Source organism: Cyprinus carpio, chromosome B6, assembly GCF_018340385.1.
Source record: "Cyprinus carpio isolate SPL01 chromosome B6, ASM1834038v1, whole genome shotgun sequence".
Classification (NCBI taxonomy): domain Eukaryota; kingdom Metazoa; phylum Chordata; class Actinopteri; order Cypriniformes; family Cyprinidae; genus Cyprinus; species Cyprinus carpio.
Genome location: NC_056602.1, coordinates 11,747,402 through 11,819,490, shown reverse-complemented (window position 1 = coordinate 11,819,490; position 72,089 = coordinate 11,747,402). Strand labels below are relative to the sequence as shown.

At 38.0% G+C, this 72,089-nt stretch overlaps 1 non-coding gene and 1 pseudogene across 1 annotated transcript; one reads left to right on the top strand and one right to left on the bottom strand.

Annotated features, from left to right (window-relative positions):
- Nucleotides 1-22,061: 22,061 nt before the first annotated feature.
- trnak-cuu lies at nt 22,062-22,134 on the bottom strand. The gene has a single exon. It is a non-coding gene; the product is annotated as a tRNA-Lys (tRNA).
- A 2,338-nt stretch (nt 22,135-24,472) lies between these two features.
- LOC122137724 lies at nt 24,473-24,600 on the top strand (annotated as a pseudogene).
- The last annotated feature ends 47,489 nt before the right edge of the window (nt 24,601-72,089 follow it).

The following is a 72,089-nucleotide window of genomic DNA, read 5'->3' as shown; positions in this document are numbered from 1 at the left end:
ATCCATATCATTTTAATCTGTTATCTTAATTAAGAACACACTGGTTTGTACTGCAAACAGTCTTACAATTTACTGCACGTCGTTTTTATTAAAAAATATATATATATATTATATATATATATATATAACATATGTAAAATGTTAATGGAACGGAAGTCTTACCTATACACTTACTTACGTGTTGAGGAAAAAGGTGGATACGCATACATTTTTTTTTTTATTAAAAACTTGAAGTGAAGTGAATGCAAAGTTTGGTAACACCTAGTCAAATATAATAAAATAATAGAATAAATCTCTACAAATCCTCTACAGATCACCTATGTAATTATCAGTGCACACACATTACTGACCAATTGTTGTAGACGAGAAACATCCTGGGCTGCGTTTTTTTCAAAGCATTGTGAGCTAAGTTTAACATTGTTGACAATATAATCTACTTAGCCCTTTACATTTTAGGAAATGCACCCTGTGAGCACAAATAAAAAAAAAAAAACAGACACAGAAACAATACTAAAATAAACATCACTACTAAGTGTTGCTGAACATCTAGACTACTTCACATTACAGTAATGAAAACACACAATTCTAAAAACGCATAACATGAAAACCACTTAACCTGGATGGTAATTTTCTGACCAATATAAGCTCAGATCAATGAAACTCACAGTACAATCAGTCAGTTTAATAAAAAAAAAAATAGTAAATAATAATTACAAAACCTCTCCAAATTGAAAGAAACCTCAAGCTGACCAAAAAAGCCTATATTTTGACAAATAATAATAATAATGATAAATAAATAAATGACTCCAATATTTGGTGTTAATATAACAAGAACTAACATTAAGCCTGCTTCTACAAGAGCAATTAAAAAATGCACCACACATAGCCTATATTTTGACAAATATAATTAAACCATTAAAATAAAATAACTTAATATATAAGTGAATTGTTAACAGGCATATATTAACACCCCAAAACAAACATTGACTTTGCCCAAACTTAACATCCTAAATCACATAGTAAACAAACAACATTACAAGCATATTAACACCATGAAATTAAATCAAGCTGCCCCAAAACAAACATTGACTTTGCCCAATCTTACACTGTAAAAAAGAATTGTATTGCAGTTTTCTAAAAATATTATGTTACCCCGCTGCCTAAATTTTTTGTTATCTTGACAAAATATTTCTTGTTGAAACAACTTCAAATTAGAGTGGAATTAGTCCAGGTAACAAATTTCTTTAAGTTGAAATGACTATCATTTACTAGTCCACATTCAACTAAATCAAGATTTGTGTCAAATTTTTTTTTTTTTTTTTTTTTTTTTATTTAAACTTTGATCAATAATCGTGTAGGTGAACGTGAACCAGACAAATTAAAGATTCGATCGGGAGCAACAGGTTGAAACATGAGCCGAATTCCACAACTAAAGGTTGTGAGGATGTTGATGACAAATCAACTCCGGCACCACAGGAACTGATAAAGGAACAACTTTATCAGAGAACAACAATTTCAACATTAACACCATAAGAACAATTATTGACAATTTCAGTTCGAAGAAGAGATTGTCTAATTTGGGGCAAGTAATCAAAGAGATGGACAGTCTCACCCTCACATGATTGTGCCATGAGAGTAAACATGATCGTTGGATGTGACTTCCCCCCACAGCAGAACCAGACTGAAATTCTAAGGAGACCTGTTTAAACCCCTCTGGTCTTCACAGGACATATCCTTACTCCCCAGAATGGCACAGAGAATGCCTTCCAATGCATATATGCACCAAAACGAACTCACAAAAAAGACTACTCTAAATGGAGTCCCAGCCATGTCGCTTAACTCCATATCATAAAATGAGACCCACACATTTGATTATAATGTTTCTAATCAACTTATTGTGTATGTTTTTTTTTAATCTAACTCTTTAATAGCTTAAGGGATCATATTCATGTTTAGTATGTGTGTGTTTCGAATCTTCACTGTGCTTGAAACGTTTCTGACCATCAGTGTTTATTGTCAAAATGTATCCACATTCTTGTTATAGGAGCAATCATGTCCAAATTATTCACTCTGCAAGAGCGGGAAAATTCAGACCTCGTGCTTGATAAGATCCCATATGATTTTCTGAATGGGTGGGACAAACAATGCAAAAAAGTAACAAAAGACAATATCTAATTGGTCAAGACAACATTTGATTAATGTGGCCAAAATGCCAGTTTAAATACTCATTGTACACCATCAAATTTTGCTTTTAAGCTTTGAGCTTTTTTTATTATATATAGCTTTTGCTATCAGTCATGCCGGCTTTTAGCCTGCTTTTTAGCTGCGTGCTTTTAAACTTGCGTCTATATTCTGCTTTGTCATCACTTTTAGGCGTTCTCTCGAGCGCCAGTTCTTTAGTTCGTGCTTCGATATGCACGCCTGGTGTCTACATATCAGCCACGATGAGAATTAAAACACCACCTAGTACTCGCAAACTTTACTTCTATTCTTTATACTTTAAAAATGTTTGGAACTTTTCCTTTTACTTACCGTGTTGAGAAAAAGGTGTTCTGATTAAGTTTTGTAACGCCGTGTCTCCTTGAAGTCTGACCTCGAGTGCCTGTCTGAAAACTTCAGCCAGCCCACAACTCTGCATCTATGTAAATCAGTGCCAACGCCCAACTGACCAATTGGTAGACTTCCCAAGATCGTCACTTTAAAAAGCACTGTGACTGTTTAAACTTCCAGCCAATCAGCAACCTACCTCCAGACTCTGATCTGTACTGGTGAGCATCTAATATAAAACAGACAACCTATTGATGAAAACTCACTACTAAGTGTTGAGGGAACATTAGATTAAGTGACTGACAGTTGTTCATTCTCTATGCAAACCACTTACGTATTAATTTTCTGACCAATATAAGCTCAGTAAAAACTGGGATTTCACATTTTCATTCTCTTAAAATAATAATAATAATTAAAAACCTTCTATCTTCCTGAAACAACTTGTGTGAATGTAATAAGTGCATGTGTTTAATGTGTAAATAGATTAGAATATATGTCTTAGATTTATAACTAATAAAGCCTTTTCTACAAGATTGAAAATGAGAACATATACTTGACAAATGTTTTGTGCTCACAAGTTACAATGTCTGATAAAAACACATGGCCGATCTATTTACTGTGCTAATTAATAGTGTTTGTTACTATACTATTTGGATATTAAGCTCCCCAGCGCAGATTTGATGTTAAAAAGCTTTGTTCAGTGAAAATATTATGCCCCGCTGGCCGTTTTGGTGATCTTGACAAAATATTTCGTGAAACAGTGATTAGAGTGTTCAAATTCCTTTAAAATGACTTGAAATCATGATTAGTCCTTTGAGCTAAATTTGTGACCTTTTTTTTTTTTTTTTTTTTTACTTTGATCAATAATCAAATGTTACCCCACTGCCTTAAATTTTTAAATAAAGATGACAAAAACTTTTTTTTATGTAATTTATTTAATGATAGAGACAACACTGTCATTCACGTTTAAATTGAACAAGCAATTTGCTGTCAACACATCAGCTGATAATTGATAAAAAAAATTGCAAAATACAAACACACACACTAAAAGATCTGAACCGACACTTGAAAGTGTGATGGATAATAAATAACATTGGCATGAGATTGAGAAACAAATAGTTGCATTTCAATTCATCAGATCAAACCACAGGGATTGTTTTTAATTTCACAACTCAATATGAAAATCAGAAGGTTAAACTCTGCATATTAACCCTGCCCAACACTATATGCACTTACCCCACCATAGTGCAAGTCATGGTCAAAATGAGAAAACAAGATATAATATGTATATAATATCACATTTAGTTTACTAAAAATGAGTGTACTGTACTTCTGTATAATAAGATATAAATGGAATGCACATGGAAGCACAAAGATCTAAACCGTCAGATTCTAAATTTCATAGCGCAACATGACCAGACAGAAGTGTTAACATCAGAAGGATCTTGAAAGTTTCCAAACTCTCCCCCATCATAATGCTATTTAGTGGTCATAAAACAAGAAACAGAAAAAGGAAAACAAAAGCACTTGTCAATTTGAAGGAAAATGTGTACATACTATATAAGAAAATGAGACATGAAACAACATTTGTTTACATGAGAACATGCATATTCCAAGTCATGACATGATAAACTTTAATGTGCCCGGGGAGCAGTTGTGGTACGGTGCCTTGCTCAAGGGCACCTCAGTCGTGGTATTGAAGCAGGGAGAGAGCGGTGTACATTCACTCCCCCACACCTACAATTCCTGCCGCTGTAGCGAGCACATGGTGGGAGCAGATGTTCTTCACAAGTTTTTGCAAAACCTCAATGGTGTATTTCATGCACTTGAGATAGTGGATGTTCACTGCATACAGACCCATTAGGAGTCCAAATGCCTTGGGGACATGGGAGATGTCAGTGATGACAGGATGTCCAAATGAGAGCAATGTTGGTTATTCCTTGGGAACCACCTCACATTGCTGCTCCTCAGTTACAATCAGAATGCCCTCGTCAATTTTTTTCTCAACATCCTTAATGTCACCGGATGGCTGGGAAAACACAAAATATTACATTACATATTAAATTTATAACAATTGAACACACATATGTACATACACTATTAAAGTTGTGTGTTTTGTTAAAAGGACAGCTACCAATAAATGCAAATTGTAATTCAGCCTCAAGTGGAAGATATTTTGAAAAATGTAACCAAAAATGAAAGTCAAAAGTAAATGGTGCTCCTCAACTGTTTCGTTTACAAACATTGAAAAATAACTTCCTGTATTAAACTGTTAAAAGCCTGTACAAATTTCTTTGTTCTGCTGAACACAAGACTTTAAAATCCCAATGGGAAAATAAGTGGAAAAAAAACACCTCCGGAACCAGCAAGGCTAAAAATGGGGGGGAAATTATTTTCTTCACTGTTATTCTACATGATTTCTGAATGTCATAAAATGTGTCAAACCATACAACATTTTTTTTTCCTCTCAATCTAATTCTAACGGTCTAATCTGTCACACCATTTTTATAATGATCAGAAAATATATTGACTCTTAAAGGTATTCCTTTTAAAATAGTCTGTTGCACTGCATGTTCAGAGTAAAGCATGACCCTTAAAGGGTTAGTTAACCCAAATCTACGCCAAAAAACGCATGTGTGTATTCTCCCTCATGACATCGTAGGTGTGTATGACTTCTTCTTTCAGACAAATCCAATCGGATTATCCTCTTCCAATCTGTATAATGGCAATAGCTTTATATTAACCGATGGTGCGAGGACCCTCTTGGAATTGCTTGCTTATTATTATTAGGGCCCGAGCACCGAGGTTCTGAATTGCTTCGTATATTAGGGGCCCGAGCACCAAGGTGCGAGGACCCCTCTTGGAATTTCTGGGAACACAGTCAGAAATCTTGAACCATAGCTCACACATACTTGCATGTATTTATATGAAACTCTGTACACTTATAGATCTCATTGAGCCCCGAACAACTTTTGCACTCTATGTCATAGGCTCCGCCCAACAGGAAGTAAGCTATTCAGGACTGTTTCTAAAAAACAGCATGCTCTGGAATTTGAAATACTCCTCTGAGTTTTACCACCCGTTCTCCACGAAACTCGGTGAACATGATCTCAAGACATTGGGGATGAAAAATTGCCAGGGGATTTTTGATATCTCGAACGGGTTTGTCCGTGGCGAGGCGTTGAAATTAGGGCAAAAAAAATGAGAAACAGGAAATGTCTAATAACATCCACATACATTTTCTGATTTAGATCAAACTTCATCGGATTGTTCGATGTATGATGCCGATCACATAGATGTGACTATTAGGAGTCAAAGTTATAGCGCCACCAACTGGCAGCAGGAAGTGTGTCATTTTCAAAATGCTTTGAATTTAGCATCTTATTTTCACTCGATTTGCTTCAAACTTCATCAGAATAATGACAAAACACGGCCGATGTAAATCTGTTGTGGGGATATTGATATCTAATATAGTGTTGCCGTGGCAACGTGTCAATCTTGAATATTCTGTTCTAGTGATTTTGAGGCAGATAAAATGCTCAGAATTACATGAAACTCAAAACACATATCAGTATTAATGATAGCTAGACAATGGAAAAAGCACATGAAAGGGCGTGGAGGAGGCACTCTATAGCGCCACCTTTTGTCAAAAGTGGAGGGGTTAGTTTTAGCTACAGACACCAAACTCGGTACCTAAATTGTTCTTATCAAGACGGACAACTTTCTAATTTACAGTCATCAGCTACGACCAACAGGAAGTCGGCTATTTTGGTTTAAATGTGGATTTTTGGAAAAATATGGCTGTGAATTAATGCATACTCCGCAGAGGAGAATTACAGTATACACACCAAACTTTTTCTACATGATGCCAAAACATTGAGGAACTTAAATTGCGAATGGATTTTGGATAGCTTGAACGGTTTTGCCGTGGTGATTTTTTGAATTAACAGTAAAAAGGGAAACATTAATTGTCTTGTATTTTTAAAATTGCAGCTTGCAAACACTTCAAAACCTTTTTTCATACAGAGAACATATCATTCTGAGAAAATATGCATAGTTTCACGATTTTACAACACTGTATGGATAACAGAAAATTAAAAAACTGTCAGACATCTGATCTCACTCTGAGGCCACTCTCTCTGTGTGAGGGAAGGAAGGTGGGGAGTGGGGGGGGGGGGGGGGTGGGGGACTGAGAGAGAGAGAGGAAAAGAGAGAGAGACAGAGAGAGAGTTAACATCTCTTTAATCACCAGAAAAAAAAGAAAAAAAAATCAGTAATTGTGTGTTGTTGTTGTTGTTGTTTTATTTACCTGTTTTTTTATCATTACAGCTTAAGAAATCTCTTAGGCCTTATCCTTTTCTGTCAGTTTTAGGGACCAAAAAAAAAAAAAAAAAAAACCTAGTACAATTTGTATGGCTCAGACAACATGATTTTGTATATTATTAGGTTAAAAATTATGTGAATTTACAACAATAAAATGATTTAAAAAAACGTGGACTTTACAAATGAAGACTAAGCTGTAATGCAGGCAAAAATATAGACACATGCTTATATAGATCAATAAAATCATTAAAAATGCTTTTTCGCCGAGTGCATAATAATTAGTCACATTGACATTCTGGTGATATTTTTTCCAAGCACATTTTACCAATTCCAAATCACATCAATCTTAATAAATACTATACTTATATTGTTATTTAATCATTTATGAGTGATATATAATTGTCCTTGAAGGCTGGAAGTGAAAAAACTCCTTATATTCAGGAGTGTTGAATTATTAGGCATGTTTTTTTGCCATGCATTGGTCATAGAGCTCATTGTAGCGTTGCCTCAGGTGTTGAAATAGATTTGTTATACATTATACAGGTTCACACGTACTCCGTCTGCAGTGCGTATACAGTATGTGTATGCGGTACAGAAGCAGCAGCGAGAGAGCGCGATTATTGCAACGCGAAAGAACATTAAAATAATGCGCGAGTGCGAATCTATCCGCTTGCACGCAGATTTCCTTTGCTTTGTCACAAAACCAGACACACATGCTCAGATACATGCTCTAGCCCGGAGAAAATGCGCGCACTTAAAACGCGTCTCCTCTCGCTCAAACTATGTCTTGTGAACTCACAACTCTCTCTACCCTCATGAGCTAGATATTCATTCTTTTATTACCTTTTTATTTCTAACCTTTTCTGTTTACATCTTTTACCGTGTGCAGTGTGAACGCTCTGATCCATTAACATGGGCTCGGAAAAAAATACGCATCACAGACAGAGCTTGTAAACCTGGCCTTACGTAGGCATATGCCCAGTCTGTCCTGTTCTCGCGCTCCATTTAGGCGCCCTTCATTCTGACTGGTTCAGATAGCAACACCAAACGCGCAGTGTGTAATACCAATCATGGCCACCACCAGATGGAGCTATAGGATTACTTTTAAATAATTGTTGTAGAAACGTGTAAAGAGCATTTAAATCATTTATAAAAATCTTTCAAAAAAATATGTATTCTTAAAAGCTAATGAATTTGACTGGTAATATAGTTTTATATAATCATTTCACAAATGTTTATAGATCATTAAAAGGATTTTTAACAATGGTTATAGATCATGAAAAGTGGTGGCAACAATTTGAGTAATAAGCTCTCTTTGGTTTACATTAGTTAATGCAATAACTAACATGAACTAACAATGAACAATCTATTTTTCAGATCTTTTATTAATCTTTACTTATATTAGTTAATCCTATCATTAAAAATATTAATGTTCATGTTATTTCACAGTACATAAATTAATCTTAAAATAAAACTGTAAATAAAAAAAAATTATTAGTAAATAATGTATTAAAATATTTTTAACTAAGCTTTAATTAACATTAATATATATAATTTTATGTTAAATAATATAGTCTTTAACATTAGTACAAGCTAAGTATGAACAAAATATTTTTACCACATTTGTTTGTGTTAGTAATTTTTAGTTAGTAAATTAATATGTTAAATCATGGTATAGTAACTGATGTACATTAACTATAAATTTTAATTAATAATGTAGTAATCCATTTTGAACATTATATTAACTAAGATCCATAAATGCTATATAAATGATGTACTTGTTAACTTATATAATGTTAAAAACTAAATCCTTATTGAAAAGTGTTACAATAATAATAATAATAATAATAATATAATAATAATAATAATTTAATAATAATATGTTTGTGTGTGTGTGTGTGTAAGTGAGTGTGTGAGAAAGACAGAGAGAGAGACTCACATTAATAAATGCCATACAGTTGTTGTTAATGTAATTTAATATTATTAATGTTAATAACTGAAACCTTATTGGAAGTGTTACTCAAGTTTTATATATTGTGTTGTGTGTGTCTCTTGATGGTTTGGATTGACCCTTTCATTGCTGTATCCCTTAAATCCAAACTGTTAAATCAGGTGTGCCCAATCCTGTTCCTGGTGATCGACTGTCCTGCAAAGTTCAGCTCCAACTCTAATCATTCACACCTACCTTTAATTTTTCAAGCAATCCTGAAGACATTAATTAGTTGCTTCAGGTGTGTTTGAGTAGGGTTGGAGCTAAACTTTTGCAGGACAGTAGATCGCCATTAACAGGGTTGGACACCCCTGTGCTAGAGGGTTATTGTCTATGTCTCCACTGGGCACAGTTTTGATGGGCCCGGGGTGGGTCCACCGGGGTGGCGTTTGCACTGATGGCTTGAGCCCGCCATCGCTGCTTGCAGCTATATTTATTATTATTATTATTATTTTTTTTATTTTTTTTTTAACCTTCCGGGGTTTTTTGGAGGCCTTAACATACTCAAAAACTCTTGAAAATTGGCACACACATTGGAACCTGCGGCCATCAGAACGCCGCAGAGGCTGGGACCCGGGCGTGGCACAGGGGCTCTACGGCGCCCCCTGGAACACAGTCAGAAATATTGAACCATAGCGCACACATACTTGCATGTATTTATATGAAACTCAGTACACTAATAGATCTCATTGAGCTGAACAACTTTCGCGCTCTATGTCATAGGCTCCGCCCAACAGGAAGTCAGCTATTCAGGGCTGTTTCAAAAAAGCATGCTCTGGAATTTGAAATACTCCTCTGAGGTTTTCCACCCGTTCTCCACGAAACTCGGTGAACATGATCTCAAGACATTGGGGATGAAAAATTGCCAGGGGATTTTTGATATCTCGAACGGTTTGTCCGTGGCGAGGCATTGAAATTAGGGCAAAAAATGAGAAACAGGAAATGTCTAATAACATCCACATACATTACCTGAGTTTGATCAAACTTCATCGGATTGTTCGATGTATGATGCCGATCGCATAGATGTGACTATTAGGAGTCAAAGTTATAGCGCCACCAACTGGCAGCAGGAAGTGTGTCATTTTCAAAACGCTTTGAATTCAGCATCTTATTTTCACTCGATTTGCTTCAAACTTCATCAGAATAATGACAAAACACAGCCGATGTAAAACTGTTGTGGGGATATTGATATCTAATATAGTGTTGCCGTGGCAACGTGTCAATCTTGAATATTCTGTTCTGGTGATCTTGAGGCAGATAAAATGCTCAGAATTACACGAAACTCAAAACACATATCAGTCCTTAATGATAGCTAGACAATGGCAAAAGCACATGAAAGGGCGTGGAGGAGGCACTCTATAGCGCCACCTTTTGTCAAAAGTGGGTGGGTTAGTTTTAGCTACAGACACCAAACTCGGTACATATATTGTTCTTATCAAGACGGACAACTTTCTAATTTACAGTCATCAGCTGCGACCTACAGGAAGTCGGCCAGTTTGGTTTTAAATGTGGATTTTTGGAAAAAATATGGCTGTGAATTAATGCATACTCCGCAGAGGAGAATTACACTATACACACCAAACTTTGTCTACATGATGCCAATATACTGAAGATGTTAAATTGCGATCGGGTTTTAGGATACCTTGAACGGTGTGGCCATAGCGATTTATTAAAATAACATTAAAAAATGCAACAGTTATTTTCCTATATCTTTTGAATTCTTTATTCTAACCCTTCATAATTTTTTAAATATGTAGTAGAAGTCATTCTTAGAAAACACAGTAAGTTTCATAAATTTATCATGTTCAGGAGCCAGCATAAAATTAAAACTATCATAACTTCTGGATCTAGCATGCATTTTTTACTACCAGGTGATGGCCACCAGATGGAGCTATAGGATTACTTTTAAATAATTATGGTAGAAACGAGTATAGAGCATTTAAATCATTTATACAAAACTTTCAAAGAAAAATAATATGTATTTTAAAAAGTTAATGAATTTTACTGGTAATATAGTTTTATATAATCATTTCACAAATGTTTATAGATCATTAAAAGTATTTTTTAAAATGGTTATAGATCATGGAAAGTGTTACAAGAATTTTATATATATTCTTTGTGTGTGTGTGTGTGTGTGTGTTAGAGAGAGAGAGAGAGAGAGAGAGAGAGAGAGAGAGAGAGACACATTATTAAATGCTAGGGCTGGGCGATATGACGATTTAAATCGGAAGGACGAAATTAAAAGTCTATCGATTCATGTTGTGCTCTATCATTTATTTTGTGGTGCCGCAAAATACATTGTTTACGGCAATACGTTTTCATTATTTGAATGACGGCAGTCACATGCATTACACGTGTATGCAGGCAGAGCGTGAATAACAGCACGCACGCGCTCACGTCACGTTTGTGTGCGCGTGGTCATGAGTAATGTTATGGTTTTTAAGCACTGCAGTTTGACCCCTTAACAGTATACCCCCCATTTTCGGCATAGAGACAGAAATGACATACCCAAAATAAAAAGGTTTCTGCTCATGAGTCTTTCTGACTAGATACATAATCAACATATGTTCACAAAGCTGACACTTCAAAGTTTACTGTTCAAGAATCAGAATTACTCAGAATTACTCAGTTATGATAATAAAGATATATAAGCTCAAACATAAAAACAAAAATATTAAAAAAAAAATTTAAACGTATTAACTACTGATTTTAGGCCGTTGAAACACAAAAACAAGAGCTATATGCGCGCGCTGTCTCTGTTTCTGTGTGAGAGGAGTGCGTAAGCCGCGCATCAGCTGCTAATAGAGCTCGTGAGAATTTTTGCCGCTTTATTGGCTTTGAACGATTGCATAAACACTTATATGCGTCCAAATGCAATTATCCTCATAAACACAGTCATTTAGGTTTTAAATGATTGTAAACAGTTGCGAGAGAAAGCGCATATGTAACAGTATATTGGATCCGGACTTCGGTCTTAAAGGGGAAGCTGTCCAATATTCGTCCTGTCTGCCATTCATGAAAAATCTCTCACTGCTCTTGACTAAATCACTTTTGTAACTAGAATAAGAAGAAAATAAATAAACAAATAATGCTAATTTGCTATTTGACTGATAAATGAATAATTAGTCACTGTCTACGTTATGTACATCTATCTAATCTATCTATCTATGTATATCTATCTATATATATATATATGCTATATATATATATATATATATATATATATATATATATATATATATATATACATATATATATATACACATACATATATACATATATATAGATAGATAGATAGATAGATAGATAGATGTACAGTACATAACGTAGACAGTGAAGACTAATTCACTTAACAAGATTTTGGTCATATCGCCCACCCCTAGACAATTATTGTTCATTTAAGTTGTATTGTAAATTAATATAATTATGTTAATAACTGAAACCTTATTGAAAGTGTTACTCAAGTTTTATATATTGTGTTGTGTGTGTGTCTCTTGATGGTTTGGATTAACCCTTTCATTGCTGTATCCCTTAAATCCAAACTGCTAAAGTAAGTGTGCCCAATCCTGTTCCTGTTCAGCTCCAACTCTAATCAGTCACACCTACCTTTAATTTTCAAGCGATCCTGAAGACCTTAATTAGTTGCTTTAGGTGTATTTGATTAGGGTTGGAGCTAAACTTTGCAAGACAGTCGATTGCCATTAACAGGGTTGGACACCCCTGTGCTAGAGGGTTACTGTGTATGTGTGCCGCTGGGCACACTTTTCCTGATGCCACCGGGGGGGTGGCGTTTGCGCTGACAGCTCGGGCCCGCCATCGCTGCTTGCAGCTATATTTAACCGATGGTGTGAGGGCGAAGGCCCTATTGTTTCCGGAAAGATTATTAGGGCCCGAGCACCGATGGTGTGAGGACCCTATTGTATCTGCTTTGTTTATTATTATTATTATTATTCTTCTTCTTCTTCTTCTTCTTCTCCAAAATGAATCGCATTTTTGAGGGCCTAAACATGCTCGAAAAGTCCTGAAACTTTGCACACGCGTCAGACCTGGTGAAAATTTACGTCTGATATAGGTTTCAGAAGAGGGTGTGGCAAAATGGCTCGACAGCGCCACCTATCGTAAAAAAAATCAACAGCCCTCGAGCTGTGTTCCACGTACATGCACGAAAATTGGCACACATATGTAAAGCATCAGTACCTACAAAAAAGACTCTTGGAGCAATATCCGAAACCCAACAGGAAGTCGGTTATTTTTAATTTTATGAGCAAATTTTGCATCATTTTTGTGATTTGCATGCCTTGTATTTTAACGAACTCCTCCTAGAGATTTTTCAGATCAACACCAAATTTGGTATGCCTAATCTAAAGGCCTTTGCGATGTTAAATTGCGAAGATCTTGAGTTTTCGTTGAAGGGCATGTCCGTGGCGGCCTGACGAATTTCGATGATTCGCCATGAAAAATGAAGTTGCTATAACTCAGACATACAATGTCCAATCTGCCACAAACTTCACATGTTTGATAAGACTCCTGACCTGAACAGATTGATATGCCCATATTCAGTTATAGTCATAGCGCCACCTACTGGCAACAGGAAGTGACATATTTTACACTGTAACAAACTACCCCGAGAAATTTTATGACATAAATTTTATTTTTTCAGTCACTCTATTCTAAAGGCCTGTGCGATGTTAAATTGTGAAGATCTTGAGTTTTCGTTAAAGGGCGTGTCCATGGCGCCGTCACAAAGTTCGATGTCTCGCCATGGGAATAAAAGTTATTGTAACTCAGGCATAAAATGTCCGATCTTGCCCAAACTTCACATGTTCGATAAGAGTCCTGGCCTGAACACATCTTAAGGCCAATATTCCATTGGGTGTGGCAAAATGCCTCGATAGCGCCACCTATACATTTTCAACGGAGTGCGCCTCGAGGTATGTTTCACGTACATGTACAAAAATTGGTACACACATGTAACACACCAATACCTACAAAAAAGTCTCTTGGTACGAAATTCGAATCCAAACAGGAAGTCAGTTATTTTGAATTTTCTCTGCAAAATTTATGTCGTTTTTGCCATTTTCAGGGGTTGTACTTTAACGAACTCCTCCTAGAGATTTATTCAGATCAACACCAAACTTTGTCTGTGTAATCTAAAGGCCTTTGCGATGTTAAATTGCGAAGATCTTGAGGTTTCGTTTAAGGGCGTGTCTGTGGCGGCCTTACAAATTTCGATGTTTCGCCATTAGAAAGGAAGTTGCTATAACTCAGACATACAATGTCCAATCTGCCCCAAACTTCACATGTTTGAGAAGACTCCTGACCTGAATATATCTACATGCCAATATTCAGATATCGCTATAGCGCCACCTGCTTGCAACAGGAAGTGACATGTTTTACGCCGTAACAAACTACTCCTAGATATTTTATGACATTTTATAATTTTTTTTGGTCAGTCTAATCTAAAGGCCATTGCGATGTTTAATTGTGAACATCTTGAGGTTTCATTAAAGGGTGTGGCCATGGCGCCGTGACAAAGTTTGATGTCTCGCCATGGGAATAGAAGTTGTTGTAACTCAGGCATAAGATGTCCGATCTTCCCCAAACATCACATGTTCGAAAAGAGTCTTGGCCTGAACACATCTGAAGGTCATTATTCCACTATAATCATAGCGCCACCTGCTGGCAACAGGAAATGGCTTGTTTTACACTAACTTAAACATGCAATGTCCAATCTGCACCAAACTTCAAATATTTGGAAAGAGTCATGGCCTGAAGATATCTAAAGGCCAATATTCAGTTATAATCATAGCGCCACCTGTTGTCAATAGGACACCTCATGCCTTATACTAACTCAAACATTATATGTTCAATCTGCACTAAATTTCATATGCTTGATAAAAGTGCTAGACTGAAGAAATGTACATGCTGAAATCCAGTTATAGTCATAGCGCCACCAGCTGGCAGCAGGAAGATTGGCACATATAAATGACTTTGACATATTTCTCTTATATTTACCACATTAAACGCATATATCTCGCCGTTCGCTGTTTTACAAAAGCCACCCGCTGGCGGTGAGCCCGGGTGCGAGGGCCCGTTCATCGCTGCTTGCAGCTTCAATTTAATTATTATTATTATTTTTTTTTTTTTTTTATTTTTTAAACGGGGGTTTTTGGAGGGCCTTAACATGCTCAAAAACTCTTGAAAATTGGCACACACGTTGGAATCTGCGGTCATTAGGACGCCGCAGAGACTGGGACCCGGGTGTGGCACAGGGACTCTACAGTGCCCCCTGGAACACAGTCAGAAATCTTGAACCATAGTTCACACATACTTGCATGTATTTATATGAAACTCTGTACACTTATAGATCTCATTGAGCCGAACAACTTTCGCACTCTATGTCATAGGCTCCGCCCAACAGGAAGTGAGCTATTCAGGGCTTTTTGAAAAAAAAGCATGCTCTGGAATTTGAAATACTCCTCTGAGGACTTTCCAACCGTTTCCTCCACGAAACTCGGTGAACATGATCTCAAGACATTGGGGATGAAAAATTGCCAGGGGATTTTTGATATCTCGAACGGTTTGTCCGTGGCGAGGGGTTGAAATTAGGGCAAAAAATGAGAAACAGGAAATGTCTAATAACATCCACATACATTCCTTGATTTTGATCAAACTTCATCGGATTGTTCGAAGTATAATGCCGATCGCATAGATGTGACTATTAGGAGTCAAAGTTATAGCGCCACCAACTGGCAGCAGAAAGTGTGTCATTTTCAAAATTCTTTGAATTCAGCATATTATTTTTACTCGATTTGCTTCAAACTTCATCAGAATAATGACAAAACACGGCCGATGTAAATCTGTTGTGGGGATATTGATATCTAATATAGTGTTGCCGTGGCAACGTGTCAATCTTGAATATTCTGTTCTGGTGATTTTGAGGCAGATAAAATGCTCAGAATTACATGAAACTCAAAACACATATCAGTATTAATGATAGCTAGACAATGGCAAAAGCACATGAAAGGGCGTGGAGGAGGCACTCTATAGCGCCACCTTTTGTCAAAAGTGAGGGGGTTAGTTTTAGCTACAGACACCAAACTCGGTACATAAATTATTCTTATCAAGACGGACAACTTTCTATTTTGCAGTCATCAGCTACGACCAACAGGAAGTCGGCTATTTTGGTTTAAATGTGGATTTTTTGGAAAAATATTGCTGTGAATTAATGCATACTGCTCAGAGGAAAATTACACTATACACACCAAACTTTTTCTACATGATGCCAAAACATTGAGGAACTTAAATTGCGAATGGATTTTGGATAGCTTTAACGGTTTTGCCGTAGTGATTTTTTGAAATAACAGTAAAAAGGGAAACATTAATTGTCTTGTATTTTTAAATTGCAGCTTACAAACACTTCAAAACCATTTTTCATACAAAGAACATATCATTCTGAGGAAATATGCATAGTTTCACGATTTTACAACACTGTATGGATAACAGAAAATTAAAAAACTGTCAGACAACTGATCTCACTCTGAGGCCACTCTCTCTGTGTAAGGGAAGGTGGGGGGGGGGGGGAGGGAGTTGAGGGCCTCGCTGACAGAGAGAGAGAGAGAGAGGGCCTGGAGAGAGAGAGAGAGATTTAACATCTCTTTATTCACCAAAAAAAATAAAAAATAAAATCAGTAATTGTGTGTTGTTGTTGTTTTTTTTTTTCATCATTACAGCTTAACAAATCTCTTAGGCCTTATCCTTTTCTGTCAGTTTTAGGGGACCAAAAAAAAAAAAAAAAAATATACTAGTACAATTTTGTAGGGCTCAGACAACATGATTTTATATTATTAGGTTAAGAATTATGTTAATTGCAACATAAAAAGATTTTAAAAAAAAAAGTGGACTTAAAAAATATTTTACACATGCTTATAGATCAATAAAATCATTAAAAATGCTTTTTCGCCGAGTGCATAATAATTAGTCACATTGATATTCTGTTGATATTTTTTCCAAGCACATTTTACCAATTCCAAATCACATCAATCTTAATAAATACTATACATTTGTTATTTAATCAGTTATGAGTGATATATAATTGTCCTTGAAGGCTGGAAGTGAAAAAATCCTTATATTCAGGAGTGCGGAATTATTAGGCATGTTTTCTTGTCATGCATTGGTCATAGAGCTCATTGTAGCGGTGTCTCAGGTGTTGAAATAGATTTGTTATACATTATACAGGTTCACACGTACTCCGTCCGCAGTGCGTATACAGTATGTGTATGCGGTTCAGAAGCAGCAGCGAGAGCGCATTATTGTAACGCGAAAGCACATTAAAATAATGCGCGAGCGCGAATCTATCCGCTCGCATGCAGATTTCCTCTGCTTTGTCACAAAACCAGACACGCGTGCTCAGATACATGCTGCTCTCGCTCGGAGAGAATGCGCGCACTTAAAACGTGTCTCCTCTCGCTCTAACTGTGTCCTGCTCACTCACAACTCTCTCTATGCTCAGGCGCTAGATATTCATTCTTTTCGCATCTTTTCTATTTCTAACCTTTTCTGTTCACATCTTTTACCGTGTGCAGTGTGAACGCTCTGATCCATTAACATGGGCTCGGAAAAAAATACGCATTACAGATAGAGTGTGTGAATCTGGAGTTATGTAGGCATATGACCAGTCTGTTCTGTTCTCGCGCTCCTTTTAGGTATCCTTCATTCTGACTGGTTCAGATAGCAACACCAAATGTGCAGTGTGTAATACCAATCATGGTCACCAATAGATGGCGCTATAGGATTACTTTTAAATAATTGTTGTAGAAACGTGTATAGAGCGTTTAAATTATTTATAAAAATCTTTCAAAGAAAAATAATATGTATTTTAAAAAGCTAATGAATTTTACTGTTAATATAGTTTTATATAATCATTTAACAAATGTTTATAGATCGTTAAAATGATTTTAAAAAATGGTTATAGATCATGAAAAGTGTTGGCAACCATAAGCTCTTTTTGGTTTACATTAGTTAATGCATTAACTAATATGAAGTAACGATGAACATTATTTTTCAGATCATCTATTAATCTTTTTTATGTTAGTTAATCCTATCATTAAAAATATTAATGTTCACGTTATTTCACAGTACATAAACTATCTTAAAATAAAACTGTAAATAAAAAATGTATTAGTAAATAATGTATTAAAATATTTTAACTAAGCTTTAATTAACATATATGTTAAATAATATAGTTAAATAATGTAGTCTTTAACATTAGTACAAGCTAAGTATGAACAACATATTTTTACTGCATTTGTGTTAGTAAAAAAATTAATATGTTAATTCATGGTAGAGTAACTGATGTACATTAACTTTCACAAATATTGATTAATGTACACTGTCCCTTTTATGTTAAATAAATAAAGAAAGAAATACATACAAATAAAATACATAATATACCTATACATAATATGAACATAACCAACTTAAGTACATTATGTATTAAAACAAATAACTACAGAGTTGCCAACGACCTGGGGTGCATTTCCCAAAACCATAGTTGCTAACTAAATTAGCAACTTTGTTGGTTGCAATGCAATTGCAACAGGTTAGCAACTATGGTTTTGGGAAACCCACCCCTGGTGATGTTTCACTTTACCGTGTGATTAAATTATGTTTAAATCCAATCAATTTTAATATTTGGCCACATGCAGAAACTTTTATTTTGAAATCTTGATGCACAATTCATGGCATATTTTGACAAAGTTTGATGTATTCTCCTGGGTTGGCAAATGTTTATAAATGATTTAGATTACAAATCTAGTGAGATAATGCACACTGTTTTTCCAGATGAACGTTACTTCAAATTCATAGCACATACAGAGAAAGATTTCAGCCCCTTTCAAACATACAGTCTTTACTAGTAAATTACCGGTAAGTTAATATTAAGAGATCATGTGTGAACATTTCCTTTTCGAAAATCCCTGCAAATTTGTATTTATGGGGATGACAGGATTATTCTGAGCTGTTTACAAAGCTCTGCTGCTTTTTAATTAGTTATTCTATGTAAATATGCGCTAGATGGACAACTTTGACCACTGCGCCTTGCAGCTTTTTGTAGCGCTTCTCCATTCATCAGGGCTGCGACTCCGCAATCGGATACTATTATGCGTTCTCATGTTCATAAGATTGGCTAGTAATGTTAGTTTGGTTGAGAGTGAAAGCTGTGCTCCTCTAATACCATTAGTAGGCGAACTCGTGGACTCGAAAGTGACATCAATCAACAAGATTATTATAATTGTTTTTTGAATGTAGGACTATTTTTTTCTGCAGCCAAACGCCGCATGCCGGAAATCTGGCACGTTGCCGGAGAACTTTAAGGCCTGGGGCTCTGCCAATATCCTTTCGTTAAATCCAGTGTTGAGTAAAATTGAGCAGATCCCAGCCGATCAAGCAATTCGTCAACCCACGGCATTGGATATGCATCGAATTTCGACATAGCATTCACTTTGCAATAATCCACATACAACCAGACCGAGCCATCTGCCGATACGGGCAAGTTGCACACTACCATGCCCGGCTCAGTCTCAAAGTGGTGCTGCCAATTCTTTCAAAGGGGACCTGCATAAGAGGGAGAGGGCACAAGGGTGCTTTGGGTGTGGCCGGTGGATTCCTTAACACTGCCCCACCTACACAAACCGAGCACGACAGGACACCAGATTCCGTGTTTAATTTTGAATACACTTCCCCTTTGGACACTTTATTCCCTGTTTTTGTTATTTTTCTGTTAATAAAAGCCTCCTCGGGGCCTGACGCCACACCCACTGTGTCTGTCATTTTGCTTCTCCCGTCACACCGGCCAGAAAATTTAAGGGTCATTAGTCGATTAGTGTTGTCACCCCTGCTTGTCCCAAATGTCTGGCCATCGGATTTACAGTAAACCACCTGAAAAAGCATTTTCCAATGGCTTTTTGGTACTAACAACTGAGTTGTATCTTGTTTTGACTGATTGTCTTGGGTCACTTGATATAATCTATTTTTTAAAATAGCAAAATAAGGATAGTAAGCAGTCGAGTCAGTTGGAGAAGCTGCCCATTGATGGAATGGACTTGTTCCAAGGCGTTTTTGAGTGTTTCATCTTGAGACTGTTCCAGGGGAAATTCATCACACTCTGTGAGGTTTCTCCTCTCAAAGGCGCTCCGTTCCCGTCTCAGTTCCCATTTGTCTCGGCTCAGCTTCTCCCCCACCTGTGCGACTACACCCCTTCCCCACTCTCCTTTCCGCCAAAAGACATCCGCACATAAATGCCCCAATAATACACTAAAATCTGGCCAATTTGTTCCCAAAATTATCGGATGTCGAGGTGCGGGCTAACTGCAACCTCTACCCTATGTTTTTTGTCCCCAAATTTTAATGGCCACCAGCTGAAAGGGGTAGTTCACAACATCCCCCTTTCATGCACTGAACCTTAACCCTTTAGGCGCCAGGGTTTTTTGGAAAAAATGCTGTATTTTTACATCAAGATTTTCAAAAGCTTGTGGCTTGAAAGGGCTTAAAGATAGAAATCTACTGTGAATTAGAAAAAAATTGGGCATGACCGAAAGTTTATGTGGGGTGTAAATATACTCATCTAATTTGCATATTATGACGTCACCAGGGGGGCGGCCATCTCGAATTTCATAATATTCTGGAAATATTAGATATTGAATTGATGTTTGAACTTATTTGCATGTTTTTTTTGTGTGTGTGTCTTTTTATCCTCATTCCAAATGATCAGAAAAGAGGAATCCAACAATAAAACACAAAAAAAGAACTAAATTATTACTATATTACTACACTATAGTAGTAAAACGCATGTGACCAGTAGCCTACTTTTTGATCAGTTCATCAGTAATATTCAGGAAATAATAGATATTGAATGGATTGTTTTGAAATTATTGCAAGTTTTTTTTTTTTGTTTGTTTGTTTGTTTAATCTTTTTTTTCTCATTCCAAATGATCAGGAAAAAAAAAAAAAAAAGAACGGAAAAGTAGTAAATTATTACGATACTTTACTGTGCCATGGTAAAATGCATGTCCCTATTTTTTTTTATCAGTTGATCAGCTATCTAACCAATCAGGTATCTAGGCGACACAGTTTATAGTTATTGAGAGTATGGTTTCCTCTCATTGCATGGCACAGCGCCAGAGCGAACCTACTCACTGACCGCACCTGTACTGTCTGCCAGCGGCCTTTAGAGCGCTCGCGATCAGCAACAGCTCTCCTATGGACACTATGACCACGTTCACCCCCCTGCCACCCTCATCCCCGTTGGGCAAAGGGTCGAGATGATCATTTGTTTGTGCTTCGTGAACACTCTCGCCTTGTACGCGGCACCATTGCACTGCAAAGATGTACCGGGAGAAGCGCGACCATTAGATGACCGATCGTAATTTCCCAACGGCAAATATTCCCCTTCAGAAAGAATCAGCGAATAACATTTGCAATACATCCTCACGGTAAAATTTGTATTAGCCATTTGCCGATTTTCTCTCATAAAACTCACCATTTACTCGCACGCTATGAACTGAACTGCTTCCTCAATGACACGAGAGCTACTGTTTGCTATTTCCCGAAACTTTGAATAGGAACATGACGTAATGGCTAGAATCGAAGTACTACATGTCTGCCATCTAGTGGTAGGGAATACAAATGAGATATTACCACATATTAGGAATTACAGTCTATTTTATTAAGTATGACGTCTTTGTCGCAATTTTGCGACTTTGGCGCTTAGAGGGTTAACCACGCGGCTCTTATCCAATGCCTCTGGCTGTATCAGGTTTTGATGAATTGAGGTTTGGTTACTTCCGAAAAGTGAAAGTGATATCAAGTGAAAGTCGTGACATTTGCCAAGTATGGTAACCCATACTTGGAATTGGTGCTCTGCATTTAACCCATCCAAGTGCACACACACAGCAGTGAGAAGTGAACACACCATGAACACACACACGGAGCAGTGGGCAACTATATCCAGTGTCCGGGGAGCAACTGGGGGTTCAGTGCCTTGCTCAAGGGCACTTCAGCCATGGGTATTGAGGGTGGAAGACAGTGCTGTTCATTCACTCCCTCCCACCTAACTCCTGCCAGCTCCGAGACTCGGACCTGTGACCTTATGGTTACAAGTCCAAATCTCTAACCATTAGGCCACAGCCGCCCCCAAAAGGTACACCCAACATTGGTCTCGAACCCACAACCCTGAGATTAAGAGCCTCATGCTCTACCGACTGAGCTAGCCGGGCAGCTGCGAAAAAAGCCTGATATGTACCCCCCGTTAATACTCACGGGTATTTGGTACAGGCCAGCTTGAGCGGGGGCAGCCTGTGAGGCGTCTGGGACCTGGATCAGTGTCCCCCACCTCCATCATTGGACACGATCAATAAAATGACCTGGGTCCCCGCAGGTCACCCTAGTGGCAGGAAGCGGGTCAATGAATTGGCATGGAGAAAGCAGAGGAATCAGGGGGAAGGGAGAGAGAGAGACAGAAGGCAGGGCTTTGCCAACCCCACGGCACGCCACCATCTGGTCCTCCACCAGTTGAATGGCCTGTTTCTGCAATGTTGGGCGCTTGCACTGGACCCTTCCTCGGCAGCCGAGCCACGAACTGCTCCAGTACCACTTTATCGATGACTTCCTCGACGTTGCTTTTCTCGGCCGTCAGCCATTGGCGGCAGGCATCCCGGAGTTGTTGCAACAACACAAAGGGTCGGCCTCACTCTCCGAGGTCAAGCGACCTGAAGTGCTGGCGGTGCTGCTCGGACTCAGGCCGACCCGCTGGAGGATGGTGTGCTTAAGGTCTTTGTAGAACAGGAGGTTCTGGACTGGCAGCTGTTGTGTGGCTAGAGAAGTACCCCATGTGTACAATAAAATATACTGTTGGATCTTTAATGCTGTGGGCCTATTTGTCTGCCGGAGGTCCTGGACATCTTGTTCAGAGACATGGCATCATGGATTCTAGCAAATTCCAACAGATAAAAAATCAAAACCTGACTGTGCCTGCTAGAAATCTTATAATAGTACAAGGTTGGGTCTTCCAAAAGGACAATGATCCAAAAACGAACATCAAAATCAAAACAAAAAGGGGTCACTGAGCACAAAACGAAGCTGCTGCCATGGCCATCCCAGTTCCCTGACCTGATCCCTATAGAAAATTAGTGGGGTGAATTTAAGATGAGAGTGCATGAACATGGACCTCAGAATTTCTTTGAAAGATCTGGGGAGATTCTGTAAAGAAAAATAGTCTCCTGATCTCTTCTCAGGTGTTTTCCAAACGCATAAGGCATTATAGGCGACTATTCAGAGTTATTATCTTGACAAATTGAGGTTTCAAAAAGTATTAAATAATAGGGTGTCAATAACTGAGGCTAACATGCATTTGAGAAAAACATTTGGACTAATCCTGTTTTAAACTAAGCCCCATCTGTGAAACCAAGCCTACATCTCATAACTGTGCCACTTCACAGTCCTGTCAAAGCCATTTCTGTGGAACTTCATTGCAACACTGTGCATTTCTGAAACAATTTTGTGAGTTCTCAAGCGGAAAAAACAAACACAACGGCTGCTTCAGTTTCAATCCTCATTCCTGAGGGGCAGCAGCCCATAGATTCCTGTCTCTCAACTTAGGAAAAATTTAGGCTGCAGGCATGTTAATCTAAACTTATATACAGTTGATATTATTATATATTTAAATATGTAATTTAAATAGAGAGAAACCTTAAATATAACAACATGCCTCTTCAGATTTTCTGAGGAATTATTAAGCCCCGCGCCTAAGGGCAGTACCAGATTTTTTTTTTTAAATGCAACTGAAAGCAGCCGTTGTGTTCGTTTTGCCCTGAGAACACAATACTGTTCCTGTGAAGTGCGTAGTAAAAGTTTTCCATACTGGGTGTCGTTACCTGTTTTTTTTTTTAGAAATGCACGATGTTGCAAAGAAGTTCCACAGAAATGACTTTGACAGGACTGTAAAGTGTCACCGTTTTGAGATGTAATCCCACTCTAGCAGTACTAGTAAAAAAAAAAAAAAACACTTTTTATTTTCATTCATCATCATAGTGTAAGAAACGAGCTGATGAAGAATCCAGACTGAACAAATCTTCTCATTAAAGTACCTTTTATAAACTGTATGAGAAATATTATTCATATACAACACACACACACACACACACACACATATATATATATATATATATATATATATATATATATATATATATATATATATATATATACACACATGTATATATCTTTCATATAAGAACCATACAGTTGTGGCCATTGTTAATATTTTGAATCTTATATTCAAAAAAATTACAACAACCTAACCTTTTATTGAAGTGAAAACAATTGAAAATGGAGGAAGGTCTCTTTATGAAATAAATGTTTTTCTTAAATACATGTTGGCCATAATTATTGACACCCCTACACAAATATTATGAGTAAAATATCTCTGATGTATTTTCCCATTCATATTTGATATTAGCACACCAGGGTGACTGCGAACATGAAATAATCTAACCATGGCTTCCTGTTTCATGGTAGAGATGGAAATGGTACCTCTGACTGGCCGCCTGGTCCTTCATACTTACCTCGCAGGGGAGACTGGTGAGGCTCGTCCATTGCACTCCTGCTGACCCCTGCGAATTCCCCCAAATGTGGGAATCTCGACTGCATAATTTATGTTATGTTTCTTTTTACACTGTATACTTCTGACTTCAGATACAGTACAACCAGCTGTCACCCTGCAGAGGTTTTTTGGATGATACTGCTGTGGTTGGATGTATATCAGAAGATGACGATCAAGAATATCGGGGGGTCATTGCTGATTGAATCCAAGATGGTGGCACGGTCGGACACAGCGGCTACTCTGGGTCCCAAAAACTGTGTTTTTATGTCTGTTAACCACTTGGAAACACATCTATGATCAACAGAGCATTTTGGAAATCTGCAGTTAGTACAAACAACAGCTTTCCTCGGTGACTACTGAGAAGCTAAGAGGCTTCTGTCTGCTGCTGAAGCCGAACCCCAAGGCTGCGGCCTTGCCTACTGATGCTACCCCACAACAAAAAGGTGACGCCGGCGGTGTGAGGGGGGACAGAAGTACGGAAAGCTTCTGGAAAATAAACTGGACTTAATTCAACTCAGTTGGTCTACACAGCATGAAACAATAGATTGTTGTGTGTTTGTTTTCACTGAAATATGGCTAAACAACAACATCTCGGACTCTGCTATTCAGCTGCACGGACTTGCCTGCTACCGAGCAGACAGAGATACAGCAGTTCAATTCAATTTTATTTGTATAGCGCTTTTTAAGATACAAATCATTGCAAAGCAACTGTACAGAAAATTAATGTTCTACAATATTTAGTAGTAGCTTATAAGTGGTGACTGTCAGTTTATGTGCATATGACAGGAATTTTCAGAAAAATTAATACAAGATGTAGTCAACCAGACGATGAACACTATTAACAGCAATTAATATACGATGCAATCACACTTGTAGCAATATTTGTTAGTTCTGTATGTAGTTTAGGTTTTAGCATCATCAGAGGTCCTCCGAGGGGTTGGCATCATCTCTTCTCAGGTGTTCTGGATCCAGACTGGAGCTTTGTGTAAAATTCTAGTTACCACGGGACGTAAACCAAGCTAAAGAATAATAATGCACATTTAATCAGATACAACTGCAGTCACAAATTATGCGATGCATTATTCGAATGCTTGGTGAAAGAGATGTGTCTTTAATCTAGGTTTAAACAGAGAGAGTGTGTCTGAAACCCCGACATTATCAGGAAGGCATGTTCCAGAGTTTGGGAGCCAAATGCAAAAAGGCTCTACCTCCTTTAGTGGACTTTGCTATCCTAGGAACTACCAAATGTCCAGCATTTTGTGACCTTAGGGAGCGTGATGGGTTGTAGCGTGGTATAAGACTAGTTAGGTACGTTTACGCAGGGGCTAAAATAATTTAGGGCCTTATAGGTAAGTAGTAATAATTTATAATTTTCTTGATACTCTAGCCGCTGCATTTTGGACTACCTGTAGCTTGTTTATTAAAGATGCAGGACAACCACCTAGCAGTGCATTACAATAGTCCAGTCTAGAGGTCATGAATTCATGAACTAGCTTTTTCTGCATCAGAGACAGGTAACATGTTTTGTAGCTTGGCAATGTTTCTAAGATGGAAGAATGCGGTTTTTGTAACTTGGGAAATACGGTTTTCAAAAGACAAGTTGCTGTCTAATAAAACACCCAGATTTTTGACGGTAGAAGATGTAACAGTACATCTGTCTAGTTGCAAACTGTAGTCTACTAGATTCTGTGTACTGTTTTTTGGTCCAATAATTAATATCGCTGTCTGATCCGAATTTAATAGGAGAAAATTATTGGTCACGTCCCCCAATCTTTGACATTTTTTAACACACTCTGTTAGCTTAGATAATTTTAGAAGTTTCATCTGGTCTCGTTGAGATATATAGTTTGAGTATCATCAGCATAAACAGTGGAAACTAATCTCTATTTTCTAATAATATTACCAAGGGGCAACATGTATATTGAAAATAGCAGAGGACCCAAAACAGATCCTTGTGGCACTCCATATTTTACTGGTGATAAATGAGATGACTCCCAGTGGTAGCGATTGGACGGGTAGGATCGAAACCATCTTAGAGCCTGCCCTTGAATACCTGTATAGTTTTGTAATCGATCTACGAGTATGTCATGATCTATGGTGTCGAACGCAGCACTAAGATCAAGTAAAACCAGCAATGAGATGCAGCCTTGGTCTGACGCAAGAAGCAAGTCATTTGTAATTTTAACAAGAGTAGTTTCTGTGCTATGCTGGGGCCTGAAACCAGACTGAAATTTTTCATATTTTATTTTATTTTTTTTTTTTGCAGGAAGGAGCACAATTGAGCAGAAACAGCTTTTTCTAGAATTTTAGACACAAATGGAAGATTTGAAATGGGCCTATAATTTGCCAGTTCACTAGGATCTAGTTGTGGTTTCTTAATAAGAGGCTTAATAACCGTCAACTTGAATGGTTTTGGTACGTGACCTAAAGATAACGACAAGTTAATAATATTGAGAAGCGGTTTCTTCGGCTAAAGGTAACAACTCTTTCAGTAATTTAGTAGGGACAGGATCTAATAAACATGTTGTTGGTTTAGATGCAGTGATAAGTTTATTTAGCTCTTCCTGTCCTATAGTTGTAAAGCATTGCAGTTTATCTTTGGGTGCAATGGATAAAACTGAAGTATTAGACGCTGTACAATCTACATTTCTTATTGTATTTCTGATGTTTTCTATTTTATCAGTGAAGAAATCCATAAAGTCGTTACTATTAAACGTTGATGGAATATTTGAATCAGGTGGCGTCTGGTTATTTGTTAATTTAGCCACTGTGCTAAATAAAAACCTTGGATTGTTTTGGTTATTTTCAGTGAGTTTGAGGGGGGCAACAGCTTCTAATGTATTAGAGAAAATAGTGCCCATGTTGCCAGTCATTTTGTCTAGTTCATGCATATTTATGGGTACACAGAGCAGTTGAGATAAATCAGGCAGGTTATTTGCGCGATCTGTCTTTGGTGGCTGGAACAATAGTTCTGCCCAGATGGTAATGCTGAGCCATATATTTAATATCAGTGATACGCAGCATGCACGATACAAGGAAATGGTCGGTAACATCATCACTTTGAGGTACGATATTGTAGCGTGAACCAGACAAATTAAAGATTCGATCGGGAGCCTGGTTGAAACATGAGCCGAATTCCACAGAAAGGCAGGATGTTGTAAATCAACTCCTAGCACCACAGTCTGATAACCAACCAACTCTTTCACAGAACAGCTTTCAACATTAACACCATTAGAACAATTATTGACAATTTCAATTCGAAGAAGAGATTGTCTAATTTGGGGCAAGTAATCGAAGAGATGGACAGTCTGACCCTCACATGTAAAGCCATGAGAGTAAACAAGATCGTTGGATTGACTTCCCCCCACCTAGCAAAACCAGACTGAAATTCCTAAGGAGACCTGTTAACCCCTCTGGTCTTCACAGGACATAATCCTTACTCCCCAGAATGGCACAGAGAATGCCTTCCAATGCATATATGCACCAAAATGAACTCAAAAAAGACTTCTAAATGGATATCAGTCCATTGCTCAACTCCATATCATACATGAACCCACACATTTGATTATAATGTTTCTAATCACTTATTGTGTATATCTTTTTAAATAACTCTTGAATAGCTTAAGGGATCATATTCATGTTTAGTATATGTGTGTTCGAATCTTCTTGCTTGAAAACGTTTCTGACCATCAGTTATTTGTCAAATGTATCATATTCTTGTTATAGGAATCATGTCCAAAATTATACCCTGCAAGAGCGGGAAAAATTCGGACCACGTGCTTGATAAGATAACATATGATTTATGAATGTGTAGGACAAACAATGCAACACCCCGAGAAAAGACAATATCTAATTGGTCAAGACAACATTTGAGGTGTGGCCAAAAGGCCAGTTTAAATACTCAGGACACCATCAAATTTTGCTTTTAGCTTTAAGCTTGCGTTTAGCTTTTGCTATCAGTCATGCCGGCTTTTAGCTGCTGCTTTTAGTCATGCTTTGTCATCACTTTTAGCGTTCTTCGAGCGCGGTTCCAGCGTGCTTCGGCCTGCACGCCTGCTGCTACTTAGCCACGATGAGAAGAAACACCACCTAGTCCCGTCAAACTTTACTTCTGTTCTTTACTTTAGTTTCTTTTCTTTCCGTTTGAGAGTTTCATGTTCTGAGTTATGTTTTGTAACGCCGTGTCTCCGAGTCTGACCTCGCGTGCCCGTCTGAAACTTCAGCCAGCCCACAACTCCTCATCGTCAGCCAACTCCCAACCACGGGCTTCCCAAGACGTCACTACAATGACTACTGAACTTCCAGCCAATCAGCAACTTCGGGAAACCCCCCTTTTCAGCGACAACAAAGGGAACCCCGTTAAACAGCCAACGCAAGTAACCTCCAGACTCACATCTGTACTGGTGTTATCTAATATAATTTTAACCTCATTGAGAAACTCAGTGCGAGGGTTAATTAAGTGATTAATGGTTGTTCATGTCTATGCAATTTCACGTATTGCTGTAAACTTGGGATTTCACATTCTCATCCTCTTAAACTCATTCTTTCCTAACGTTCTATCCTCCTGCAACTTGTGTGAATGTGTGAGCGTGTATGTTTGTGTAAGATTAGTTTCTATGTCTTAGATTTATCTAATAAAGTCTTATTTATATGGAAAAGAGAAATATCTTGTGTTTTGTGCTCACAAGTTAATGTCTTAAACTGCCGATCTTGTTACTGTGCTAATTAATAGTGTTTTCACTATACTTTGGATATTAATATCCAGCGCAGATTTGATGTTAAACGGCTCGTTCAGTGAATCGCTGGCCGTTTCAGTGATCAGCCGTGAAACAGTGATTCTGTTCAAATTCCCTTTAAAATCTTAAATGATTCCCTTTGAGCTAAATTGACCTGTTTCCCTTACAATATCTATATCAGTAAGATCGATTCCATGTGATATAAATAAATCTAGCGTATGATTAAAACGATGAGTGGGCCCGGTGAGATTTTGCTCGACTCCAAAGGAGTTCATTAGGTCAGTAAACGCAAGTCCTAATGCATCATTTGTATTATCAACGTGAATATTAAAATCTCCCATGATTAGCGCCTTATCAACTGTAACTAGAAGGTCTGAGAGGAAATCTGCAAATTTTTTTAAGGATTCTGTATACGGCCCTGGTGGTCTATACACAGTAGCCAGAGCATACATCACAATAGATTTCTTTTGCATATCTGAGAGTGTAACATTAAGCAGAAGTATTTCGAAAGAGTTAAACCTGTATCCTGTTTTCTGGGTAACATTGAGAATATCACTATATATTGTTGCAACACTTCCCCCACGACCAGTCTGACGGGGCTCATGTTTATAACAGTAGTTTGGTGGAGTAGACTCTTTTAGACCAATATAATCATTTGGTTTTAGCCAGGTTTCAGTCAAGCAGAGTACATCAAAACTATTATCTGTGATCATTTCATTTACAATAACTGCTTTGGGTGTGAGTGATCTAATGTTTATGAGCCCAAACTTTAAAAATTGTTTTTGTTCATTTATTTTACATTTTTCTAGTTTAATCACAATAAGATTTTTTTCTAGATCCTACATTAAATTTACATTTTGACCCTACTATTCATGGAACAGACACAGTCTTAATAGACTGGACAGTGCAAGTACTTCTATCATTTAAGAGGGTAGCCTAAACAAAAGTCATCATAATAGTTATTAGAGAATTGGCTTACTAGTCATATGGAGCAAAGTGTCCTGGAGATCTTGTCCGAGAGAAGTTCCGCTCCAACTCTGCAGGGGTGCAGGCCATCAGGGAGAAAAAAGCCTAGGACGTTCCCAGAAAAGATTCCAATTATTAAAAAATCCATTCATTTGAAGCAACAAGTCTACTGAACCTTTCGTGTCCTCGTCGATACGTGGGGAGTGGGTCCTGACATGATGATCGTAGCCGCGGGCGTCGTGCCGTTCACCATCTCGATCAGGCTCCTCAAGTCCCTCTTCAGCGTCTCCGTCTGCCGCTGCGTGGTGTCGTTAACCCCGGCGTGAAGCACGACCGCTCTGGGGCTCTCGTCGGCCTTCAGGATTGCAGGTATCCATGCAGAAACATCGGAGGGGAGAGAAAGCGGTTCCGGCCGGCGCCGGAGTGAAGGACATCTAGGAAGATCACGTCCTGGGTGCACCGGGCCTGTCTCCACTGTGGATGCACCCTGGGTCCGTGGTGTCCCGGCGCCGGAGTGAAGGACATCTAGGAAGATCACGTCCTGGGTGCACCGGGCCTGTGCAGAGAAACATACGGAGTAGAAGTTGTGGGACTGTTAGCAGCGCGGTGTATACTTACCCCGGATTTGTGAGCATCAGCCCGGGAGGTTTCCAGTGCAGCTCTCCGCTCTCTCAACTGGGCCTGCCTCACCTCAAGGTCGCAAATCTGCTCCTCCACGGCCTCCAGCTGTCCTCACCTGCACTCAAAGGTAGACATACATCTGCCATTAAAGCAAGTTACAGTGAGTGAAGCAATGGTAATGTGTGTGAATAGAGTATTAGCAATGCAAGCGGGATTAGGGCAACCACGCTGGAGATGCTAACGGGCTATAAGCTAAATAGCAGACTCAGGAAATCAAAATAAAACTAGTGATAACAAGGCGCTCTGATTGCTTTTGTTGTAGAATAAGATAAAGGATATATTCACACGTTATAGAAATGAAAATGATGGTGTAGAATAGATTTTTAAGAAAAAAAAAAATTGTTGATAAAAATAACGTGGCGGAGCTCAAACGCAATACACGCGGCCGCAACAAACAGGAAGTGCCTGATTGCTTTGTCTGGTAAGTCAGCACTGTCTGGTAAGGCTCGCGGGGGTGGCTTGTGTGTGTACATCAACAAATATTGGTGTAACAATGCTGTGGTAGTGACAAAACACTGTTCATCTCTGGTGTTTATGTTTGTGAAGTATTGACCGTTCTGTCTGCCGCGGGAGTTCACGGCCATTGTTATTGTCGCAGTTTACATTCCCCCATGTGCTAACTCGAATCAGCAAGCAACAAATAAATAACCCCGACGGCTTTTCATAATAGCCGGTGACTTCAACCACGAACACTTAAAGACAGTTTTGCCAAAGTTCTACCAACATGTGAACTTTGCAACAAGGGAAAAAAAAAAAAAAAAAAAAACACACTGGACTTTGTTTACACAACAGATAAGAACATGTACAAGGCTGAACCCCACCCCCCACCTCGGGTACTCGGATCACATCTCTGTTATGCTAGTTTGAGCATACAGACCACTTTTTTTTTTTTTACTTTCTTTTTATTGGGAAAAACTCAAAACAATACAATATTACCATTCACCGATACAATTTATCCTTTTTTTTCCCCCTTTTTTCCTTTTTTCTCCCTCTATGAACAACCCCCCCCACCCCCTTGGCACATCACGACCAACACACATATTACTGGTTATTTATGCAATGCAAACAGTACATCAAAAAAAAAAAAAAAAAAAAAAAAAAAGCCAGGGCACACATTCAGTTGGGGAGTACCACTAAATCAGTGAAATAGGAAATAAAAAAGGTTGCCATTTATGGAAAAAAGCAGCCTGTACATCCTCTCAACGTGTATTTAATTTTCTCAAGTTTTAAAAAAATACATGACGTCTCTGAGCCAACGGGAGACAGAAGGATATTTAGCTGACTTCCAGCGTAACAATAAAGAGCGCGCTTGCTAGTAAGGATGTAAAAGCTATGATGTCCTTTTGTGTAGGGTTAAGTGCAAGTGAGGGGTCAGGAATTCCAAATATAGCAATCAGAGGACAAGGTTGGAGATTTACCCCAAGAACAGAGGACATAATATTAAAATAACCCAGCCAAAATCTTTCAAATCAGGACAAAAAAAAAAAAGCATGTGGCTAAGATGACAAGGTGAGCCATGACATTTATCGCATTTGTCTTCCACGTCCGGATATATTTCAGATAGTCTAAGTTTAGAGAAATGTACCCTATGTAAGACCCTTAAACTGAATAAGTCCAAGACGAGCACAAGTCATGGTAGAACGTATCCTCTCTATGCCCTGTTCCCAGGACTCTTCCTGAATTTGTATTCCCAGTTCCCTTTCCCATGTACGCTTAAGTTTGTCATTTGAATCATCGCTAAAAGCTAAAATAATGTCATACAGCCTAGAAATGATTCCTCTGTTATGAGGGACAAATGAAAGCATGGTTTCCCAACAATGCTCTGGAGGTAAAGAGGGGAAATTAGGGAAACACTTAGCGACAAAATTACGAGTTTGAAAATAGTGACACAGATGACTAACAGGGAGTTCATAGCGAGTTGACAAATTGGTAAAACTGTCGAAGACACCGTCTACATATAAATCTCTAAATTGTGTAATACCCTTGTCGTACCACAGTGAAAAAGTCGAATCCGAAAGCGATGGAGGAAATAAGTGGTTAGATCATTGATAGGACCCAAGGAAGAACCATTTACAAATTTAAAGTGTCGTCTTAATTGATACCAGATTTTGAGCGTGTTAAGAACCACTTGATTATCGGTATATAGAGAAGGTGTTGTGGGTAAAGAGGTATAAAGTAAACCAGGTACAGAAGATCCCTTACAGGATGATAGTTCCAATTTACACCAAGAGGATCCTGGTGATTTTAACCAGTAGCAAAGTTTATGAATGTGAGCCGCCCAATAGTAATTAAAAAAATTGGGTAATGCTAGTCCCCCACTAAGTCTGCATCTCTGCAGTAGAGTTTTACGAATCCTAGGTGGTTTTCCACCCCAAATAAAAGAACAAATTAACTTATCAAGTGCGTCAAAAAAATCCTTTGGCAGAAAAAGAGGAATTGACTGGAATAAGAATATAAATTTTGGTAAAATATTAATTTTAACAACATTGATCAGACCACTTCTGAAACTCACCAAACTGGTTTAAAAACTCATCACAATTTGGCCAGAAGATGCTACCTCAACACTACAGGACTGCTTTCAGTGCACAGACTGGAACATAAAGAAGCAGCCACCTACAACAACCTCACAGACCTGCAGGAGTACATTAAAACGATGAGTGCTTATATCAAAAAGTACATTGATGATGTGACAGTCCCCAAGACCATCCCCACACATGCAAACCAAAAGCCATGGAAGACAGCAGAAGTTTGTGGGCTGCTAAAGACCAGAGATAAAGCGATCAGATCAGGAAAAAAAGGAGCCCTCAAAACAACAAGAGCCAATCTGTCCTGTAGCATCAAAAAAGCAAAACGGTCATATACTCAAAACATCAACAATCAATTAACACCCAGCAGAGACACACAGAGCCTGTGGCAAGGCATTCAGACCATCACTAGCCGCGTTTTCCACTGTCGGGCTTAAAGCGGGCGTGCTGCTAGTGCGTGCCAGGGCCAGTCGCGTTTCCACTGTCACTTCCGGGGCTTGATCGTGCCTCGTCGGGGCTTCCTCGGGGCCAACGGCCAGGGTTTTTTGGCCCGACGAAAACCTTGGGCCAAAGCGGGCCAGCTGGGGCTAGAGGAGTGGTTATGAACAAAGGCGGAGTTTCTCCGCGTCTGGAGAGTGTCAGCACCGTTCATTTCAGAAAGATAACAGCTATAACATCAACATTAAAAACTTAAAAAAAAAAAATAAGATGAGCTCAAACAACTCACTTTTAGTCAGCAGTGAGTGTTTGAAATAAGCGATCCGATGTGGATTATAATCACCATAAAAGGCAAAAATATTTATAAGCGATGTAAAAGACTATGCACGCTAAACATTAATGTTACCATAATAAACATGGTAAATGCAACCACTTGGAGAAATCAGACATCAGCTTTATTATTCTCTATCACAATTGTGTATTTATTTAGTAACATATTTTATCTGTCATAAATCTCGTCTCCAGAGTTTAGCTCCGCGTAGCATGTCATCAAAAATAAATTATTTTTATAAAAGCTCCCGAACAAAAAATCGAGTTATTATCATTCATTCTAAATGTGACGTATATAGGCTACTGTGGCTACAAATAAACAGAAACAGACTCGACTGAATAAGCAGGCTATTTTCATAAGCGTTAGAAATAAATAAATAAAATAGAAATACATTTATTTCTGTGTGATTAATTTTGAGTCCTGATAAATTGATTCATTATGCTCAATGTATCACTTATAGTAAAACATTGATGCTTTTGTATCTAAATATTTAAACAAAGCATGCAAACAAAAGGCCGCTGTTATCGTGTTCGTTTTGTGATCGCGCATGTTCCAGTGACTTATTTCTTCGTTTTCTGATAACTTCTCTTTGTTGGTGAAATGATAGGGTTGCATGACATTGTTCCTGAGAGGCGTGTAAAGGGCGGGTTTTAGTGAAGCGCAGCAGAGCTTCTGGCACGACGGTGGAAACGCAGCGCTATTTTGGCCTTGTGCTACTGGCCCGAGGCTATTAGCCTCGCCCGGCCCATTTTAAGCCCTGGCTCGCACTGGCCCTACAGTGGAAAAGCGGCTATTGACTACAAGCCCCTGCCACAGGCCTGTGATAATAACACATCCCTCACGGATACACTCAACCACTTTTATTAACAGTTTGAAATGCACAATGACACACCTGCACAAAAAAACTGCCCATACCTCCCAACGACCAGGTGCTCTGTCTCTAGCCAACGTAAGGAAGAGCCTATCTAGAATTAAAACATGCAAGGCTGCGGGTCCTGATGACATGTAGGTGGCCACATCATTAATAAACACAGAAAACTAACATTGCCATGCCATTTACAATACGAAAACTGGTCAATAAACTCTTTATATAAATTCCAACAATTCCAATTTATGTACATTTTTCCCCATTTTATTGTCACAGGTAAGAAAAGCTCATTTATTTCTCAAACACAATAGATCCATTATTGAAACTCAGTGAAAAATTTGATCATGGCACATTTGGTAACACGAACATTACAAATGGCTTGCGAAAAAACACACATTGTCTATATATTACACTTTCATGTAAGCAGAATATCGCTGTGGAGAGAACTGTGGAGCTAAACTCGTATGTTTTCATATCATCATCAGCGCTTGTTCCGCATCAGTAAGCGCACAGGGTTACCAGATTGCACAAATTAAATAAATCACCGGGCAGAAAGTGTATCCTTAAAGGAGAAAAGCTCTGTTTTTGGAATTAAAGCTCTTCACATCTGGCAACCACAAGCATGAACGCTAGTGAAGACTTGTTAGCAATGCAAAATAACGCAAATGGCAAATTAAAAAACACGTTAGATGGTGCATTCAAGTAATCTCGTATCGATCGTATTTACAAGTTGAATGCACATGAACACCACCACACATATCGTAAATACCAGTGGGGAGCTCGGGATTTTCTTTAAGCCCCAATCTGTACGAGTTGGGGGCGTGTCAGTGATTAACATGGCGGAATCAATGGATATTGTCTGTAGTTGACGGTAAAATTTTAATTGAATTTCAATGTTTACTAGTCTATAAACTGTCATTTATCATGATCATTAGTCTTGTTATAAGCAGCAAGTTAATGAATTACAACTAAAAATCCTAACATTTGTGCACCTTTAGACGAGAAATGGTTTGATTCGCAACATTGCACATGGCTTTAACATTTTTTTTATCTCTCCGTTTAGCATTTTTCCATGATAACCAGTTGTACTGGGATCGTGGTATGACAATATAATTGACCCAGGTGCTGTATTCATTAAAAGGTACAGCGCCATCTTGCTCCGACGAAACTGACTTGAACGCACATCACGTCGTCAGCACGATTTCCCTCGTCGTATGTACGAAATTCCCAGGAGGACTTGAATGCACAAATAGGATAAATAGCGAGCCGGCCAATATCAAGACGATTATTTTTAATTAATCGAGAAAGGTGGATATCGTTATTCAGATTAAAATACGATTAATCGTGCAGCCCTAACGGATTAAAAGTTATGTTTTCAATTTGGATCGTTCTTGGCAAAATTTTTTATAAAAAATAAAATCCTTCAGATTCCATATGCAGAGCGAAATGAGAATGGTCCATCATTTAGAAATAATTCTTATTAACTCTGCTATTATTCCTGATTTTTCAAACTGCTAACATCTTGCTAACATCTCTTCCACTTTGGCATATTTTTACTAATTATGATTCGTCGATACTGAAACACTCTTTAACTACAAAGCCTATTTTACCTAATGAATTACAGTTTAGGTTTCAAATGGGCAACATCACGAATATGGAAACATTTGGATTTGTCCCAAATGAGAGAGGTAAGCCCAACCTTACACTTAAAAAACACTTGGTTAAAAACAACCCAAATTGGGTTGTTTTTAACCCAGCTGCTGGGTAAATATAGGACAGAACCCATATGGGGTCAAACTAACCCAAGAAGTTGGGTTATAATTTTAAGCCAGCAAATGGGTTGTTTTTCTACCCAAAAATTGGTTACTTTTACAAAAAAAAAAAAAAATAAATGTGTTAATTTGATTTCATAAATGGGTTATATTTTCAAAGGTAATTTTTTATTCCTTTTAAAATTAAATATACCACATGATAAACAGGTCAACATTGTATTAGCTTTATTTTTTTCAGCATATCACACTTTGTAATTACACTTTACCTCAACCAAAAATTCAAGAGATCATACAAAACTAACAATAAAATTCCATTTATAAACAGCATTCAAAACAATTTATTTCATTTTTATGGTTTGCCTCTGTAGTTGAAAAAACTGTAAATGTTTTAACATTTGTAAAAAATTCATGAACTCCAAAAAACCTTTACATCAAGAACAACTGTTTGTTACAAAGCACATTTGTTTAAGTCTACATTATGTAATCCATATGCACATGAAATTAAAACTAAAATACTTTACATCAAGAACAACTGTTTGTTACAAAGCACATTTGTTTAAGTCTACATTATGGACCTGTTCTTTTTAGTCTACAATGTGAACACAAAAATAAAACTATGAAATACAACATATTGGCAGTAATTGAAATTGAAATGTGGGACTTACAAAAAAAAAAATACATTTAAAAAAAAAAAAAAAAAAAAAACTGGGATGACATGCAAAACAATAGGTGTATCTGGATCCAGCATTGTTGCATCATCTTCTCTTTGGCAAGGAGGTGTGGGATTTGGGGGCTCATTTGGGGTTGTAATTGGGGCAGTGGAGGGCACAACATTTTCTTTCCAAGCAAGAAGATATTAGACACACACTTCCAGAAAAACTTAATCATCTAATACGACTTAACATATGCATTATACATACACACACAGGTTGTAGTGTTGCAAAGATCATATGTACAGGATACGTGAGTCTTACTGATTCTAGGTCTGTATGACCTAAAAGATTCTATAGCGCGGCCTGACAGCGTGTAGTGGATGATCAATCAGTTCTTTCACATCAACAGCAATCAAAATGTGAGTGGGTGTTACAGGCTTTGAGAGGCATTTTTTTGCGTACTATTGTTTCCCATTTCTGAACAACAAGCTTTACTGATGGTGTTTTTGATGTTTGCTCCATCAAAAGGATGGTTTGTAAGAGCCCAAACTGGGGTTCTTCATCTGTGTCGTAGGCAAGGAACACCGTCATGCCTGGTCGGTATCCTGTACCGTTTACCTTAACCCATTCAGGCACAAACACTTCACTGAACAGAGGGAATCCTGTCAAACCACTTTGGATGTTTTAAAATTCTTCTAAAGTGGCCAGAAAGGAACTCTGCCCTGGGCCAACTTCCACATTGTGGCTCAAAATGGTGCCAGAAAGAAAATCATAACACTGCATCATCTGATGCCGAAATGCCATAGTCTTGCAGATGTTGCGGAAGTTGCATGTGATGTGACTAACCCGTTTAAAGAAACCATGTTTGGCCTCAAAGCGCATTGACCAAAACTATGTCTGGAGCCACATTTTGAGTTACGTGATAAGACAGCAAGTTGTTCAGCACGCTGTCTCTTTTTAACCCTGTCTCAGTGGGGTTTCCTATGAGCAAATCTGCCTCATGACTGTAGACGTCATGCAATAGCATTACATCTACTGATGTCTCAACCCACAAGACACCTCTATGTGCTTTGCACCATCTGCAGACATAATTTCCAGAAAAGCTTTCAGAATAGCCAAGAATGGCATTTACACCCAAATTATCCCCCAAGACTTGGACAACCACAAACTTGACAGTACCTTGGAAGTTTGGAGTGTTCAGAATGATGGCATCAGTCTCAAGAGACCTGAGTTCTGCAACAATCGGGCTTAACAGTGCATCAAGGCCATAGGTCTTTGCATCATCAGTTTTGTACACTGCTAAAAGGAAATGTGACCGTAAACTTGACAACAACTGTGGTGGGCAGGCTCTTTATGATGAAATATAAAAAGGCTAACTTATGAGTCATAGTCTTCGATCCCAGTGGACTGACAGTTTTCACAGTCATCATTATAGAGCAGAAGAGGAATTGAAATCTCTTTCAAGAAAAGTGGCTGTGTTTTACAAAACTCCCCATCAAAGACATCCTGAAGTGCTGCGGTTTCTCTGCTGCCATGAAAGCATGGTTTCCAACATGCCGGGAATGTTAAGCACCTGAGATAAAATTTGCTTCAGTGGAATACGCTGAAACGTATCAGTGACAGCTACTTGTTTGACAACGCCTGTGGCAGAGTCTGTTTGCTGTACTTAAGAAAACTCCAGGCAACACTTGCTCAATGGGCTGAATGAAGGTACCTGATTTTGCAAAATACTGCATCTGTTTATAATCTGACTCCAGGCCTCTGAAGGGCTCTGCAGCATTTGTGAACTCCTGTCTGAGGTTCTCTACCTCTGCAGTATGTTCATGGCCAAATGTCCGAAATACTGACATGGTCTTTGATTGTAGTCTCCCGACAATGTCACTAATTAAACAGGAGGTCTGTCGGACTACCAAGTTTATGGTGGAAAAAAATGTCTGAGAAGGTTTAGATCTCAGGTTAGCTAGAAAAAGAGCTACCCGTTTGGTAATGCTGTCCTGCTCCAAATCATCCCATTCATTTTCAACATCCTGTACTGGTTCCTCTGTGCTATATAGGAGCTCAAAGGACTGGTCTGGACCACCACTGGCCCCACAAAGAGGCTCTTCAACCTGGTCTCTATGCTGCAGTAGGTGCCTTCTGTAAGACCTTATGTATGAAAATGTTCTGCCACAACCATTTTCACTACATTGAAAGTATGTTGTGGAACTGTTTACATTGTGCACTGCACGGAAAAATGTGGTAAAAAGACACTTTGTGTCACCAGGAATCTGCCTTTTACATCTAAAGCTTATAAATGGCATCTGTTCAACAAGGCAAAACTGCAGTGAGTTTTGCGTGAATAGTGTCTAATAATTAAGTATCCGACCCAGTTCTAGCAACTTACAAATTCTTTGTAGTATTTCAGTAACTTCAGCCTAAGACCGATCTTTGGAATTAGGCAGTTAATGGTCCCCTCATCTAAAAGCAAAAAAACTCTCCTCATCAATTGCCTGTTCTGAAAACACATTTACTTAACGTATGACTCTTCGACAGTTTACCAAAAGCTATAACACCCAAAAGGAGATTATATTATAGAGCCCAGTGTACATAACACAAACTAGAACAGTCAAATTAAAATGAAAAATTGATATTCTGCAAATGTAAAACATTTATCCATATTTGGATGTTAAAAAAAACTGACAACAACTTACAAGCAGATCAGCAGATAACAGATATAATGCATTGGTGGGAGATCGATTCTAAAAATGTTAACTTATCTTTCTATTAATTTTTGGGTGATCCACGGATAGCTGTGCATTAAAGGGATAGTTCACTTCCTTTATTTTCTTTCTTCTGTTGAACACAAAAGAAGTTTTTTTTAAAGAATATTGGTAACCAGACAGTTTGACAGTATCCATTCATTTTCATAGTAATTTTTTTTCCTACTATGGAAGCCAGTGGCTACCCTTAACTGTTGGGTCACCCTCATTCTTCAAAATATCTACTTGTGTGTTTAACAGAAGAAAGTCATGGTGGTTTGGACCAACGTAAGTGAGTAAATGACAACATTTTTGCATAAATGTAAATTAGTTCAGTTCCAGCATAAAAAAAAAAAAAAAAAAAAAAAAAAAAAAAAAACAAATTCCAGATAATTTACTCACCCATATGTTATTCAAAATTCATGTTCAGTCAAAGAAATTAAGGTTTGAGGAAAACATTCCAGGATTTTTTGAAGGTTCAAATTGCAGTTTAAATGCAGCTTCTAAGGGCTCTACATAATCCCTGCTCTTAAAAAAAAAAAAAAAAAAAATAATATACTTTTTAACCGCAAAATGCTATTGAAAAGATAAATAACAATATATTTTTAATATTAAAAATATATTTAAATGTTAATCTATTTAGAAAATGACAGCTCATTTCACTAGATAAGACTCTTATTTATTTTTGCTGGGATCATGTAGTGCCCTTTGAAGCTGCAATTTGAACCTACAATCCATTGTGCAGAAGTCTGTATGTATGGAGAAAAATCCTGGAATATTTCCTCAAAAAAAAACTTAATTTCTTTTTGCCTGAAGAAAGAAAGACATGAAGATCTTGTATGACATGGGGGTGAGTAAATTATTGGGAAATTTTTTATTCTAGAAGTGAATTTATCCAATTTTTTTTTTTTGCAGGATGTGGAGGCAAATAAACAAATCTGTGTGCAGCATTACTCTCTTTTAGAAAAAAAAAAAGCTGTGCATTTAATTACTTCAACTTATAGTATAGTAATTTTATTAACATAAGTCTTGGGGCAGTGCTGATAAGTTTCTGTACTGAATAATTGTATGTGTGGGTACAGGTGATCTCAGATCTCTATGTGCAAATGACGTATGCGTGTTTCAGTGAAACATTTATATACAACTGTGAATAAACTGAGATTGAACTACCTGTGCATTAAACAGATTTATGCCACAACTTCCAGCTAATCAGACTTAAGTATTCAGACAGAGTATGGTATAATTTAAGAATAGTGTATGGCCTGTATGGCTTTATTGGATGGTGAAAGGACAGGACAAATAGGACATAAGAAATAACCGGGAAACTTACCTTCGAAACAATTAACAAGTTCTGGAAGCTGCCATTCAGTTAACTTCTCCAGAACAAAGCAATCCATCCATGCATAATCAGACCACCTAAAACACAAAAACACAGACCTTCACTTACAGCAGACAGTTTTATTTCTGATGCATTATTCGACCATCATTTCTCCTTTCAGTGTCACACAAAAGAAAGTCAAGCAATTTTGAGTGACATAAACTTTAGTTAGTCAACTTTTTGAGGTAAACTATCCCTCATAGTCAAAGAAATATTTAATTACGGGTATTTGATCTTCAAAAAACTGAATTGCTTTAGTTTAAACCCCATAATCAGATTTAAAATATTTTTTTAAAATCATTCAATTAAATGGTGTACATACAAGAGGGTGAGTAACTGATGACAAAATGTCCATGTTCATGTGAACATTGAAAGGCAGAGTAGCAAAGACGTTAGATATATATGCCTGAAAGTGACTTTGATATTAGTGAATTACTGAAGGTTTACCTAGTGACAGCTGGTGATGACAAATGCTGTCATGACATCAGGAATGCGGTTTCTGGGTCCAAGCATCCACTTGTTTCAAGTCTCAACAGACATTTATGAGTACTATTTATTCGTATTACAAAGAAAATAAGCTTTTAAAAACTCACGGTGTACACTGTAGTCTTCGAGATCACAGCGTTCCGGATACCAATATTTTAACAATTTATAAATCGTTATGTCAAATAATAATTTATGACTAATTAATAATTTGTCAAATAATGTTCTTAGAGCAGTGGTTTTTATGGTGCATTCAAGCCCTCCTGGGAAGTTAGTATTTATTAGTCGACAAGTCGAAATTATGACGTAGGGTGCGAGATTGCCATCTATGAAGCACGAAATTAAGAGTCACAGAAAGAGAAACATTTTGCTGAAAAAAATGCACAATACGTAATATTCCAATCTAGGATGAAGTCATTACGTTCATCAACAATAATTTGGGACAAATGTAATGTAATGTAAAATGATGTGAGTGGCGCTGAGGCGCTCTGCGCGGCAGGATTTTTAACAGCGCCCAAAGTCGCAGCTGGGATCCGCGGATAGTCGCCGGTGTGCAATTCACTCATAAAAAAACTATTTGTGCAAATTTTACAGATGAGGTGCGGCGCAGTGCAGCGCTGCACTTGTCATCCAGTGTGCAACAGCCTTAAACCTGGAGTAGCATCTTATTTCAAAGATAGAATTGTTTTAAAAGAGGACCCTGTAAGCTAGGCTATTAACGTTAGTTAGTTTTTTTCCCACAATGAGGGTAAGTTAGGGGGAGATGGCCAAACCTCAAGAGTCACAGTCCGCTACTGGTTGGTCTTAACTAAAGGGTATAGCCACAGTACCGGATCTTTTTAATAATAGTAACAGATAATAAATTTGTCAACCATTAAAAAACAGCTATGTATGGCAATAATTCAAATTAGATGAGATAAGTGTCACCTCGAACGAAAGGCTGTGGGTTTGCCACCACGGACAGTCGAGAGCAGGTCTGAGAAAAAAAATAAATAAATATATATTTTAGTCCAAGATTAATTGACACTTACCTGGATTTCAAATAAATAAGAGATGTATTTTTATTGTGAAAAGAAAAAACGAAACTCACATCAGACAGAAAAAAAATACGTTAAACCTTGTATCTCTGTGTCACGATCTGAAGAGAGAGACAACAGGGTATGCCGGTAAGTAGAGGTTTATTTGAGATATGGAGACAGAAGATTGTATCACATGTGATGTTAAGTGGATGACTTGAGGATACTTGCTGTACAGACGAAGGGTGGACACAGGAGGAACTGACAGGACACGGATGACAGATGATGGTAGGTAAGCAGGATGATCAGACGTGCAGGTAGTTGTTCCAGAGCAGTTGGGACCAGAGGAAGGGGATAGCGGAATTTGACCGTTTGTTCGTCGAGTGCACGGTAGTCAATGCACGGCCTTAAGCCTCCGTCCTTTTTTCCCCACAAAGAAGAATGGATGCAGCAGGGGAAGTGGAAGGTCGAATGAACCGTTGTTGTAAGGCTTCCTTGATGTACTCATCCATGGCCTTCTGCTCTGGGATGGACAGGGGATAGATCCGGCCCTTGGGTGGTGTGGCTCCAGGCAGCAGGTCAATGGCGCAGTCCCATGGCCGATGAGGTGGTAACTGTGTCGCCTGTTGTTTGCTGAACACGTCCTGGAACGCCCAGTACTCAAGGGGAATCTCTGTTGGATGACAGGATTTTGGACTTTCGATCAACGTGGAGTTGAGATGAAGATGAGAGGAAGAGTGGGAATCATCAGGAGAGGGTTTCTGACGACAGATCTTGATGACAGGTAATAGACAAGATAAAGAGCAGGATTCACCCCATTGCATAATTTCCCCAGTGGTCCAGTTGACTTGCGGGGAGTGTTCTGACATCCACGGGCGTCCCAGGATGATATCCGCGGTGGACCCTTCCAGCACCAGAAATGAAATCTCCTCCTGATGGAGACATCCAATGCGTAGTGAGACTATGGGGGATTGATGACAGACTTGACCACGGCCCAGCGGTTTACCCAAGATGGCGTGGATCACTAACTTCGTGATCCTTCTCCTCGGAAGACTGAGCTTCTTGAGGAGTTCGTGGGAGATGAAGTTCCCTGAGGAGCCGGCGTCAATGAGCGCATCCGCTAAGACAGACAGAGTGGGAACGGGTCACTATCATGACTGGAGTACGTGACAATGGTGATATTATAGGAGGAATCTGGATTGATTGGTGGTCGCACTGGGCACTGCAAGAGGAGATGTCTTTCGGAACCGCTGTAGAGGCAGAGGCCATTGTGAAATGCGTCGTTGCCGTTCTACTGCAGTGAGCGGGTATGTGTCGATTTGCATAGGCTCATGTGCTGGAAGGGTTATAGATGGTGTGGGAGGCAGAGGGTGCGCAGCGGGTTGGTCCAGAGCACAGGCGGTGAGACGTTGAGAGATGCAAATGGTACGCTGAATGAAGTTCTCGAAGCCGATGACATCATACATGGCCACTTGATGGAGGAAAAGGTAAGCGCTATAAATCTACTTTTATTCATAGATTTTAACTGATATAAAGTTAGATTTCATCAAAGAGGAGTAGTGTTTTGTATTTTTGTAGGTTTTCTAATTCAATTTAATAAATAAATGCTCTGTTTGGTTAATTACGTTAGCTCAAAAGCAGTCTCAGAGGTGGTCTAAGGTAACGTTAACGTTAACTGTTAAAATCTAATATAACTTACCTGTTTTAAATTATTTGAAATGTAACACTATAAACTATACAGTATTCACTTTCTAATTCTTAAAATTTTAACCGTAGTAACGTTAATTAGTTTGTTTGAATGCCTGCTGCTCGAGCTTGACGATGCTCACGCTAGTCATATTGTGAACTTGATATAAACCGCTGTGTAAAGTTTGACGTTAATTAGACCGAGGCTGCCGAAATCATGTTCAGTGTATGTGGGATTAATAATGGCCCCCTTTCTCCCTTAAGTGACAGACCTGTAAATTCTGTCATCTGCTCATTATTGGTGTTCATGGTCTTTCACAAAAACAAAACAAATAATTCAATTTTAAATCTCAAAACTGCCACCAGCTTTAGTTTCAACAAATCTTTAATAAACAAATGGTTCCCTTTTTTTTTAGGTCCTGACTGCCACCAGTTTGATTTGAAGAATTTATTTCACACACTTCATCATTTTAAAGACAAAATTACAATAGTTACAGAAAGGTTAATGTGTGTAAAAAGGGGAAACCCCAAAGAAGCTATTTAAAAGCTTTTAGGAGGGGGCCCAATAACACCATACAACATATAACATACAAGAATAAAAAGCTCAATCCATAAACACAAATAAATATAAATACAACAAGACAAGCACTACAGCAAACAGACGATCCCAGCACAAATATAACACTTTCAGAATGAACAAAAAAGTATATATTAAAAGCAGTTTTTCCTTAAGATTTTTCTTGAAAACGGAGACAGAATGCAACAATTTAAGGTTTTCCTCAAGCTCGTTCCAAATCTGCGGACCTCTAAAAACTACACTAAGGCTCGTACATTTCAATCGTCTTATTTTACCAGTAATTAAATGTTTTTCCCTTGTATGATATGTATGCTGGGGTCGGCTGATTGGGACAAGTTCACATAACCTGTAATTTAATTTATGAACAACCTGGAATATCATACAGGCATTATGAAAAGTATTATATTCGGTAAGTCTTAATAGACCAAGGCGATGAAACAAAGGGTTATTTGGCTCAGACCACGTTAATACCCGTATAATTTTTTTCTGTAAAGACTGTATTTTTTTCAGGTAGCTAGTAAAAGTATTACACCATATGACATTGCAATAATTTATATGGGACTCAAACAAGGTTTTATATAAGATGACAAGTGCTGACTGTGGGAGAAAATGTCTTATTTTGAAAAATAATCCAACGTATTTTGATAATTTTTTTTATTAACTGATCAATATGACATTTAAATTGTAGACATTCATCAATAAAGATTCTGAGAAATTTAGTGGTGTTTACTCTTTCAATAATTTGTTCATTTATTTTAAGACAGAAATGCTTATTTGCCAATTGATTTTGTTTGGAATGAAATACGATGTAGTTTGTCTTGTTTATGTTAATAGATAATTTACTGCACCGAAACCAGATAGCAACATTTCTTAGCTCTCTATTTATTATTTCTTCCATTTCATCTGGACTCTTATGTGACATAAATAAGTTTGTGTCATCAGCAAATAAAACCTTGTGTAAAGCCATTGTGGAATTTTCAAAATCATTTATATATATATTAAAAATAGAAGAGGGCCCAAAATGGATCCCTGAGGGACTCCACATTTAATGGGTTTACTTACTGAAATTTGTTCATTGATACTTACATACTGCTGTCTACCAAACAAATAACTTCTGAACCAGCTAAGGGCTAATCCTCTAACTCCATAATGGTGTAATTTATTCAATAGGATGTCAAATCAATAGTACTTGCCTTTATCAATGGCATCATTGATCTTTTCAATCAGATCGAGTAACGCCATGCATGTAGTTCTTTTTTTTTTTTCCAAAAACCCATATTGAGAAGAAGCAATAATATTTCATTTATCAAGGTAGCCATATAGCCTATTGTACACTACTCTCTCTAAAACCTTAGAAATTGTGGGCAAGATTGATATCGGAAGATAATTGCACATATCATTTTTATCCCCAGATTTGAACACTGGTTTAATTCTGGCAATTTTTGTCCTTTTTGGTACAATTCCAGCAAGCAGAGAGCGATTAGGACTTCATTTAGCACTTTCCAGGACCTCTAAGAGTCACCCTGTGATGCTTTTATGAGGTATGTATAGTGGTTATTTTTACTTTTCCTTATTATATTAGTAAGTTTATTCCTGTAACTAGTATATATATCCTTGTTCATAGCACTTGGGCATTTTAAGAAACGTTTATAAAGCTTATTTTTATGGGTGATAGATTTTAAAATACCCTTTGTGAGCCAGGGGTTGAGACCAGTCGCGCGGTGTCCGGCGTTCTTTTCAGGGATAGTACAACAAATAGAGTTTGTAATTTCGTTTATCAAGTTGTCATAAGCAGTATCAGGATTGTTGCAGTCATAGACTGCTTTCCATGTTTTAGCCTGTAAATTTTCACCCAGTAATTTCAGGGTTCTCTCATTTAGTACTTTAATTTTTGTTTTTTGCCGTGGTAATTCATTCTTATTTGCAAGATCTAGAAACAATACAATCGGAAAATGGTCAGTAATGTCAGATAATACGACTCCAGATTCTAATCTAGTATTTCGAATGTTTGTGATGATATTGTCAATAACTGTCCTAGTGGAGGGGGTTACTCTGGTAAATTGATTTATGGTACAAAAAAAAAGAAAATGAATGCAAGGTATTTACAAAGTCTCTTTTTACAACTTCATCTTTGGAGACATCAATATTGAAGTCCCCAAGTATGACACAATCTTTGTTTTTTTTTTTGTTATGGAGAATAATATGTCCTCCAGTTTACCCTCGAAAACATCAAGGTCAGAGTCAGGGGGGGCGATAAATCACCCCTACTATAATTTTTTTTTTTTTTTCGCATTAGTGAGATTTATCTACACAAAAAGTGAATCAGAATGATTGTCATCTAAGACAATGTCATCACAAACATTAATTTGATATCTGGAGTGAACATATAAACAAACACACCACCACCGGTACGGCCAAGCCTAATTTTAATAATGAGCTTATATCCATCTAGGTTAAGAATATCAGTAAAGGTCCTATCATTAAGCCAGGTTTCACTGCAGCCAATAACATCAAAGCTACAGTTAAAATTAGAAAGTAAAGTAGCTAATTCTTCATGGTGTTTACACAAGCTTCTAATGTTAAGGTGCAGAAATGAGCAACAGTTTGTACTATTTAAGCTTTGTAATTGTTCAGGAGTATAATATCTGCAATTTAAATGATTGCCTATATCAATACAATGTTTTACATCCTCTCCATCATAATTCAACTCATCAAAGACCATATGAAAAGATAGAATCGTATTTAAATTGATTGGTCAAAAAGTTTGCTGGGATCATATAAAAATAACATATACACACAAAACCCATACATACATACACGTACATGTTTACACCGATAATGTTAATCTTCTGCTATAGTAAACTAAACTAGCTCTCTACCCACAACATTATGTTGAGAGCTTATAGGAAAAATAAATTAGGGCCAGCATTGATATAATAATCTGAGAAATACAACTTTAGACGCTATACTTAAGAAGAAAACAAAATTGCTCTCCCCTTTTTTGAGAAGCATAAATTGAGATACCAGAACACATGATAGGGGAAGAGTGAGTCACCTCTGGAAAACATGTCTCTGTAGTAAAGTCTTTGAACGTCATAAATCAAAATCAAGCCCGTAGTCATCAATACTTTGCTTAACATCTGGTGAAACATACGACTATATTTCGAGGATATGCTTACACACACACGCTCCCCGGGCAGTCGGATGCAATCGTGCACAATGCTTAGTGAATAGCGTTAGTTTGACGAAAAGATGCTATATAATCTTTAGCTTCCGCGACTGATGTAAATCCTTTCCTGCCTCCCTCTTTCAGTTTAATGGTGAGCCTGGCAGGGTACAGCAGGGCTGGTTTAAGTTCAAGTTTATATAGTACAGTCATTACCTCTCGGTATTGTTGTCGTTGTTCCAAAACCTCCAGAGCGTAATCCTCATATATGGAGATCAGGTTATCCCGGTACTTCAACTTCCCTCTCATTAACCGTGCTTCACGAATTATTTTATCCTTTACCTGGAAATTGTGAAGGCGGATGATAACCGGTCTCGGCCGCTGACCCGGCTGTGGTTTCCTAGCGAGGGTCCGGTGAGCTCTGTCGCATTCCGGTGGAGAGTTAAGAATCTTTTCGCCGAAGATCTCAGCCAGCATCTTCGAAAAGAAAGTAGTGGGATTGTACCCCTCAATTGATTCCGGTAGACCAAGCACTTTGATATTCTTGCGCCGACTACGAGATTCAAGATCAATAACTTTAGCAACAAGTTTAGCGTTTCTCTCAGTTAGCTTGGTACATGTAGTTTCCAGAGCTAGCAGGCGTTCGTCCTGCAGGTTAGCATTCAATTCGAGCTCTCCGATCTTCACAACGTGATCCGTCACCGTAATTTGAATACGATCAAGCTTTTTTTTTTCAAGTTTCTCCATGGTGGCGTTGAAATCAGCTGTAAGGGCTTTTCGGTTCTCTTCTAATAAGGTGGCTATGGACGCCAATGTCAGCACTTCTCCTCCGTCGTCAGGACTTGTAGCTCCCTGATCAGCTCTGCTCTTCCCAACCTTTGGAGGCATGACTTAGCCGGATGGTAAAGTTTCTTCTGTTTTAAATGAAGTTCAGTTAAAGCATAGTTTGATTTAAGTAATTAATGCAACGTTGATTAATGCAGTTGAGTCAATGATTCAGTGAGTTGCTTATAAGAAAATATATTAATCTGTTACCACAACAGAGTTTAAATGTATTATTTATTGCTTTAAAATTAACACATATATTTATCATCAGGTGGAGAGACAGTCTGGACAGCAGCAACAAGACAACTATTATAAGTAGAGATGGGTTTAAAGAACTGGTACTAATTTGGTTCCTGACTTGCTCAGTACTGAAAAGAATGATATAAGCTACAGAATTAATAGTGCTGCTATCAGTATTCTTGTAACGTTGATTCGTTACCCTTTAGACACAACCACATATCATCCAAACCATCTCCAAGTGGATGGCAGCAAGAATCCAGGATCAAGAGATGATTCATCATGAAGACTGTGGAATAGGAAGCAGTGAATCCCGGGTGAAAAAGTAAACCTGGTTGTTTCAGCATCACTCAGGCAAGACTAAATACATTTAAACTGATTTCAGTTGGTTATATGTTTCAGGTCATCCCATTCTGCTGTCCCGGATGTAAGGCCATGCTGGAACTGCATTTTGCAACATGGTTTGAAAGATTTGTGCAGCGGCATCCAGACATATATAACACCCCATTCATACGGGGCGTCGGCGTCAACGCCTCTCGTTTACTCTGAATGGAGTGATGTCAAGTGTTGGCAAAATTAATTGTGGGTCCGTTGCTCATGGCAGAAGTTGAAAACTTTTCAATCACAAATGCAGCCGTCCTCCAATCAGAACCCCTTATGCAAATACCCTAGCGCAGACACAAACCAATCGAGTGCATGTAATACCAGAAAACTACTGTGATTGGCTGTCACTATGAGAAGAGACAGTATCTGCCAATTCCGATCCGATACCAGTGTAGTTTTTTTTGCATTTTTTTTTTTTAAATCAATGTAGAATTTCTATACTTCTGTGTAGGGATGTCAGTTTTTGATAATTTCCATGATCGAGTGTCGTTTAATTTAAAACGATCAATTAATTGATTAATCGTTAACCTTAATGCTGCAAAATAAGTCTATTGCAGCAACACCCAGTCACTGGTATGACAGGATATGCAAAGGTGTTGTGTGTGTGTATATATATATATATGTGTGTGTGTGTGTGTGTGTGTGTGTGTGTGTGTAATAAACATTTCTTTTAAATGTATAGCACAGTAACTGTGCGTTCACACTGCCAGCGTCGAGAGCGAGCGTCAAAGAGCAGCGGCGAGGAGCGGTGCGGCGCGACTTTGCCGTTGAGAGCGTCGAGGAGAGTTGAAATCAGGGCAACTTTATGGTAATGATCTATGATGCGGTTGGGGCAGCAACGAATCAGAACGTAGAAGTCCACCGCTTGAGAGTATAGGGAACGCAGCTCCAACCACATTAGTTCTCAAAACAAAAGGTTGATCAGTGCTTTATACATTATTAGGTAAAGGATCTTATTTCCCAGTTTATACTTGATTATATTTACTTAAGTAACATTTTTAATGCAGGACTTTTACTTGCATCAGAGTATTTTTACAGGTGCTTTATACATTATTAGGTAAAGGATCTTAATACTTCGTCCACAACAATATTTAATGAGGTTAACTTATAACGTTACGCTCATTGTGGTCAGTCTGCACAAGATCAACAAGCTTGTTTGCTTTGCGGCCACTTTAAATACAAGATAAGCATTCGATCTACATCAGAGCGCTCACGAATCTTTCTGCAGCGTTGTGAGCAGGGTGGTCAGCGCGATTTTTGACGCTCTTGATGGCGGCGGTGTGAACCTAGCACTCTGAAGGCAGCAACATGTGATAGATGGGACAGAAGAAGAAAGACATAATAATCTTTCATTGTGCTAAAGTATTATAATACGAAAGGGTATGGCTCTTATACACAACCAGTGCGCAGAATGATGCGCTTGAAGCAACACAGAGTCACAGCGTGCAGCATTACTCATATAAAGTACTCATCTCGATACTTGTGTGCCGATTCAATATATATTGCCATAATTGAGTATTGTGATTATATAACTATTGCAATTTGTGACTTATCCAAATTGTCTATAAAAATAATTTGTTTGTTTGTGTAGATTTGAGGGAAAGATGAAAAATAAGGAAGTCTGGGAACGACTGAAGAAGACAGCAGTGAGGCAAGGAAGTTATCACCAGAATGTAAGTTCTTTCAGAATGTGTGCATTGTTTATTACAAGTTGTGTTTTCATTTGGTCAAAAGTTTAAACAAAGCTGGTCAAAAGTTTTAAATATATTTTAAAGTATAATATATTTCTATAATGCACAGCTATATTTTCAGCATTAATTACTCCAGTCTTCAGTGCCACATGATCTTCAGAAATCATTCTAATATGATTTGATGCTCAAGAAACATTTCTGGGCCCGGTTCCCCGATAACGCTCACTCTTAGCACGCTAAGAAGACTCGAAAGATATATCTTACCAAAGTTGTTTATGTTCCAAAGTGTGTTCCCTGAAGTGTCCCTTAGGAAGCTTCTTAACACGCTACCTCTTACGTTCGACGATACAAAGGCGGTGTCCCAAGTGAAGGTGCTGAATTAGTTGGCATCGATTGCTCAGGAATCAATTTTTAACTTCACGCGAAGGGGCATTACGGCGTTAAGAAAGAACACATTCAATGCAAATGAAACATTCCTCAAATTATTACAGTAACATTAATTTTAACATAGTTTAAGTTATCAGTAAAATATAGACTATAATTAAATTATCAAATGGTCAGTAATATGTTCACACGATATGTTGTGACGGGTAGACGAACCGGGTATCCCTCGCTAATCATCCACCTTATCCTTATGCCACTTGTGCCGCTTCTTGACATGGGTTTAATGACTTCTAAAAATTATGTAATACACTTTTATATTAATGGTAAGGTACTTTACAATCAGAATTCCCCGGATGTAATCCCCGGCATGACGCAGAAGGGCGTTGGTGACAGTGTGGACGCACCTCCACACCGAGGTCTTGCTTAGGCCGTAGCCCTCTCCCACAACCTCGATGAAGCTCCCTGTAGCAAAAAACCTTAGCGCTGCAAGCAGCTGGACTTCAGGGCTAAGCAAAATTCTGCTGCGTTAGCCTGGCAAGCGCAGGTCTGAGAAGGTCCAGCAGCTCCATAATGAGTTGTATTGGGAGGCGAAATTTTTTTAATATAGCCACGTCAGGCAAAATGTCAAAAGGGCTTAAGTTTTGCCGAATAAAAAAATTGACATGGCCGGCGCCGTCTTTGATTCAATACAAGGACACGTTGGATCGCTGCCATAGTTGGTCGCTTACTGGACACCACCATGCTTACCCATTTATAGATCTTAGCCATTTAGAGCCAAATTGTTTGCCAGATTTTAATTATCAAAAGTGATTGCCAATTTAAACGCTTTAATGACATTACGAAATAGCCTAGGCTAATTACCACCATATTAGTTCTGATACCAAATAAAGTCCACTTCATAAATAGGGCTGTATCCTAGGTCTTAAAATGTCCATAACATAAAATCATTGTTGAGCCACAACATTGTCAACATACCATAGTTTGACTTGTACTGCGCTGCGCTGATTTCTAAAAAGCGTCTTGAGCTCAAACAACGCTAAGAGAGAGCTTACGAATGGTCCAGACCAACCGTACGAAAGGGTGACTTACAGAAGATATACTTAGCGTACGAACGTGTCGGGAATCGTGCCATAACATTAAGAGAGAGGTTAAGGAATAGGTTAAGAACTACTTAGCGGGAAGAACGTTTTGGGGAACCGGGCCCTGATTATTATTAATGTCCAAAACAGTTGTGCTACCCAATATTTTCAGATGCACACTTTGATCATAGTGGCAATAATGCGATTAGGTACATGTAAATGCACTGATTGATGATAATCAGCAATGTTTCCCGAGCAGCAAATCAGTATTTGAAAGAGATCATGTGACACTGGAGTAAGACTGGAGTAAAGTTACTGAAAAATTCAGCTTTGCCTCATAATTATTTCAATAAATACATTTTAAAAGTATATTCGAAAAAGAGTATGAAAACTGTTATTCTATTTATTTATTTTTTTTACAATATAATTTTTTTTGTAATTTCTGATCAAATAAATTTAGCCTTGGTGAGCAGAAAAGACTTCTCTTGAAAGCCATAAAGAAAAGATTCCAGATTTCTGACTGGTTGTGTACATACATAAGCAACATTAACAAGATGATCCTCCCTTTCAGCTGCCAGAGAAGGATATTGACAGTGCAGGCTCAGGATGAAGAAGAGGGGGAAGAACACATTTAACAATTTTCTTATGAACTTGCCATGTGTTATAATAAAAACAATGAACATGACTACAGTAATAATGCTAAATGTTATTTAAAGATTCCAGTTGAAGCAGCCTTGTTCTCTCTGACTCTACACTAGAGGAACTCTTTCCTGAAGAAGATCAGGTGCTGAGAAGCAGCCTTGTTCTACAGCAAAACACTGCATCAAGCCTCCTGTCCTTCCCTCAGAAGAGCCTGTCTTCTGCTGCTGGGGTAAGAAACACACTCTTCCTCTTCTCTATCGACTGTCTTCTCCTCCACAGTCCGTTATCAGAGTATTCACAGATTCTCCTGAGAAAGTCAATATGCTCATTTTCTTAACCTTTTCAGTGGTGAGTTTAAAATATTCTAGTGGTCCCCCCAGAGTGAGTTTTTTTTAAGACAACCGTTATTTTAGAACGTTCCCCTTACTGTTTCCATGGCGACGCGTCAGGCTTGTCACTTGACACACACCACGTCTACAATAACACTGTATGACAGATGGATCGCTTTTATTTCGTTTTTCCTTTTTTAATTTCAAATATTCACAAACTTGCATACCATGTCATGAAAAATCTGATATTCTGATTCATAAATATGTGTAAATGAGTGTGTTTGGTCGTTTAAAAACCTTTCTAAATGATCTTGATCGTGATCTGTAATGTGAGACGGGCGCCCGCCATGTTTGTTCGCGCTGCAGTTCAGAGAGTCCTGTCAGTCGGATTTACAGCCATTAATTCATCAGTTTCTCCCGAAATACAGGTAATAAGGGGCCGGTGAACTGGGTGAAGAATAGAGTGATCTTTATAGTTACTTACACTGTGTATCTGATATGAATAAAAAACCATCTTCAAATTAAATTAGAATCGATTGTTATTGTAGCTTCCATAGACATATGTGTGTATTTTTCAAACTCTAAATGTATTGTTTTACTAGTATTTATGTGTATTTAAATGTCTGAAACCTAAAATATGAATTATGTGGTTAAGAACACTACATAGTTGTGATAATATGACAAGAGCAGTGCACGTCTGTCTCTGGCTCAGCGCCAGCCAACGCGTGAAAACGCAGTTTGAATTTGGCAGTTATGTGACGTCACCGAATGTTCTAAATCCCATATGTGTGACCATACGCCCAGAGGCACGGAAATTAGAATCCCATATGTGGGACCGTACCGCTCAAAAGGTTAAAACTGTTTATGTTTTTTGGGGGTGGGACAAATAATACAGGAGAGATGCTAGAAATCCCTATATTGTTCATTTTTCATATTTTTACTCTTTATGAATTAATAAAAAAAATTTTAATCTTCTGAGAAGCTCAAGAATTATGGTTCTTTGGTAATTTGCAATATTGTTTAGGTTTATCTTCTGATAGTGGGCCCCGCAAATGACATTCAAGAAAAAAATAAATAAATCGTGTCCACGATTTACTAATTCGTTCCCTCAATGTACTAAAACGTGCACGATTACTTTTACATTTCATCGATTTGCTAAATCGTCCACTCAATTTACTAATTTGTTCTCTCGATTTATAAATAGTGTACACAATTAAGCAAGTCGAGGGAATGAAATAGTAAATCGTGCGCACGATTTAGCCTACTTTTTTTCCTGCATGCATTAAAGCACATCACCACCATACATTTGTACCAGGTGCCTCATATACGACGCTCAGGAAACAATTTAACTTTTTTTCTGCAAAAAGGGAAGTATCTGCTGAATTGTTTTATATCTTTTTATCATGTCTTTATTTTTTGCACCAAATAATGTAGAGTTGTATCAATAAGAGTACTGATAATTATTTATAATTTTCACTGATAACGTCATTATTAACTATCCCCATCCTTAATAAGACAAACATTTTCTATTGTTTATATTGTGTAATCTATGAATTGATGTGTTCAGTTTTCTGTGCTCATAACTTGGTAACACTTTGCATGGTTGAAGAACAGGTGCAATGTTCAAAATGTTTTGGCTTAGTATTTTTAGAAAGTAGTGCTGAATAAATGTTGATTCGTGAATGAATGCAGTGTGTTTTTGTCTATTTTCTATTAGAATTTAATGTTTTTGTATTGGTTTGCATTGCATGTATGTAATGAATGTATTTACTATGAATCCCCTATAATTAGATTACGATTAGATTTCATAAGGTTTATTTTTTGCACCAGAGATGGATTGAGTTTATTAGTTGATGTATTTCAAGGTAATGGTGGGGTGAAAATATTAAAAATAAAGGTGGACGTGGTATTTTGGTCGTTAGGACATACTTGGTACGTTGCTGCGACCAATATGATCCGGTACTGTCACGTCCTCACAATGTGCCAGTTTTGGTCGTTAGGAAGTACTCATCACGTTCCAGCGACGTTCCACTTTAAACGTCGCCACGACGGATATAGGAATCACAAAGTTACGTCGCTGCAACGTTATATGGTACGTCGCTGCGACCAATACGGTACTTCATAGTAAGGTCCTCACAACGTGCCAGTTTGGTCGTTAGGAAGTACTCATCACGTTCCAGTGACGTTCCACTTTAACGTCGCCACGACGGATGTGGAAATCACAAAGTTACGTCACTGGAACGTTATTTGGTAAGTCGCTGCGATGAATATGGTCTGGTCCAGTTACATCGTCACGACATAACTGTGTTAGCTGGGAAGGCATCAATGTGTGTGTGCCATCCACCTCCACCTCGAATTAAGTCAGCCCGCGCTGCGCTGAGCCTGCGCTGAGTTGATTTGACCCAATGAGCTGGGTTGATGCGTCCGAGTGGGGGAGGGGATGGCATTGATTCAGCTCTCAGTGAAAACGACCCAGAAAATAACCCAGCGGTTGGGTTACATAGAACTACCCAAGACTGAGAAAAATAACCCCAAAAATTTACCCAAATGGCTCAACCCAGCATTTGGGTAGAAAAAATAACCCAGGATTTTTTTTTAGTGTGTACCTTATGTTTCGCTTTAAATTTTTATTATTATTTTTTTTGTTTGTTTAAACCTCAACACAACATGATGATGTAACAGAAACTATGGACTCCCTCTTTTCTAGCATTTTAAATACAGTTGCTCCTTTACGCTTAAGGAAGGTTAAGGAAACAGTCTGACACCATGGTATAATGAGCACACTCGCACCCTGCACCATGCAGCCGTTGGCTACAGTATCGCATCAGACAGTGCTCTATAGATCCCCTGAGGAACAGTTCCACTTATTCTCTACTATAGAAGAGGAAGAATTGTATAAACTTGTAAAATCATCCAAACCAACAACATGTATGTTAGACCCTATATCATCAAAGCTCCTAAAAGAGGTGCTTCCAGAAGTCATAGGTCCTCTTCTGACTATTATTAATTCTTCACTGACATTAGGATATGTCCCCAAAAACCTTCAAACTGTCTGTTATTAAGCCTCTCATCAAAAAACCACAACTTGACCCCAAAGAACTAGTTAATTATAGACCGATCTCGAATCTCCCTTTTCTGTCCAAGATACTAGAAAAGGTAGTATCCTTACAATTATAATCCTTCTTAGAGAAAAATGGCATCTGTAAGGAATTCCACTCAGGATTTAGACCGTATCATAGTACTGAGACTGCTTTCCTCAGAGTTACAAATAACCTGCTTTTATCATCTGATAGTGGGTTGTATCTCTCTATTAATGCTATTGGACCTTAGTGCTGCGTTCGACACTATTGACCACAACATTCTTTTGCATAGACTAGAACACTTTGTGGGCATTAATGGAAGTGCATTAGCATGGTTTAAATCGTACTTATATGACCGCTATCAATTCGTAACAGTGAATGAAGAGGTATCATATCGATCACAAGTGCAGTATGGAGTACCTCAAAGGCTCAGTACTAGGGCCGTTACTCTTCATGCTTTACATGTTACCCTTGGGAGATATCATCAGGAAACACGGTGTTAGCTTTCACTGTTATGCTGATGATACTCAGCTCTGTATTTCTTCGTGGCCCAGCGAAACATACCAATTTGAAAAAACTAACGGAATGCATTGTCGATACAAAAAACGGGGATGACAAGTAATTTCTTACTGCTAAATTCTGGGACCTAAAATTATAGGACCTAAAACTCTGCTTGTAATATCCTAGAACGCTGTCTAAGACTTAATGGCTGCTCTGTCAATTCTTCGTCATCAGTTAGGAACCTAGGTGTGCTATTTGATAGCAATCTTTCCTTAGAAAGCAATGTTTCTACCATTTGTAAAAACTGCATTTTTCCATCTCAAAAAATATATCTAAATTACGGCCTATGCTCTCAATGTCAAATGCAGAAATTTAAAACAATACCTTTATGACATCAAGGTTAGACTATTGTAATGCTTTATTGGGTGGTTGTTCTGCACGCTTAATAAACAAACTACAGCTAGTCCAAAATGCAGCAGCAAGAGTTCTTACTAGAACCAGGAAGTATGACCATATTAGCCCGGTCCTGTCAACACTGCACTGGCTCCCTATCAAAGATCGTATAGATTTTAAAATCTTGCTTTATTACTTATAAAGCCCTGAATGGTTTTAGCACCTCAGTATTTGAACGGGCTCTTGTTACATTATAATCCTCCACATCTGCTGCGTTCTCAAAAAACTCAGGCAATTTGATAATACCTAGAATATCAAAATTAACTGCGGGTGGCAGATCCTTTTCCTATTTAACGCCTAACCTCTGGAATAACCTACCTTACATTGTTCGGGAGGCAGACACACTCTTGCAGTTTAAATCTAGATTAAAGACCCATCTCTTTAACCTGGCTTACACGTAACACACTAATATGCTTTCTAATATCCAAATCCGTTAAAGGATTTTTAGGCTGCATTAATTAGGTAAACCGGAACCGGGAACACTTCCCATAACACCTGATGTCCTTGCTACATCATTAGAAGAATGGCATCTACGCTAATATTAGTCTGTTTCTCTCCTTATTCCGAGGTCACCGTAGCCACCAGATCCAGTCTGTATCTGTAGAAAATTTTTATTAAGAAGATTTTTTATTAATCAAGTATAATCAATGTGAATTTAGCCATATCTGTCTATAGTTATTATTCCATTATAATCCTATATTTTAAGTATAGGAAGAAAATATGCCTACATGGCCAGGATGTACCACCAGATGAGAAACATCTGGGGAGACCAACAAAAGGGCCTTTCTCCTTACCATAACAAATAGAGGCCCCTTCTCTCTAGGGAGGAAGCAAATTGTAAGCATAAGGAAAATTATGGAATATTTGGAACACCCTGTATACTGTATATAAGGAGATACCACATAACATTCGAGAGATCTCCTCGAAGAGAACATCTCGGCTTCGTTTCTCTCTGAATATAAGTCTATCTTCTGGAAACAAAACCCCAAGACTGAGTATAGACAACAATACACTCTTTCTCTGATGTGACATTTCATATCCAGATCAGAGGCTCACTGCAGTCACCCGGATCCAGTACGTATCCAGAAAGGACCTCTACAGCCCTGAAAGACAGCGGAGACCAGGACAACTAGAGCCCCAGATACAGATCCCGTGTAAAGACCTTGTCTCAGATGACCACCGGGGACAAGACCACAGGAAACAGATGATTCTTTCTGCACAAATCTGACTTTGCTGCAGCCTGGAATTAACTGCTGGTTTCGTCTGGTCAGAGGAGAACTGGCCCCCCGACTGAGCCTGGTTTCTCCCAAGGTTTTTGTCTCCATTCTGTCACCAATGGAGTTTTGGTTTCCTTGCCACTGTCGCCTCTGGCTTGCTTAGTTGGGTGGGGACACTTCATTTACAGCGATATCGTTGACTTGATTGCGGAATGATTGCACAGATACTATTTAAACTGAACTGAGATGATGACATCACTGAATTAAATGATGAAACTGCCTTTAACTGTCATTTTGCATTATTGACACACTGTTTTCCTAATTATTGTTGTTCAGTGCTTTGATGCAATCTTTTTTGTTTAAAGCGCTATATAAATAAAAGTGACTTGACTTGACTAAGCCTATATTATTATATACTGCAATTATATTTATCCATTAGAATTATATATTTTATTTTTTGTTCTGATAGTTAAATTTAAAGGAATTGTTGTAAAGTGAGGGGGAACTAAAAGTATCCTATAGGCCTAGTGTTTATAATGTTGGTATATTACAACTTTATTAGGCCTGCCATTATTATTTCTGAATGTAATAAAATGCGATCTATACATGACTTTTTTTTCCTCTCAAAAACATAATTTATTTTCAGCGTTTTTTTTTTTTTTTTTTTAAAAACATGCAGCAAACGAAAATAGGCAATTAATCATTTAAAATTTGTTACTGTGGGTTAAACAAATCAAGGTCTTCCAATTTATAAACTCCTTGAGATTTTAAAGTCAATTTAATAGTATTGAAATTCAAGTTGCATCTAGTATAAAAAAAGTTTTAAAATGCTTAAATTATTTCTATTAATTAAAGTAATTTGAACACGTTGTCATGACTTTTTTCATCATATCATTTTTTACAGTGTGATAACAAGCTGTATTCATTTTCCAAACTTAACCAAACATAATTTTGTTTTACTGTTTATTTATTTATTTATTATTATTATTGTTGTTTAATGTTTTATTAAAATAAAGTAGCTAAAATAGAAGCAGACACCTTTACCTTAAAACAACAACAAAAACATGACTAGGGCTTGAGGAAAATATATTTTGTAATATATTAATATTTATCTTTTATTCTTATAGAAAAAAAAGTGTTTATTTTTTAAGAAAATAATGGAAAGAATAAGGGACGATCCAAATATTTGTAATGTACAATAATGTAGGCGTATATCTGCCTGCAGTTAAAAAGTTCTCAGAAATAATCACATTTGTTTTGCTTAACCTATTTATGTACACTCAGTTAAAAAAAAAAAAAAAAAAAAGTTTTCAAATTTATCCACTTTTGAGAGCATTTTCTAAAAGCTCAGTTTTCCTTGACTAAAAACGCCGTCTTAGGGTGGACAGAAGGCCAAAAAAGAGAGAAAAAGATGCGTTTTTAAACGAAAACATAGTAGTGTGGACATTCACCAGATCACAATCACCTGACTTCTGATTCACCGCGCCTGCTGCAGCTAATCAAGCTCCCCTACATAAGCTTGACTCCCTTGTTCTAACCTGTGTGTCTTTACCCACAGACGAGCTGAATAACATTAGAAAACATTAGTTTATTAAGACATAATTAAAATGTCTCCTTTTTCTCAATTATTAGGTTACTTCTGCCTGTGCTTTTGGCAAACTTAATGTTTGTGCTTGAGGGTGGAATATATTGCGGCTCATTATTTATTAGACTGTGTTAATTTAATATAAACGTGCGATTAGTTGAAAAATGATTTAAATGAACAAATAGTAACTAAAAAAATCTTATGTGGGGGCAGCCCTATTAAATTCCTTATAGACATCTCTATTAAAAGTTTTTAAAGCATTATATACGTGTTTGCATAAATTCTTCTTTCAGAATGGTCTGTAACGGAGAGAGATGACGCATCCTTAACATTGATTTTTCCTCTGAAACACAAAAATTTAAATTGAAATAAAACTGATTGGCCTATTTTATTTTTTAAGAATGGTCAACGCTTGTCCATTCTGCAGATATTGTTGCTTCTGGTTTGTGCACTGTAAATCACAGAAAGTCTACAAAATATGTTCTCTCCCAAAAACTTTTTCCCAAAAAAAATTTTCGAGTCCATAACGCATGTGTATTTCCCCAAATCTAAAATAGCCAATAAAACACGTTCATAGACGGATATTTTCTGATATCTGGACTCTGTTTGTGATTTAGAAAAACATAAAGAGATGGTTCAATATATTGGTAATGAATTCATTCTGTTAGAATTTATATTTCAGGTTTTGATTGAATGTCATGTCAATAATGCTAGTGGAATTGCCCAAATAATGAAACTAAAAATGATTGAGCCTAATGTCTTGGGACATTTCTTATTACTGCAATATTTTTTTTACATTTGTATTGCCAAATGACTGCAGCATTGTTGCGTACAAAGTTCTCTTTGGCAGATGTCCCTTTCGCCAATTTCTTTGTTTTCTCTCAGAGGCGCCTCATGTCTCCTGAGAAAAAAACAAACAATATTATGTTGTATGTAATACTCTGTAAGCCATTGCAAAAATTGCAAAAGCCAAACCAAAACGAGGCATTTATCCTAAAACAGACACTTTGCCTATACCTGCTCTGTAAGTTTAATGCATATTTTTTTCCAAGCCCATGTTAATGGATCAGAGCGTTCACACTGCACACAGTAAAGGATGTGAACAAAAACGTTTAGAAATAGAAAGGTGCGAAAAGAATGAATATCTAGCGCCTGAGCATAGAGAGAGTTGTGAGTTCACAAGACACAGTTAGAGCGAGAGGAAACACGTTTTAAGTGCGCGCATTAAGAGCAGCATGTATCTGAGCACGCATGTCTGGTTTTTTGTGACAAAGAAAATCTGTGTGCGAGGGGATAGATGCGCGCTCGCACATTATTTTAATGTGCTTTCGCGTTGCAATAATTCGCTCTCGCTGCTGCTTCTGCACTGCATACACATGCTGTATACGCACTGCAGACGGAGTACGTGTGAACCTGTATAATGTATAACAAATCTATTTCAGCACCGCTACAATGAGCTCTATGACCAATGCATGACAAGAAAACATGCCTAATAATTCAGCACTCCTGAATATAAGGAGTTTTTCACTTCCAGCCTTCAAGGACAATTACATATCACTCATAAATGATTAAATACCAAAATGTGTAGTATTTTATTAAGATTGATGTGATTTGGAATTGGTAAATGTGTTTTTGGAAAAAAAATATCATCAGAATATCAATGTGACTAATTATTATGCACTCGGCGAAAAACTTTTTTAATGATTTTATTGATCTATAAGCATTTGTAAAATATTTTACAGTCCTCATTACAGCTAAGTCCAAGTTTTTTATCTTTTTATGTTGCAATTAACATAATTCTTAACCTAATTATTTAAAATCATGTTGTCTGTGCCCTACAAATTGTACTAGGTTTTTTTTTTGTCCCTAAAACTGACAGAAAAGGATAAGGCCTAAGAGATTTCTTAAGCTGTAATAACAAAAAAAAACAACACAATTACTGATTTTCAACTACTTATTTTTTCTTTCTGGTGATTAAAGAGATGTTATCTCTCTCACTCTCTCTCTCTCTCTCTCTCTCTCACTTCCGGTGCGAGCGTGGTGAGGTGGAGTACTTTTTTCCTCTTTTTTTCCCCTCTCTCTGCTGTATCTATTAGTCTAGTAGCCAACTAGGTGAACCCGGAAATGTTGCCCCGACTGCGTGTTCATAGTTGGTTTGAGTTTTTCGCGGGCCGCGTGCTATCCGCTTTTTTGAGGAAGCATGTCGGCCCACACATGCAGGCGTTAAGCTCACTTACGCGGCGCCACGCTGTAAAGGTGGCGTCCACGGTGAGTGTGGAAGATTGTTGTTTGGCAATTGGAGAGGTGGTGGGGCATGAGAGTGTGCTTTCCGCCTCAAGAATGAACAGTGCCATGGTAGTTTTTCTTGACAGTATAGATAAGGCTAATTAAATAGTTGAGCATGGAATAGTTATCAGTGGTGAACTTGTCCCTGTTCTGCCCCTTTCTCTACCGGCTAAGCGAGTTTACTTTATCAAATGTCCCACCGTTTGTGAGTGATGACATTTTAACCCAAGCTTTATCTCGGTATGGTAAATTGGTTTCCCCAATCAAAAAGATCCCAATCAGCAGTGTGTCGCCTCGGTTGAAACATATTGTTTCCTTTAGGCGTTTCGTGTACAGGTCCTTCTCAAAAAATTAGCATATTGTGAAAAAGTGCATTATTTTCCATAATGTAATGATAAAAAATTAAACTTCCATATATTTTAGATTCATTGCACACCAACTGAAATATTTCAGGTCTTTTATTGTTTTAATACTGATGATTTTGGCATACAGCTCATGAAAACCCAAAATTCCTATCTCAAAAAAATTAGCACATTTCATCCGACCAATAAAAGAAAAGTGTTTTTTAATACAAAAAAAGTCAACCTTCAAATAATTATGTTCAGTTATGCACTCAATACTTGGTCGGGAATCCTTTTGCAGAAATGACTGCTTCAATGCGGCGTGGCATGGAGGCAATCAGCCTCCCGTTCACACCAAGAACGATAAAGGCCCAGGATGCTTCGATAGCGGCCTTAAGCTCATCCAGAGTGTTGGGGTCTTGCGTCTCTCAACTTTCTCTTCACAATATCCCACAGATTCTCTCTGATGGGGTTCAGGTCAGGTCAGAGAGTTGGCAGGCCAATTGAGCACAGTAATACCATGGTCAGTAAACCATTTACCAGTGGTTTTGGCACTGTGAGCAGGTGCCAGGTCCTGCTGAAAAATGAAATCTTCATCTCCATAAAGCTTTTCAGCAGATGGAAGCATGAAGTGCTCCAACCATCTCCTGATAGCTAGCTGCATTGACCCTGCCCTTGATAAAAACACAGTGGACCAACACCCAGCAGCTGACATGGCACCCCAGACCATCACACGGCTGTGGGTACTTGACACTGGACTTCAGGCATTTTGGCATTTCCTTCTCCCCAGTCTTCCTCCAGACTCTGGCACCTTGATTTCCGAATGACATGCAAAATTTGCTTTCATCCGAAAAAAAGTACTTTGGACCACTGAGCAACAGTCCAGTGCTGCTTCTCTGTAGCCCATTTCCTGCACACGCCTGTGCACGGTGGCTCTGGATGTTTCTACTCCAGACTCAGTCCACTGCTTCCGCAGGTCCCCCAAGGTCTGGAATCGGTCCTTCTCCACAATCTTCCTCAGGGTCCGGTCACCTCTTCTCGTTGTGCAGCGTTTTTTTTTGCCACACTTTTTTCCTTCCCACAGACTTCCCACTGAGGTGCCTTGATACAGCACTCTGGGAACAGCCTATTCGTTCAGAAATTTCTTTCTGTGTCTTACTCTCTCGCTTGAGGGTGTCAATGATGGCCTTCTGGACAGCAGCCAGATCGGCAGTCTTACCCATGATTGCGGTTTTGAGTAATGAACCAGGTTGGGAGTTTTTAAAAGCCTCAGGAATCTTTTGCAGGTGTATAGAGTTAATTAGCTGATTCAGATGATTAAGTTAATAGCTCGTTTAGAGAACCTTTTCATGATATGCTAATTTTTTTATTTTTTTTTTTACTGTGTTTTTTATTAAACTTTTTTCCTTTTTTATAAAAAAAAAAAAAACAGCAAAAAAAAAAAAACAATAACAACAATTAAAGTTAAAATATAATACACAAATCCTTGACAGCACTTCAAAGAATACACCACATACCAGTACATTCACTGCATTGTTCAAGCATTAACATATATTAAGTCCATTTATTTCCAGCAGATTTCCTATTAGTGTCCACCTCTGTCGAAAAATGTCCGATTTCAACTGCAAGTCTGCTGTCATCTTCTCAAACATGTATATCTGTTTCAGTCTATGTGTCCATTCTGTCACAGTGGGCTCACGCACCTTCATCCAGTTCACAGTGATTATCTTCCTAGCTGCCATTAACAAGATATGCAATACAAATAAGTGGGATTTACTGAACTGATCTGAGGGGAAACCATCAAGCAAAAAAAATTCTGGATGCATCGGAATATCTCTTTCTAAAACTTTACTGATTTCTCTTTTAACACCTTGCCAATACTCTTGTATTTTGGGACATTCCCAGAATATATGCACATAGTCCCCCACCATCCCGCAACTTCTCCAGCATTGTGATAATGTCGAAGTACTGTCAAATTTGGCAACCACCAGTGGAACTCTAAAGAATCTCATTTTCATTTTCCAATCAAATTCCTTCCACATTTGACTGCTGATACCCTTATGACAGCTAGCACATATATTTAACCACATCTAATCCTTTATTACAGCATTTAACTCTAGTTCCCAGTTTCTTTTGATATGAAATGTGTCATCAGATTGGTCCTGCATTAACTTCCCATAAATATGTGCTATATGATTTTTAGTGGGTAGATCATGTTCAATAATATTGATAAAATATTTTTCAATATTTGTTGGAGATCTTTTTAATGATGTCCCCAGTGTTTATGAGTTGTGATATAGTGCCGTAATTGTAAATACCTAAAGAGATCATTCGATCTCAATGTAAACTTGTCACGTAATTGAGAAAAAAGATCTTATGGTTCTCTCCATCAAAAAAATTGGATTATCTTTAAACCATTCTTTTCCATCTACTAAAGGCACTATCCCATATCGAAGGGAGGAAATCTGGGTTACCTTTAATAGGTATTGCACGTGATATGGTGATTACTCCTCTAAACTTTTTTTGTATTGTGGACCAAATTTTGACAGTGTGCTGTATCCATATATTTGTTTTCTTCATCTTTTCTGTGCTTGCAAGTCCATGAATGGCAGAACTGTCAAAGAGACTCCAGGAAGCAAATTCTGTTCAATATAACCCCCATTCTGCCCTCCTTATCAATGCCAAGCCAAGCAGCCATAGCCCTAAGCTGAGCAGCCAATAATAGTATCTAAGATTAGGAAGGTTCAAACCCCCCCTGTCCTTATTTGACATAAGTATTTTAAGTCTAATTCTTGGTCCTTTTGTTTTGCCAAATAAACTTTGAAATCCATTTTTCTATTTTATTAAACGCTGAGACTGGAACCAAAACAGGGAGAGACTGAAATAGGAAGAGAAGCCCTCGGCAGTACGTTCATTTTTACTGTTTTCAATCCTTCCAAAGATGGAGAGAGGCAATACCTCCCATCTCACCAAGTCTTTTCTTATGGTCTCAAAGAGCTGTGAGTAGTTAGCGGAGTATAGCTGTGATGCCATGGGTGTAAGTGTGACACCCAAGTATCTGAAACCCTTACTAGACCATCGAAAAGATACTTCATTATCTAATTGAGTGGGCCAATGTCCAGAAATCATCATTGCTTCTGATTTCTCAGCATTTACCTTATATCCAGAAAACTAAGCCATAATCTCTAAGACACTCTAAAAGGGCCGGGATAGATGAAACAGGGTTTTCAATGAATAATAGTACGTCATCGGCGTATAACGATATTTTATGACACTTCCCTCCTTTATCTGTTATCCCCTGTATTCTGGGGTTGCTCCTTATCAACTCCGCTAATGGCTCAATACTAAGAGCAAATAAGACTGGAGACATTTGCATCTCCCTGACGAGTTCCCCTACCTAAGTTAAAAAACTCTGAGAGTGACCATTTACTTGAACTCTTGATTTAGGATTTTTATAAAAAATCTTTACCCACTTTACAAAAGTGTCATGAAACCCCATATAATTTAGAGTCTGTTCCAGAAACACCCAGTCTACCCTATCAAATGCTTTCTCAGCATCTAAGCTGAGAAGCATTGAAGGTGTTTTACTATCTTTTCCAATTTGTTGTAAGTTTTTAAAAGCTCTTCTATGTTATTTGTTCCATATCTTTTATTAATAAATCCAGTCTGGTCCGATTTGACCAATTTTTAATATGCTTCTGAATTCTGTTTGCTATGATTGAAGTTAAGATTTTCATATCCTGACATAGTAAGCTTATTGGTCTATAAGCCATACATTGTGTAGGGTCTTTTCCAGTTTTATGAATTACCGTTATAATTGCGTCAGACCATGAATGCGGGGGATCCTTCATCATGTAAACACATAGTTAAACACCTTACATAAATTAGGAGCCAATTCGTTTACAAATGCCTTGTAGAATTCTCCGGGGAATCCGTCCACCCCTGGTGACTTTATTGTTTTTAAATTTGCAATAGTCGCCCTTATTTCTTCTTCTGTAATAGGGGATATTATTTCCTTTGCTGTTTCTTCTGTTAGTTTATTTAGTTCAATTGTTCGCCAGAAATGATTTAATCTTTCCTCCTTATTTATTAATTTCTGGCCTTCATATAATTTTTTATAATAATCTTCAAATGCCTTAACTATATCATGTGGTTGTGTTAGGATTGTTGAGGTATCGGTGGTGGGTTTGATCTTTGGAACTACCCTGCTCGCTTGAGCCTTACGTAATTGAAAAGGCCAAGAGCCTATTAGCTTTATTACTCATCTCATAATATTTTCTGCTTACAAATCTGAGTGCCCCCTCTGCTTTATATGTAAGCAAGTTATCCAATTTCTTTCTTTCCTGCTTTAAAACGTTCTAAAATTTTAATTTGACCTGTTTGTTTTTATGTTCAGATTCCAGTTTCTGATTTCATTCTCTATCTCGTTTTGTTTGGCTAATCTCAACTTTTTATTCCTAGATGTTATTTCTATTATTTTACCTCTTGTCACTGCTTTGGCCCCCTCCCACAAAATTAGATGGGGTAACCAGTTCATTATCATTAATATCAAAGTATTCAATCAGCTGGTTGTCTTATTTCTTCTTTCGCCTTACAATCATTTATTACTGAGACATTTAATCTCCAGTATTTTAAAATTGTTTATCTTGTCCTAACTGAAGTTCTAGCCTAACTGGGAGCATGATCAGATATAGTTATGGGATCTATATAACATTCTCCCTGATATTATGTAAATCTGCTCTTGATGTGCAGAAGAAGTCTATTCCTTGAATAACTACCATGTACATGCGACATAAAGGTAAAATCCTATCTTTGGGGTGCAAATAACGCCAATATCTGTTAACCCTAATTCTCTCATTATTCCTAAAAGAGCTTTTACTTTTTTTGACTGTGGTCCCCTTTCTGCTGGTAACCTATCAACACTTACTATCTAATACACAGTTAAAGTCCCACACCAATTAAATACATTCCCTCACCTTTCTGTGCCAAAAGAGAGAAAAACATTCTTGAAAAAATTGTGGATAGTCCTCGTTAGGTGCATAAAGATAAGAATAGTGATTTTATTGCCTGAAATGTTCCAACTACCATGACGTATCTCCCCTCTTTATCTTATATATACTGCTCCATATAAAAAAAACAGACTTGGCAAACATGATTGCAACAACTCTTCTCTTTCCCTGCTATATGAGGAACTGTAAACTGGTCCACCCATTCCCTCCTCAGTTTTAAATGTTCCCCATCAGAGAGGTGGGTCTCTTGAAGCAGTGCGATAGAACATTGCATTTTTTCTAAGCTGATTAAAATTTTTCTTTCTTTTAATTGGGCTGCTCAGTCCTTTCACATTGTAAACTGACACAAATTGAATTATGCATTGACATTGGTATAGATATTGTATGTTCTAGTCACCAGGATATGTTCCAGTAGTATAGAATAAAAAAAAAAAAAAAAAAAAAACAACACTTTAGCTGTCAAGGGTAGATAATTAAAAGTAAACACCACACAAAAACAGGAACTATGTGCACAAACAAGACTTCCAAAACATCCATCGGCCAAGTTCTTGTCTCGTAGGCCAAAATCCCGATTGTAAGAAGGGCAGGGAGTTGTGACGTTGACTCCCTGGGATATCAAAAGTGCACCAAGTGCGTGCAGCCAGTTTTGAAACCCGGCCGCCTCCAAGAGTGATTTCCACTCAGCAAAACGTCAGCAAGCATCCGTCAATTTAGAAAAAAAAAAAACAAGCAATTATTATCCCGAAAGTAAAGAAGCGAGAGGGAAGAAGAAAAAAAAAGTTTCTTCATCGTATGTATTCTATAGGTGTGCCAGTTTCTTTTATAATTTAGCCAGAGTTTACTCACATTCTGAAGCAAAAATATCCCGTTTTAAATGAACCTCTTTATATTTGGGGTGATTCCCTCCTGCAAAAATGCTTGAAGATCCGCGTCGGACAGCTGCGCAGTGGTCGATCACGTCTACCTTTACCTTGCATTGACCATCTTGCCTTTGATATCTCTCTTGCTTGTCGGTCTCGTTCATCCACTCAAACTTTAATTCCCAGGTCCGTGGAGTTGGTGCAGCATCCATCAGGGTAGGAAAAGTTTTTTAACTACCGTCTCCAGGTAGATCCTTTCTGTGCTGGATAGATACATTGAGCTTGCATATTCTTTCATTTTGAGTTTCATTACATCTCGTACCTGCGTTCTCTTCCTCTGCAACTCAGGCGATGTAGTCGTTGTCAAAGAAGAGTCGTTTCGAGTTGTAAAGGACCTGTTTCTGTGACCAGGCTTTTCGTAAGATTGCGTCCTTAAACCGCATAGTCCAGGAATCTCACTATTATCGATCCTCGGGGGTGCCACGGGGTCTTTTGGTTTGGCTTGCAAGGGCCCTGTGTGCCCTTTCAATCTTTATATCCATGTCTGAGGTAGCTGCACGAGCTGTGGTGAGCATACTTTAATAAATTCCGCCGTGTTTTCTCCTTCGCAGCCCTTGGAACTTGATATATTCTTAGATTATTCCGACGAAGTCTATTTGCAATCTTCGCATCTACCTGTGAGATCCGCCTCACGTTCCAGTAGATATCGTAACGCGCTCTCTCGTGTCTCATCCCAATCTCCTCAACAGTACTAATTCGTTCCTCCGTCTCCGCAATTCTACTCTCCAAACCATTTATATTTGGGTATTTTAAGTCCTCAACCGAGGTCGCCACTTTTGTCAGTGATATTCTTGTTTGTTGATTTGGCCCATCTTGATTTTCTGTTCTTAGCGATTTCAGTTCTTCCCATCACTTTCAGTAAGTTCGGGAGCATGCGGGCTAGATTTAGCAGGCCTAGCAGGGCTGGGTGACGTGATCGTTTCTTATCGTCTCTTGCTCTCGAGTTTTCATTTTGGAAGTATTCTTGTGTCTCGTTGCAGTACTCATTCTGAAAAAACTCTTAATATAGTTGAATTTAATGATACAAATCGGGATTATTGTTAAAAAATTTGATGGAGCTTAACTTTCAAGCGTCTGCCATCTCTATGACGCCACCGGACAGTCTATGCTAATTTTGTGAGATAGGAATTTGGGTTTTCATGAGCTGTATGCCCAAAATCATCAGTATTAAAACTAATAAAAGACCTGAAATATTTCAGTTGGGTGTGCAATGAATCTAAAAATATATGAAAGTTTAATTTTTATCATTACATGATGGAAAATAATGAACTTTTTCACAATGTGCTAATTTTTTGAGAAGGACCTGTATATGATTACTAAGGATGACGCTGATTTGGACATGTCACTCAATTTTCGGATCGATGATTTTGATTATGTTGTTTTTGTCACCACTGCAAAGATGAAATGTTTTGGCTGTAACAGTTTTGGCCACTTAATGTTGGCACTATCCAGATAAATTAGCAGAAATGAAAGGAATGCCAATGAGAATTCTGATAGTGGTGATGCGGCTGGATTGTTGCCGGTGCAGCGGCGCTAGGAATCCCGGGGGAAGGCTCGCTGGTGGTGGGCTACAGGTCTATCCAGCGAGATTGCGACTGGATCGACCTCATCACACCCGCATTCAGTTTCGGCTCACACTGAAACGCTTTCGGATGCTGGTGGTTAAGGATCTAGCAGGTGTGGCACAATGCTCTAGAGTTTGTAGTGATGAGCAAAACGATAGAGCTTCAGGAAATATTTCAGCTGCATTGCAAGAAATGGTCTGAGGAGATGAGTAGCTGTTTAAGAATGGAAGAAGAGAAATCTATTTTTAAAATACCCAAAAAAGGAAGAAAAAGTGACAAAGTACTTGATGCTAAAATAAGCAAAAAAAGTGAAATGCATAAGGATGAAGAGTAGTATACTGAAAGTGATGGTGAGTCTTCTGACTCTAGTGTGTCTCTCTCTCAATGCGAGTTTGCTGACTGGAGTTATGAGCTTGATGACAAAGTTTATTTCTCAGGTCGACCGAAAAAAAAAAAAGGGGTGTGAAAGTGCAGGAATATTTTCCAGATCTGAAACAGTTTGTTGAAAAAAGCGAAGGGCTTAATGGCAGAGGGTTCTTTCAACGAACAAGGAAGTATACGGTTAAATAAAATCGTGAGAAATCTTAACAATGCTCTGAATAATGACATTTGTTAACCTTAACAGCAGGAATGCTATTTGTTCTTGGTTTTTTGGTTTGTGGTTTTTTTTCTTATTAATCATGAGTGAAGTGCATTTAGCCACTGTGAATGTCAATGGTGCAAGAGATTCGAGAAAAAAGAACAACAATATATGACAGTAATTAAACAGAAAAATATTGATGTTGCTTTTTTATAAGAAACCCACAGTGATGTGAAAAATACTGTTGACTGGTTAAGAGAGTTTGATGGCACTGCTGTGCTAAGCCACAATACTTCTGTCAGTGGGGGAGTGGCCATTTTATTTGCAAAGAATTTTAGTCCTGTTTCTTACGTAGTTGATGAAATTGTTAAAGGTAGGCTCTTGAAAGTTCGCAGCAGTTTTTGAAAATTATGTGTTGATCTTTATTTGTGTGTATGTTCCAGTTGTAC